Source organism: Salvia splendens, chromosome 1 (genome assembly GCF_004379255.2).
Source record: "Salvia splendens isolate huo1 chromosome 1, SspV2, whole genome shotgun sequence".
NCBI lineage: Eukaryota > Viridiplantae > Streptophyta > Magnoliopsida > Lamiales > Lamiaceae > Salvia > Salvia splendens.
Window position 1 is genome coordinate 31,291,809 of NC_056032.1, and position 70,129 is coordinate 31,361,937.

The 70,129-nt window shown below is 37.7% G+C and overlaps 7 protein-coding genes across 12 annotated transcripts in view; 4 read left to right on the top strand and 3 right to left on the bottom strand.

The window, feature by feature from the left end:
• LOC121747001 (GDSL esterase/lipase CPRD49-like) overlaps nt 1-614 on the bottom strand; it is a 1,712-nt gene extending 1,098 nt beyond the window's left edge. Inside the window, exons 1-2 of the mRNA XM_042140980.1 lie at nt 305-614; nt 1-66 (exon numbers count right to left, since the gene is read on the bottom strand). The exon at nt 1-66 is cut by the window's left edge and continues 153 nt beyond it. Coding sequence (XP_041996914.1) covers nt 1-66; nt 305-415 — 177 coding nt within the window. The 5' untranslated portion in view covers nt 416-614. The remainder of the gene's footprint in view (nt 67-304) is intronic.
• A 4,351-nt stretch (nt 615-4,965) lies between these two features.
• On the bottom strand, nt 4,966-5,649 carry LOC121770423 (uncharacterized mitochondrial protein AtMg00810-like). Its single transcript, XM_042167176.1, has 2 exons — nt 5,374-5,649; nt 4,966-5,253 (listed from the first exon to the last, which is right to left on the bottom strand). Exons 1-2 carry the CDS (start codon nt 5,647-5,649, stop codon nt 4,966-4,968), a joined length of 564 nt encoding a protein of 187 aa, XP_042023110.1.
• A 12,622-nt stretch (nt 5,650-18,271) lies between these two features.
• Nucleotides 18,272-21,088, top strand: LOC121747011 (vacuolar cation/proton exchanger 3-like). Of its 3 annotated transcripts, none has more exons than XM_042141000.1 (11): nt 18,272-18,593; nt 18,691-18,758; nt 18,829-18,857; nt 19,028-19,224; nt 19,448-19,663; nt 19,802-19,939; nt 20,009-20,125; nt 20,200-20,253; nt 20,518-20,634; nt 20,744-20,838; nt 20,923-21,088. In XM_042141000.1, the coding sequence occupies exons 1-11, from the start codon at nt 18,327-18,329 to the stop codon at nt 20,942-20,944; spliced, it is 1,320 nt and encodes a 439-aa protein (XP_041996934.1). In that variant the 5' UTR covers nt 18,272-18,326; the 3' UTR covers nt 20,945-21,088. The 3 variants fall into 3 exon arrangements, with proteins under 3 accessions (XP_041996934.1, XP_041996925.1, XP_041996941.1); XM_042140991.1 differs by having other exon boundaries at nt 20,744-20,834; XM_042141007.1 differs by having other exon boundaries at nt 18,272-18,512; nt 20,744-20,834.
• A 12,278-nt stretch (nt 21,089-33,366) lies between these two features.
• Nucleotides 33,367-36,977, top strand: LOC121798131 (thylakoid ADP,ATP carrier protein, chloroplastic-like). 3 transcript variants are annotated; one of them, XR_006050022.1, is made up of 11 exons: nt 33,367-33,762; nt 34,088-34,144; nt 34,633-34,695; nt 34,776-34,832; nt 34,919-35,002; nt 35,185-35,253; nt 35,342-35,454; nt 35,539-35,708; nt 36,082-36,160; nt 36,395-36,602; nt 36,688-36,977. XR_006050022.1 is itself a non-coding variant. In XM_042196982.1 (10 exons), the coding sequence occupies exons 1-10, from the start codon at nt 33,442-33,444 to the stop codon at nt 36,519-36,521; spliced, it is 1,140 nt and encodes a 379-aa protein (XP_042052916.1). In that variant the 5' UTR covers nt 33,367-33,441; the 3' UTR covers nt 36,522-36,977. The 3 variants fall into 3 exon arrangements, 1 of the variants encoding a protein (XP_042052916.1); XR_006050021.1 differs by having other exon boundaries at nt 36,703-36,977; XM_042196982.1 differs by having other exon boundaries at nt 36,395-36,977.
• Nucleotides 36,978-39,038: 2,061 nt separating this feature from the next.
• On the top strand, nt 39,039-43,112 carry LOC121747032 (protein root UVB sensitive 5-like). Its single transcript, XM_042141015.1, has 15 exons — nt 39,039-39,282; nt 39,384-39,443; nt 39,778-39,938; nt 40,074-40,174; nt 40,463-40,521; nt 40,597-40,643; nt 40,714-40,792; nt 41,087-41,159; nt 41,302-41,391; nt 41,614-41,673; nt 41,776-41,889; nt 42,005-42,065; nt 42,136-42,254; nt 42,475-42,567; nt 42,638-43,112. Exons 1-15 carry the CDS (start codon nt 39,140-39,142, stop codon nt 42,872-42,874), a joined length of 1,497 nt encoding a protein of 498 aa, XP_041996949.1. The 5' UTR covers nt 39,039-39,139; the 3' UTR covers nt 42,875-43,112.
• A 22,468-nt stretch (nt 43,113-65,580) lies between these two features.
• LOC121747041 (E3 ubiquitin-protein ligase AIRP2-like) lies at nt 65,581-67,427 on the top strand. Its single transcript, XM_042141027.1, has 5 exons — nt 65,581-65,957; nt 66,305-66,455; nt 66,539-66,605; nt 66,684-66,918; nt 66,993-67,427. Exons 1-5 carry the CDS (start codon nt 65,893-65,895, stop codon nt 67,198-67,200), a joined length of 726 nt encoding a protein of 241 aa, XP_041996961.1. The 5' UTR covers nt 65,581-65,892; the 3' UTR covers nt 67,201-67,427.
• Nucleotides 67,428-67,474: 47 nt separating this feature from the next.
• LOC121747051 (high mobility group B protein 1-like) lies at nt 67,475-69,961 on the bottom strand. Of its 2 annotated transcripts, none has more exons than XM_042141037.1 (8): nt 69,831-69,961; nt 68,728-68,803; nt 68,495-68,614; nt 68,356-68,413; nt 68,202-68,246; nt 68,026-68,106; nt 67,861-67,929; nt 67,475-67,700 (listed from the first exon to the last, which is right to left on the bottom strand). In XM_042141037.1, exons 1-8 carry the CDS (start codon nt 69,934-69,936, stop codon nt 67,662-67,664), a joined length of 594 nt encoding a protein of 197 aa, XP_041996971.1. In that variant the 5' UTR covers nt 69,937-69,961; the 3' UTR covers nt 67,475-67,661. The 2 variants fall into 2 exon arrangements, with proteins under 2 accessions (XP_041996971.1, XP_041996977.1); XM_042141043.1 differs by having other exon boundaries at nt 69,760-69,890.
• Nucleotides 69,962-70,129: the final 168 nt, after the last annotated feature.

Below are 70,129 nucleotides of genomic sequence, written 5' to 3' on the forward strand. Positions count from 1 at the left end.
CTTGTCCAGGACTTGAAGAGCCATCCTCGTGTTCCAACCCGAGTATCCTCGTACCAATACATCCGCCTTCAATAAGTAGCTCAAATTCAATCTTGTAGCAGAAACTAGTGTTTCTAAGTCGAAGATAAGATTGACGGATCGATCTAATATAATTGTATTCAATGTCGAACTAATTTTGAAAACCGAACTAGAGACGCCATTCATTTTTTTTCTAATCTAGTGGATAAAATAAATACTTCATTTTTAGAAAGTTTAACTTACGGACTTCATTGCAGAAAGAGTGGAATTGAGAAAGTGAGAATACCTTTCGAGCATAGAGGTCAGCAAAAATAGCGCCCCAGCCTCCAACATTGAAGCTCATTTGGATAACAGATGATCCAAACAGCACAAACTGCGGCCGACGACAACCCACCATCTTCTTCTACGGCTTCAAATTAGCTTTATCAATTTAATTGATTTTTTTTTGAAGAAGAAGAAGAAGAAGTTGGTGCTGGTCGGCTGTGGAATCATTTGGTGGGTTAGTTAAGTTCCAACTGCGAATCCACTTGTCATAATTTAATCACCAATTATTAATTGTAACCCTTGGAAATGTATACAACTAATACACGTCCACGATATTACCTATTATTGGGTATATGAGGAATTATAATTTTGTCATATCAACTCCAGATTTAATATCTTGGAGCTTGGGGGTGAGGGAGATGATTTGCTTTATTTTTCAATTTTTTTTTTGACTTCCGAACCCGTATTTGACGGAATTAGGGCAATCCTGCTTCATCGGGTTTGCGAATAAAAATATAGAATTCAATTTCGTTTTTTATTCTAGCGTGACTATCCACTTTTTTGTTTTGATTCATACATCGTTTTCTATTTTGTCAGATCGGTCTCAATTTTGGAGCAATTCATTTTCATAGAAAAATTTTAAAACTACAAATTCATTATCAGTACTACTACTACTACTATCTTTAAAATTTTAAGTTAGTCTCATTTTAAACTTTGATCAAAGTTCCTAATTTTAAACAAGGAATAAATACTTTTAAAATATATTTAATGAATGAAGAAATGATATTCCGTTGCAAAACGTTCGTGTACTAATGGCTAGTTTGATAAAAATATGGGATATAAGAAGATTTCAAAGTAGATAAGAAATGCGAGCTTCGTGTCAAGATAAGTTCAGATAAGAGTTTTTTCGTTGTTGTTTGGTAGATAAGAAATGAGGCAGAAATGGTATCTGACCAAATTTGTAAGATACATATCCTTGTATTTTGAGGAAAAACTGCGGGCTTAGATGGATCATAGCGAATAACACATGCTTACATGATAGGTTAACTATGATATTAAACACTTATAAATAGTCGGTATCTATATCTAAGGCATTACCAACTTCTCAGATAGATTCTAAGTTTAAATAAGGATGTTGAATTTATATTAGATTTTTATCTATTCAAGCTGATTCACGATATCTAATCAAGCACGAAAAAGTATAAATCAATCCAGACCATTTTATCAGATTTTAAATAATAAATAAATAAACAAGTGAAAAACAAAACAGAGAAAATGTTGGGCCGGCCCAATCCATCTTATAAATATGCGATATCAGATACAATTTCGGGCTGCAAAGTTAACTTCATAATTTAGCAACAAACACATATACGGATTATATATATGTAACTATCCTCATTAAATGTTACTTTGCTTTATATTCAAATGTTTATAAATAAGTACTTTGGTAGCTGATTTAACGTTGAGTCGTGTTCATTGATAAATGTGAAAATGGTTTCTCGTAATTTAAGTTACATGAATAAATTGACGACACATCGATTACACTAAACTCGATTGCAACCAAGTACAATCAAATAAATTAAAAATTAATCTGAATGAAATCTAATTTAATGACAGTAAAAGTCATTAAGTCTGTACGGATTTCTCGTATAAGTCTTTGAGTTATTTATTTACTAACTTTAGGGAATTCAAATTTTTTCTCCTTCTGTTGGACTAATGCGACAAACTTTAGTCATACAATAATTTAGTTTTTCTCCATTTTAACTCTTTAAATTCGTGAATGGTGCTCTTCTCATAAGGAGATACTTATAAAGTTTAGTTATAACTAATACTGAGCTTATTCTGATATAGACTTTCATGCATATAAATTGTATGGTGTGTCATGCTTCAACGTTGTATCAATGTTAGTTTGAAAAAGATTAAAATAAAAATGATTCAAACTTTTAAAAATTATGAATTTTTGTAAATATTCATTTTGCTACTATTTCCTTTATCGAATTTAATTATAAGAGAGTTAAAATAAACTCAAAGATACTGAAGCATCACCGCGACCGGATATGAATGTTTAGTTATTACAAATACTAGTAGTATTTAACTACCTTTGCTTGGATCTTTTATAATATGGTATATCATATTAATATATCACAATATAGGTGGCGACCTATATAGTTTTCCACTAAATTGTATTTTTTTTTGTTGCAACTAATTTTAGCAGCTCGATGCGAATTTGATTGATTTCAGAAAATATATTAATGGATTATATGTTCATTACTAATGATCATTGTTACATCTAGAGTTCACTTAGTTTTTGGTTTTAAGGCAACACACACATGGAATATCATATGGGACATGACCTGAAATCTATTTTCACAACATATATTAGGCTCATTCTGTAATTTCCTATGTTTTAAATAAGCAATTTCGATAGACATGGGCATTTTTCGTAATTTCGGAGATTATGGTAGGGGAAAAGGTATATAAAACAGGTCATATAAAGAGGTCGGGAAAGGTATTTAGGAACAATGGTAATCAAGAGAGCAATAATAAAAGTTGTGATTGGCCACAACTTTTAAAAGTGGCAATCACAGCTCTTTCACTTTCCTTTAAAGCCCCAAACATGTTTCTCTTTGCTTCTTCCTCATTTTCCACTCTTTATAGGCTCGGTCTATTTCTGCAGAATCTCTATTTACATCACAACATCGTCTTATGTAGCACTATAATAATTTAAATTTGGAGGTATAATTGTACCCCTTTCTTAATTTATACTCCATTGACTGTGTATATGCAAACATCATAGTTTAAAGATTTTATTTATAAAGTTCATATGTTTCTGAAGTTAGTTTGTTGTTTTTGTTTGCTGAGGACATACCTTAACATAACAACACCAATTTAAACGGATTAGAGCAATTAAAACGGCAATAACCCATTTTCTCAAAATAATTATTTACATATGTAACTCTAATTAACTCGATCAATGTTTACCATATACTATTAATTACGTATAATGAATAATAATTCGAGTTTGATGGTCAATGTTTTTTTGCTATTTTTCTATGTATTTTATTGTTACTTAAGTCTTTTTCAATGCAATTGTTGTACATCAATGAATTAAAATAGAAAGTTTTAATTATTGGTTGAAGAGTTAGTATACCTAGTGCATGAAAAATCTCCCAATTTTTTGTTTTATACAATCAATTTGGAAAATCATTTCAAATTTTCAACTTTAACATCACTTAGCTTAAATGGTGACGTAGGGTTCATGGATGAAGTTTACCAATTAATAATTTTTACTTTTGACTAAAATACAAGTTATCACTATTTCTTCAATTATTAATATTGGCCTGACTCCAAGAAAAATTATTCTTTCACAAATCAAATAATTGTTTTATTGATATGAAATTGCTTTTTTTCTTGGGATACTCATTTTTTGTTTGTGGTGTATGGATATGCGTCTCTATTTCAAGGTTTTCGTCGGTTATGCTTGATTTAATCCATTGTGCTGTAGCATATTTGGCTACTTTAAAATTTTATTTATTGTTTTCTTATTATATTTAGTAGATAATGTTATAACACAGACACGTATATTAAAACATGCATATAGTTCATCTCATATTATGTTCACATATTTTTTTAGTGGCTTCAAATTCAGATATCTATAAACATATAAAAGGGGAGATTTCAGGTTAATAACAAAAATACCATCGAAATTACTATAAAACATGTTATAATTTTTATTGTTATTTTTAATATATAAAATGAAACATTTTTTTAATTTTAAATATAAAAAGTCAAAAGATTTACACTTACTATAATATCATACCTTTATTTATGGTCGCTTCTAATCGCCCACACTTAATTAGTTAGAATTCAGATCGCTCTGAATTATAGAAGCTTATACTAATTGTTTATCAACTCTCATTTTTGCATTTGCTGAATTTGATTTAATTTTGTTATTGATGCATGGCAATTTTGAGCAAATCTGAGTTATTCGTGAACTGATGCAAAAGGAGTTATTTGTAGTCGGTCTGATCTCTCACTATTCTATCTATAATCGTGGCTAATATATCTTTTAGCATATGTTGATGATATAATTTTGAACAAAAAATTCTTTTGATGACTTGAAATCTTTCATCTCTCATCTTTATAGAGAATTTTCCATCACTGGATTCGGAAAAGCTTGTCTATTTTTTTAGTCTTAAAGTCATTTTTTACCCATTTAAGTATTTTATTGAATCAGGCTAAATATGTTCGTGATATTATTCAACAAGTGATAAAATAGATCGAACTTGGTAGAGAAGGGATAATCGTTTTCATTGATTAATTATCATACATAAGGTACTGTTATATAGGACTAGGATGAGCTATACAAGGAAAGCTAATGAATTTACATTAATTGGCATCTTCTATCTTTGGCAGAGTATAATCTTGAATATCTCCGTGATCTTCGGCAATTGGGAGAGTGATCCTCCGAGATCTTCTCCAACACTCCCCCTCAAGTTAAGTGACGGCATTCCCGATACTTAACTTGCATAACACCTCTCGAAATGACTTCGAGTTCACTGTCTTAGTCAATATATCCGCCAACTGGTCCTCGGATTTGACATAAGGCATCTCGACTATCTTTGCTTCAATATTATCCTTTATAAAGTGCCTATCAACTTCCACTTGTTTAGTACGATCATGTTAAACCGGGTTCTCTGAAATACTTATGGCTGCCTTATTATCACATAACAACTTGCATGTTTGAGACGAAAACATCTCCAATTCCCTCGTAAGCTTCCGTAGCCACAGGAGTTCAGTTAGTCCACTCTTAATTCCTCGAAACTCGGCTTCTGCACTGGACAGTGCAACTACCTTTTGTTTCTTGCTTCTCCATGTTACAAGGTTTCCTCCTACAAAAGTAAAGTAACCCTCGGTAGACTTCCTATCATTTGGGTTTCCGGCCCAATCAGCATCAGTAAATCCTTGTATCTGCAGGTATCCATATTTTTCAAATAGAAGCCCGTGTTCTGCAGTCCCCTTCAAGTAACGAACAATCCGCAGAACTGCCTCTCAGTGCTCTTCTTGGGGTGCATGCATAAACTGACTTACCACCCCCACAGCATAGGCAATGTCTGGTCTTGTATGTGATAGATAAATCAACCTCCCAACCAATCGTTGGTACTTCCATCTGTCGGTCTGCTTTGCCCCTTCATTCATCTGCAGTCCATGATTTTGGATCATTGGAGTGTCGGCTGGCTTGCAATCTATCATCCCAACTTCGGCTAGCAGATCCAACACATATTTCTTCTGATTAAAAAAAATTCCCTTCCTCGATTTGAGAACTTCTATCCCCAAGAAATACTTCAATGGCCCCAAATCTTTCATCTCGAACTCACTGAATAAATTTCACCTTAGTTCGGTCATCTCGTCTGTGTCATCTCCGGTAAGAATAATGTCATCTACATATATGATTAAGCATGTAATTTTATCTCCCCTCTTCTTGATAAACAATGTGTGGTCAGAGTTACTCTGCTTATATCCATACTTTTTCATCACTTCTGTGAACCTCCCAAACCACGCCCTTAGGGACTGTTTCAGCCCATATAACGTCTTCTGTAGCTTACATACTTCTCCTGCTTGAAATCCATCGGTGAATCCTGGTGGGGGTTCCATAAACACTGGCTTTGGTAGTTCTCCATGTAAGAAGGCATTCGTCACATCAAACTGATGAAGTGGCCAATCCCTGTTGGCAGCGATCGAGAACAATACCCTTACAGTATTAATTTTTGCCACGGGTGAAAACGTCTCAGCATAGTCGACACCGTACGTCTAAGTGTACCCTTTTGCCACAAGTCTGGCTTTATACCTCTCAATTGTGTCGTCTGGTCTTCTTTTGATTGTGAACACCCATCGGCATCCAACAGTTCTCGCTCCTTCTGGTAGCTTGTCCTTGGTCCAGGTATTGTTCCTCATCAACACCTTCATTTCAGTGAGCATAGCCTCCCTCTAGTGCTTATGCTTCATTGCTTCCTCGGCCGACTGCGGAATGTCTTCTTCTTCGTATAGGACAGCCTCAAACGCTCTTGCCATTTTTGCTAGATTCCCTTGTACGAAATTCGCCACTTCGTACCGACTTCTCTTCCCAATCTTCTCGGGTGAATATCTCTTTGGTGGAACTCCTCTTGTGCTTCGGGGAGGAAGAACATATCTCCCAGTGTCACTGTGAGATCCTTGGGTGAATATCTCTCGGGTGAATATCTCTTTCAGTGAGCATAGCCTCCCTCCGGCGAGTTCTGAGGTCCTTGAGCGTGCTTTGGCATCCACCCGACGATCCTTGGGTGAAGCTGAACACAGATGGGGCCTTTTCTACCTCGACGGGACAGGCTGGTGGTGGGGGAGTGGTTCGTGGCTCGGACGGTTCTCTCTTGAGGGCTTTCTGCACGCCCCTTGTAGCTGCGTCGGCCTTCGAGGCGGAGCTTCTAGCTCTTCTTCATGGGCTGACGATAGCTATGGAGTTCTCATCACAGGTTTGGGTCGAGATGGACGCAGCAGCAGTGGTCACAGTGTTCACTTCAGGACGCAGGGGAGCGGCGGACGTGAGACATTACATGGCTCGCATTCGAATCGTGCTCTCGCAGCTGCAGGTTCGGTTCTCTCACATCCACCGAGAGGGTAACCAGGCAGCGGATTTTCTTGCAGGTAGGGGGTCCAGACCCCTGCCATTACTTACTATGATTCAGATACAATGCCTGGCCGAAGGCAAGACATGCTCGGCGGTAGTGACAACTGGTTCTGGTGGATCCTCAATCGAAGGCAAGAATATATCGGCGAAGGAGGATCGAAGGGCGGATGAGATGACTCACTGGCCGAAGGCAAGACATGCTCGGCGGTAGTGACAACTGGTTCTGGTGGATCCTCAATCGAAGAGTTTGGAAGTGGCACAACCCAACTTAGATAGTCTACGGAACTACCTGGATCACTCTCCCCCTGACTACTAAGGTGGGTGTGATAGAAGAACTCGGTTTCTAGGAAGTTACAGTTCATGGTGGTGGTGATTTTCTTGGTCAGAGGGTCAAAACATCGGTAGCCTTTTTGGTTTACCCCGTACCCCACAAAGACGCATTTGGTAGCACAGGGGGATAATTTGGTTCTTTCGTGTTTGGCGATATGAATATAAACAGTGCAGCCAAACACTTTAGGTTGAAGGTTCAGATGTTGGGGAATTTTGGATAGAGATGATAGAATTTCAAGGGGGGTCTTTTTGTTTAGGACTTTAGTGGGTAAGCGGTTCATAAGGTAGACAGAGGTGGCTATGGCTTCGGGCCAGAAATGCTGTGGGACTTTAGATTCAATCATTAGGGCTCGGGTAATTTCCAGGATTGTCCTGTTTTTCTGTTCAGCTACCCCATTCTGTTCTGGTGTATAAGCACAAGAAGTTTGATGAACCATTCCATGGTTTTGGAAAAAATTGGTCATGGGGCTATTAATGAATTCCCTCCCATTGTCAGATCGAAGAGTTTTAATCGAGGTATGAAATTGGGTTTGAACCATTTTAAAAAACAAAACAAACTTATCCATAACCTCGGACTTATGCTTCATAAAATAGATCAAAGTCATTCGTGTGCAATCATCAACAAATATAACAAAGTATCAAAAACCATCCCCCCGAAAAAAGGTGTGGGACCCCACACATCAGAGTGAACCAACGAAAACATAGATTGCATACGAGTGTTCGATAGTTTAAAAGATTTTCGGTGGCTTTTTGCCAAAACACAAGTCTCACAAAAGAAATCAGCAGGAATAGAAAGGTTCGGGAAAAGTAGTTTAAAGTAACCAGGGGAAGGATGTCCTAATCTTTGGTGCCACAACCAAATTTCTTGTCTCATGGATCCGTGAGCCAGCATCGCAGTACCATGTTGAGTTATCTCGTCCACGTAGTAAAGTCCACAGTGCTCAGTGTCACGCCCAAGTATCCTCTTCGTCCGAATATCCTGTAAAATGCAGAAGGTAGGATGCATTAGAAGAGTGCAATTCAATTCCTTTGTCACATGACTGATTGACATCAATCGCTAAGATAAGGTCGGGACATATAAGCAGTTTTGGAGACGGAGTGTGGGAGAAATTTCTATAGTCTCTGACCCTTCAACTGTAATTAATTCCCCACTGGCGGTCTTAATATAGATTTTAGTGATTTTACTCATGCTAATAAAATCCATCCCTTAGTCATATTTGTTCCCCTATTTACATGAAAAGTAGTAGGCAATTTTTCTAATGCAGCAAAAGGGTTTTTTGTCACATAATCACATTTATTGGGGCTAATTTCCGAGTTTTCAGTAAGATAGGGGTAAAACATGATATCAGGTAATCTGGGGGTCTGCCTAGCAAAAAATGGGGGTTAATGTCTAATTTCCGAGAGTTCATGGGGGGATTGTTTAATTTATAGAAATGTCTAGGGTTTGGTTTAAACCAAACCCAATACCTCCTTTCCCGATCGGCGTCGTCTCCTCTCGTCTGGCAAAATTGCCGGCTCCCCTGATGCTATCGCCGTCGGTAGAGACTTCTGGATTCACCGTCGGTCCATGGCCGGCTGTTCCCCCACGACCTCCGTTCTGATTTCGGGGTTGTTCTTCTTCGGTGATTCTGACGGTTATCTTCGCCGCCCTTGTTCGCTGTCTCTCCTCCCACCATACGGGGTATCCTAGCCGTTTGAAGCACGTTTCGTACGTGTGTTTGGGTTTCTGGCAGTGGGTACACCAAAGCCCCGATTTATCCGGGTGGTTTCCCAGTCGGCCGGTAGCTACAACGGGACGCAGCGGTCCTCCACTCCGATATGCCGATCGTTGACTCTGCGCCGCCAGTCCGCTCCCGATTCCATCCCCAGATGATGTATCTCTGGTATTCACGCCGACGGTTTCAGGGGTGGGGGAGGACGACGCCGGTGGCAAGATGTGTCGTCGAGCCACCTCCGTCTTCACCCACCCATATGCCGACTCTACTAATGGGTAGGGATCCTCCTTGAGGATATCCCTCTTGATCGAGTCATATTCCGGGTTCAGTCCAGCCAAGAAATTGAATAGTCGTTTCTCATTCGAATGAGTTCGGTATTGTTCGACCCCTTTGTCGCAGCATGTGATTGGTTGCTTCTGGCAGCGGTCCACGTTGATCCATAGCCCATGGATCCTCCGGTACTACGTCTCCAAGTCCATGTTTCCCTGTTTAATTGTCATGATTTTCTCCTCCAGATCGTAGATAAGATACTTGTCCGCCTTGTTCTCGAACGTCACAGCAAGGCTATCCCACAGTGCCTTGGACGTTTGATGGTGAGTGAAATCGACGATGATTTCATCTTCGATGTTGTCGACGATCCACGAGAATACCACCAAATCGTCTTCTTCCCATTCATCATACCCCTTTCTCCCTGGTTCTGGGGGTTCTTTTCGGATGTGTGAGTATGCGCCTCGGCCGCCTATCTTGACTTTCATAAGTATCGACCATATCAGGTAGCTTTTTCTGTTGAGTTTGAATGCCACAGTGACATTCTTGCTATGCTTCAATTTTGATGGTTCTGGATTTGTTTTCGGTCTCTCCGTATCTGACATTTTCTTGCAGGATTGGTTATTATAGTTCTTGGTTTAAAGAGGTCGGGATTGGTATTTTCTTTGGCTATGATGAGATTTCTCTGAGCCGACATATAGCCTGCTCTGATGCCATGATAAAATAGATCGAACTTGGTAGAGAAGGGATAATCGTTTTCATTGATTAATTATCATACATAAGGTACTGTTATATAGGACTAGGATGAGCTATACAAGTAAAGCTAAAGAATTTACATTAATTGGTATCTTCTATCTTTGGTAGAGTATAATCTTGAATATCTCCGTGATCTTCGGCAATTGGGAGCTTGATCCTCCGAGATCTTCTCCAACAACAAGCATCTCTTGAAAATTCAAAACCTGTCTCTACAACCTTGGTCGCAGGCTGCCAACTTTCGACATATGGCTCCGACAGATGGCCAACCATTTGAGGATCTTACTTTATGTCGACTGTTGGCAATTGAAACTAAAAATATAACATATAACTGTCCCACATCGGTGTCAAGAGAAAACTGAAACTAGTATATAAGTCTCATGGGCCCTCCTCCTATCACCAATTGGTTTTAGGATGGAACCCATGGATTTCTATCATGGTATCAGAGCGGGTCACCGATTGTGGGCTAAAAATTGACTGACCCAGCAGTATATCTGGGCTGAAACCGAAAAAAATGACTGACCCAGCAGTATAACTGGGCTGAAAATTTGGGCCAGTGGTCCAACTGATCGAAAAAAAATTGGGCCGATTGTCCAATCGATTAGAAAAAGTCCAACCCCTCTAAGGTTCACCTTGAAGGGTTTGAGGGAGGGTGTTGGCAATTGAAACTAAAAATATAGCATATAACTGTCCCACATCGGTGTCAAGAGAAAGCTGAAACTAATATATAAGTCTCATGGGCCCCTCCTCCTATCACCAATTGGTTTTAGGATGGAACCCATGGATTTCTATCATGGTATCAGAGCGGGTCACCGATTGTGGGCTAAAAATTGACTGACCCAGCAGTATATCTGGGCTGAAACCGAAAAAAATGACTGACCCAGCAGTATAACTGGGCTGAAAATTTGGGCCAGTGGTCCAACTGATCGAAAAAAAATTGGGCCGATTGTCCAATCGATTAGAAAAAGTCCAACCCCTCTAAGGTTCACCTTGAAGGGTTTGAGGGAGGGTGTTGGCAATTGAAACTAAAAATATAACATATAACTGTCTCATATCGGTGTCAAGAGAAAACTGAAACTAGTATATAAGTCTCATGGGCCCCTCCTCCTATCACCAATTGGTTTTAGGATGGAACCCATGGATTTCTATCATCGACCATTGGCTGGATTACTATAATACCTCACAATTACATATCCTGATTTATCTTTTGCAGTAAATCGTGTTAGTCAGCATCTTCAACATCTTATTGTTGCTCAATGTCAAGCGGTAAAACAAATTCTTCGTTACGTTAAACATACTCCAACGTTTGCCCTATGTTTTACATGCAACTCTTCGTTCTCTCTTGTTACATATTAAAACGAATAATGTCTTGTTCTAGCTGTGAATCTGAGTATCAAGCTCCTGCAAATACAGATTTTGAAATAGTGTGCGTGCTTTGACTCCTTCGTGAGCTTCAAGTCAAGATTTCTTCTTGCCTGACTTTTTATTCAATTCGGTCAATAATAGTGTTATCATTCTTGGTTATAACCCGACTTCACATAAGCAGCGTGTTAAGTACATTGATATCGACTTCAACTCGTTTACAATAGCATTTAGAGACTCGATTTATATCATCTGACTTACAAGTCAAAATATTTTTCTTTCCTTATTTAGTTTAGGAAATCTTTTTATGTATTGTAAAGTGTGGGATGAATATCCTATTTAAATACTTTATCCGTATAAGGTAGTTGAGTTGTATTCAACTATGAGTTATCTTAAGATAGTTGAGTTGTTGTTTTTTGGCAAAATATTTTATTCTCTAGTTTCTACTATTCTATTCTCTCTTTTTTCTGATACTTTATTCTCGTACTTAATTCTCTCACCATTTTAACTTCAAATAGTACTCCCTCCGTCCCATAATAGATGACATACTTGGGAACGACATGAGAATTTAGGAGATATTATTTTGTGTGTTAGGTGGAGAGAGAAAATAGTATATTTATATTGATGTGAGAGAGAGCTTTTTTCAAAAAAAAAAGGAAATGTGATATCTTTTGTGGGACAAACTAAAAAGAAAAATGTGACATCTATTATAGGATGTAGGGAGTATTATTTTTCAAAATCTCATGTATGAAAGAAATGTGTCAGTTACCTTAATATATAGAAGAAGTACCAATATATACATTTAATGCTATCATCCAACTTTTGATCTCCATCATTTATTTTAGGGATTTTTTAGAAGAATGAATCTCTATCTTATTATTAAAAGTTCAGTCCAACTTCAACAAAGACTACATATGTTATTGTGTCTTAGAAATATTTAGACACCTGGGTACTTAGAATTACATACAGGTTAATACACTTTAGAAGCGAGCAATTAATTAGTTACTCCCTCCGTCCCACAAAGGTTTGTCCCATTTTACCATTTTCTTTCGTCTCACAAAGTTTATTCTAATTGGAATCTTCCCAAAAATAGACATTAAATACACCCCTTAATCTCCTTAGTGTGGGACCCTTATTCTACTACACACCTCAATTTAATACAAAGTTAAACAATTTATTAAAACCCGCGTCGGGTTAAACTGAGACAAACTTTGTGGGACGGAGGAAGTATTTACTAAGAGTATGCGAATAATTTGGTTGTGAACTTGTGATGTTTGTAATATTAATATAGGAGTACGCAAAAGTAAAATACTATAAAGAATTAAGATAATCTGTCGTGCTAAAATAAATAAATAAATAAATGCAGTAGCTTAATCCTGCAGCAACGTGTTTAAACATCACCAAAGTAGTTATTATATCCACATTACTTCTTATATCATTATTTTACCTTTCTGTCATTACAAGTTAAAATCAAATTCTGCACTCATATATGGATAAGATAGTCATAACACGTAACTTTCCGCAACCGAATAAAAAATAAGTTTCAAGTAACTGTCAAAAGATCTGCTTGTTGCTGATACGAAGAATCACAGATGCCCAACTCATGTTTGAAAATAATGGTTTAGGTAAACTTTCTAGAAACTGATTTACACATTATTTTATTTTCAATATACAGTAACATAGTAACTATGGAAGTAGTACTATTTGCGATTATTTATATGAGCACAATTATCGTTTGGATGTTTCTCATTTTTCTGGGAAATTTAATGGAGCCGTTCATAATTTGGTAATGTTAATGAAATGGACACTAGAAATCAATTTTTTTCATCTCGAATTTTATATATTTTCACGCTTTGAGTAAAGCTAAAATTAAATTTAATTAACATAGGTAAAATCTGAAAACGAAAAAAGTAAAAACACAATCATACATAGCAGATAGAACCACAATTAGTACTATAAGTTTGTTTTTGTACGAAAATTGAACCTTCTTCCAACATAAACAATATTGACTTTGTAAAAAGCTAATAAATATAATCATTACTTTTTGTACTAAAATTGAACTCACTACAAAAATTATTTTAAAGTAACATGGAACAACCAATAAGTTAATAACGATATAAATTGTATATGTTTAATTTGTACTATGAGTTTTATATATTGGTATTCAAAAAGTGTACTTAACGACTCCTACATAACCTCCTAATACACAAATTAATCCATTGAAGCGACAATTCAAAATTTTTTGGGTGAAGGAAAATGGTGATGCATGGTTTATAATATAGGATTCAGATCACACTAATATAAGTAATACTTCCTCAGTCCTCAAAAAATAGACAAACTTGTAAATGACGCGAGTTTTAATATTCAATTGGTAAACTTAAGAAAGAGACAGGAAAAAAATAGTTGAAATAGTGTTAGTAGATCGTGGAGTTTATAATATTAGTAGTGTGTAATTAGTTAAAACCGTTTTATATTTAGAGCATCTGCAACCCGGATCTTAGCCATCTCCATCTCGTCTCGCTGAGACGAGATGACTAAGAGACCGGGTTGCAAGCAATTGATCTTGAAAAAATCTCTTTGGGGGGAGATATTATTGAGCCAACTTTCCACGCGCCCCCACACATGGCGAGCTGGCATTAGGCGGTGACGCCCACTCGCCGGCCAGAAGGTGGACATCGAATTTTAATGATTTTAATTTTTTTTAAATCAGAAAAAATAAAAAAATTACCAAAATTAATAATTTTCCCCCATATCTTGCAATGTTAAAGTTTATGACCATTTTCTTAAAAAAACATAATTTTCGTATTTTTCTATGGGACGGAGGGAGTATTCCGTCCCATTAAATATGAAACATTTGGTTTTTGACACGAGATTTTATGCAGTGTTGACATACTTGGGTTTTACATGATTTTAGAGGGTGGTTTTGTATGAATGTGATCATATTTCGTCTATTATTAGGCGTGTTTATATCTACTTCTCTATTATGTTGGTATGTTGACCTTTTTGTTAAGAATGTGTAGAAAAAGGTGTAAAATAGGTGGATATGCAGTAGCCTTGGTTTGAGACAATTCTTCTAGAGATTTTGAAGTCCAATCAACACCCAATGCATATCATTCTCTTCGTCTTCGAAAGAGCTTCGCGTGGGTATCTCAAACGCCCTAATCGGAGTTCGGATGAGAGAGATATGGCCGATCTACGAAAGCCGCGCACAGGTAACCCGGCCGGGTTAATTTACAGTGCAAAAATACAACCCGGCCGGGTTGAGCCAGAATCCAGCAACTGTCCTAAAATGGTGACCCGGACGGGTTGAATTTCCAGTTCAAAAATACAACCCGGTCGGGTCGGATTGTCTGACGCGTCTGAAAGCTGAAAACGCGATTTTTGAAGGGAAATAAGAGGAGAAGAAGCCTAGGGTTCATTCTATTCCACACCTACCGCCCCTACACACACACATACCCTCAAGAACACCTTTGAGAGAGAGAATTGAAGATTGAAGAGTCCACATCGGAAGATTGAAGCTTCACTCCATAGATCGATCTCACAGGAGTACTTAGTATCTTTATTTCATGTTTTTGTTGGATTACTTTGTGTTGAACATGGCTTCCTTTATGAACATGAGTAGCTAAACTTTTCTTGTAGAATTCTTGGTGATGATGCACTAATTTCATAGTTTTTATCCGATTGATTTTGTTCTTGCCTTGCTCTTGTAGTTATTTGATTGTTCTTGAGTTTATTCCTTTCAATTGCTTGATCACCACTTGATTGTGTAGGATTAATTAGATTAATCGGGAGATGAAATAATTAATCCGGAAATAAGAATAATTCACACCTTAATACAATATAACTCGGGAGAGTTGAGGTTTTGAGTGAGGTCATTGACCTAATCGAGCTTTTGGGAGTTAGGAGTTTAGGATTAGAAGGGGACTTCGATCCTAGCACCTAATCTACAGGTTTTTCACCTCGGGAGGGGGTTTAATCTATAATTGTGGTCGGCTTAGTAACTCTAGAGACACCAAAAGGTAAGGCGAATCAATTGGATAAGAGCTTGGAATTGTGCATCGGATCCTTGAGTTCTACAATTTCTCCATATTATCTTTCATTATCACACCGTGTTTTCTAGTCCTTAATTGATACTTGCTTATTATATGCTTTTATTAGTTGTTAGAACAAACCAAACTGCACTTGACTGTCTAGATAGTAGTTGATCTTTGTTCGTGGTAGTTAAGTTGATACAAAATTGTCTCTGTGGGATACGATACTCTTGCTTACTGATTGCTACACTAGCCCCGTACACTTGCGGGTATAACTTGTGTTAAAATAAGTTGAGTCAAGTGTTGTTTTGTGAGTTAATGAAGAGAGAGTAAAGTAAGAAAGAGGGAAAATTAGAGAGAGAGTTGTTTCCATTTTAGAAACGTTTCATTTTAATGGGATAACCCAAAAAGGAAAACGTTTCATTTCTAATGGGACAAGGGGAGTATATAAATATTATTTTTAAAATAATATTTCATCTCAATTTAAATTAAATTTGTTTGGAAAAAAATAAAATTGAATTGAAATAGTGGGACTCATAAATAGATAAGAGATGATATGGATTGGAGATGCAGGGTTGTAGGTGCTATCTCTTTAGAAGAGATTGAGTAAAAAATGATGTGGAGCCCATGAAAAGGGTAGAAATGAGATAAATTAGAGATGGAATGGAGATAAGGTTGTGGATGCTCTTAAATTTGGTTCAATTTCGAGAGACGGCTGAAAATGGTAAAACCAATCTAAATTTTTAGAACTAAGAGCATCCGCAACGGTTGAAGGACGGCGTCCGTCCGTCCGTGCCAGCGGCACGACACACGCTGTCCGCCGCTGCGTTCTCGCCGCTGGCGCAGCGTTGCTCGATGCATCGAGCACGTCCGTGCCAGCGAGCAGCTGACGTGGCGCGTTTTGATTGGCCAACGACATTTCAGTTGGAAATTCATTTTTTTAAAATCGAAAATAATACCAAAAAATTAAAAAAAAAATCAAATTCCCAAAAATATGGCCGTTTTTCTGGAATTTTTTGATTTTTTATTATTTTTTTATTCCCAAAATCATCTATAAATACACACATTTATCATCCATTTTTCACATCAAATCATCTCCCATTCATCTGTCATTCATATTTTTTCATACAACTTATCTACAACTTTCTCTCTCACTCAAACCCTCTCAAATGGATTTCACCAATCTCATTGCGGAAGCGGAGCGCGAAGAACAAGAATACTATGAACAATATCGTGCCGCCTATGTCACCGCGAATACCCCCGTCCCTCCTCCTCGACCAAATAGATCAACTCGCCGCTACATCCATCGTGACCGGGAGGGAGCCAACGAAAGGCTCGTTGCCGACTATTTTTCCGACCAGCCGTGGTTTCTGGAAGATTACTTTCGGTGCCGTTTTTGCATGTCAAAACGCTTGTTCATGCGTATTGTCAACACATTATCCGCCCGTATTGAATACTTTCAAACAAGTACAGACGCAACCGGTCGGCAAAGTCTCTCGGCGTTGCAGAAGTGTACGTGTGCCATCCGACAACGTGCTACTGGGCAAACGGCTGACCTCTTCGACGAGTATTTGCATGTCGGTGAGTCAACTGGAATCCTTTGCCTTAAAATATTTTGCGACGGCGATCGTTCAGCTTTCGGTGAGAAATTCATTCGGGTACCCACCACCGATGATTGTCAACGGTTGCTTCGTCTTCACGAAACAGTCCATGGTTTTCCCGGTATGTTTGGCAGCATTGACTGCATGCATTGGATGTGGAAGAATTGCCCGACTGCTTGGAGAGGGCAACACTTAAGCGGCCACAAAGGCGGCGGCCCAACACTTATCCTTGAAGCGGTCGCCGACTACCGCCTATGGATTCTGCATGCATATTTTGGTATTGCCGGATCCAACAACGACTTGAATGTGCTCTATTCTTCACCACTCTTCAATGATGTTTTGAATGGTGTAGCACCGGTGATCGACTTCACCGTCAACGGAAATGCATACCGCATGGGTTACTATCTCACTGATGATAGTATTCCGGATAATTGTACTTTATTCTCTCTACTTTATTCACTTTATACTTTATTCTCTCTACCTTTTCCTTTCTCTTACTTTTTTATCTATTTATTTAACACACCCAACATTCCTTCCTAAAACTCCGTAACGAAAAGTTTCGCCCCAACTATGAAGAAACAGAGGGAGTACTTTTTAATTTTTAGGATTTTAATTATGTAATTTTAATTTTTTTGTAATTTTAATTTTTTTGTAATTTGTAATAGTATTCCGGATATTTTTAATGCATTTTAATTTTGTGGAAATGTTTTTATTTAAATTGAATAATAGAATGGTGGGACCCTTGAGTTTGTCCTTGCGGAAGAGCACGGATGTGGGTGTTGTGCTCTTGCCTAAGAGCAGGGAGTAAAAGTGGGTCCGGGCCTAAATCCGTGCTCGTTGGCAAGAGCACGGACGGGGATGCTCTAAGGGAGTATGAAAATAAAATAGATAAAACTGCATATGCAAATTATTATACAGTAAAAGTTGGTGTAAGGAAATTAAAAAAAGGGGGGTATTTGAAGAAAACAAAAGAGGAAAATAAATACTAGTCGTAGAAAGGAGAAGAACAGAAAGTGAGGAGATTCACATGTAATTAGAATCACATTTTCGCAAACACACGATAATGCAATGAGTGATCGGCAATAGCACATATAGAAGCACAACAAACAACCTATAAAAGGAGAACAAAATATGCAGCTTCCGCGAAACTTCCTTATCTTGTACTTTTCCGGCCACACGTGCCACTCACACGTATCTACCTCGTATAATTAATTTTGTTTGTTTTCGTATTTATATATATATATATATATATATATATATATCTTACTTGGAGTAGGTGTTTGTTTGTTATTCCAACTCGATTTGCATGTGAAAAAGAAAAATGGCTTCGGCATCAGAGGAGTGGCTGTTGGAGAACGGCAACATTAAGGTTTTGAGCAAGGAGATGCGGAATGGCCGCACCGCGCACAATGTGTCGTCTTCGTCTCTGCGGAAGAAATCGGATCGGGCGCTGCTTGCTGGTATTCGGGTCGGGTTTTTGAGGAGGTTTTTGGGTAATTTGCAAGAGGTTTTGCTCGGGACCAAGCTTTTCATTTTCCTCCTCGCTATCCCTTTCGCCATTGCCGCTAATTACAGCCATTTCGGAAGTGTAGTAGATCAATTCATAGCTGATCTCCAATTCAATTCATTCGATTTCTCCAAATATTCACCTAATTTATTGCATTGCTACGTTTGAATGTATGCAGCCATGGGTGTTCGCTCTCAGCTGTCTGGGACTCATTCCTCTTGCAGAGCGTGTTTCCTTTTTAACAGAGTAAGATTAATTAATAGTACTACTGCTATTTGTTAATTTATTTTATAATTTCATTAATTTGAATGTGCAGGCAGATTGCTCTCTACACAGGACCAACAGGTATTATATACTCCCTATCATTTTCAGAATTTGAATTGTAAATGTGTGTGGTCGGTATTAATTAGCTAGTATAGATAGGTGACAGAGTTGTGGAATAATCATATTCGGTGAGAAATGACAAAATCCTACTATAAATGTTGTTGATTTTTTTTATTTAATTTGGGTTGCAGTTGGGGGGCTTCTAAATGCGACATGTGGAAATGTGACGGAGCTTGTGATTGCCATATTTGCTCTGATTCAAAACAAAGTAGGTGTTGTGAAATACTCCCTTTTGGGTTCAGTCCTCTCTAATCTCCTCTTAGTTCTGGGCTCCTCTCTTTTCTGTGGTGGCATTGCAAACATATCCAAGGAGCAAAAGTTTGAAAGGGTAATCGCCTCTACCTCTACTTATTTTTTTATGAATTCATTCTTTCATTTTCGCAAATTTCTCCATATTCATTAATATTATCATGCACGTGCTAATTCGTGTATATAAATAGAGGTAAGCTAGTCCAGTTCTTTAATACTAGTAAAATACAGTAGGAGTATTTGATACCAATTAAATGATTAGTTAATAAAAGTTGTTTTAACTTTTAACTTTGTGGCCACAGAAACAAGCGGATGTGAACTCGCTGCTTTTGTTGTTGGGATTAATCTGCCATGTGCTGCCTTTAATGTTCAAGTTTACCGGAAAATCCGATCCGGAACTAACGGCGTTTGCCACGCTGGCGCTATCACGTGCCAGCAGCATAATCATGCTCATAGCCTACTTTGGTTATCTCATTTTTCAGCTCTTCACTCATCGTCAGTTATTTCAAGAACAACAGGTGGGACTCATCATATATTTCAAATTGAAAATCAAAATATAATACTAGTACTAATTAAATTGGTAATTTCAATTTTTTAGTTACTCCAATCTAATTAATTGGACTAGTGATTTTAAAATTTTAATTGTTATTTATTAGGAGGAAGGTGTGGTGGAATCGGACGAGGTTGAAACTGATGAAACGCCGGTGATCGGGATATATAGTGCCTTGATTTGGTTAGTTTTGATGACTGGGATTGTAGCGCTACTGTCGGAATACGTCGTCGCTACGATCGAAGTGAGTACAAAAGTTACCTTTTTTTGGGATTTAAACGAAATTAGTGTAATGTCGATAAATTTGTTGCAGGCGGCGTCGGATTCATGGGGATTGTCAGTGGGCTTCATTAGTGTGATTTTACTGCCAATCGTTGGAAATGCAGTAGAACACGCAGGGGCCATCATTTTTGCATTTAGGAACAAATTAGTGAGTTCTCTTATAACTTCAAAATAAATGAGTTATCTATTCTATCGAATAATTTATGTATTTCTGTGCTTCAGGATATTACTTTAGGGGTGGCTCTAGGTTCAGCAACTCAAATCGCCATGTTTGTGGTAAGCTTATCGACTCTCACAATTCTTAAAATGATATTTTTTTATAGTTAAATTCTATGATAATCTCAAATTATGGACTTTGTATATAAAAAATAGTATATTGTATCCATACTTCAGCCTTTCAAATTTTGATGTGGCACGCTGAATGACATTGTGTAATTTTTATGCTAATTTATTATTTTAAGTTGAATTAAATACTATTTCTTATAATTCGATTCATTTATATCATGTGTGCGATCGATATATGTGATTTTTTTTTATCAGGTACCTTTGAGCGTGATAATTTCGTGGATAATTGGCGTGAAAATGGATCTTGATTTAAGTCTGATTGAAACTATTTCTCTTGGGCTGTCGATACTCATAACATCGTTGGCATTACAGGTAAAATATTAAAGTCGACTTTATTAATTGTTCAAAATTACTTTTTGATATAATAAATAAAACATGCTTTAATTATAGATAGTGCTAAAGTGTCATGATATTTGGACAGGATGGAAGCTCTCATTACATGAAGGGGCTGGTACTTTTATTGTGCTACTTTGTTATTGGAGCATGCTTTTTTGTATCTTGGGCTCCACTAAGTAAGTAAGAATTAATCTTAAATTAAATTGCACACCAAGTTCGTGGAGTATTGTTTATTCGTTAACAAGCCTTCATTTTCTTTTGCAGACACTCCCAACTTAGGATTTAGCTCAGAAATGGTGAGGCTTTGAATAAGAAAATATGTTACTACTACTATATACTATATTCGTTTTCAAAAACTGTCTATGAAGCTGAGGTTAGTTGTAAATGCCAATAAGCCGAGCCAATGAATAAATAATCTATTTCCTCTTTATATTCTCATATTCTATATGCATAAATTTATATTATAAATTAATTTTGGTGTTGTACCTTCTGGAATACAACTAATATCCGTACTCGTGCATTATATTGGAATTTAATCACATATGTTAGGTTTCAACCCTCCGAAAAATTACAAAGTAATACAAATACAATTATGGATCTAACTATACAATCAAATCTACAAGCTCCAGATCATGATGAATCAAGCCTGAAACACTTAGCACACAGGTTCGAACCGTTCAAAATCAAACACATAGTAAAAAATTGAATGGGACTATAAAGAAATAATACTCCCTCCGTTCCATAAGAATATGCATCATTTTCTTTTTAGTCAGTCCCACAAAAATATGCATTTTCTAATTCTGAAAAGTCTTTTCTTTCTAATGAGGTGAGACTCATTCTCCCCAACTAATACTTACTTTTTTTCTTTACATCTCTCTTACTTTACCAATTTTTACATTAAAACACGTGCCAATGCACACAAGAGTTTTAGCCACGGCCAAACACCACTCTTCAGCTTCTCCAACACTGCAAGAAACCACCGTACACGGTCAAGTACATCTGACCAGAAATCAGCAATTTCTCCACGCACACTCTCACTCACAAACTCAGTGTACACACACGCAGAGATGAGAGAGGAAGCAGAACTCTCAAGCTCACAACACAGAGATCACTATCTTAAAGATGGTAATCGAGAGAGGCATTGTATGGAAGATTAAACATGGTGGCAAAAGTGGGAAAGAGTTTTTTGTTGTATTTTTTGTTATGTATGTTTGATACAAAACATTCCCTTTTATAGGGAGATTACAACTCTTGGGAACTCCCACTAATTAATTGTATGTCTAGGTAAATACCACCTATTAAATGTAAAAGTAATTTCCAAGTAATTGGTACTTGGTTTCTAGCCGTTCTTCATCTTGGTATTTGACACTCCCCCTCAAGTTGAGCGACGGTATCTCCGATGTTCAACTTGGTCAATATTTCCCTAAAGCTCTTTGGAGTTACTGCCTTGGTTAAGATATCAGCCAATTGTTCTTCCGATGGAACAAATGGAAACTCTATAATTCCACCTTCCAGTTTCTCTTTAATGAAGTGACGATCGACCTCGACATGTTTGGTTCTGTCATGTTGTACTGGATTTTCTGATATGCTGATTGCTGCTTTATTGTCGCAGAATAGCCTACTCTTACGGTTTGGGGCAAAACCGATCTCGGTAAGCAATCTTCTTAGCCACATAATCTCCATGAGTCCACTTTTAATTCCTCTGAACTCTGCTTCAGCACTGGATAAGGCAACGACCTTTTGCTTCTTACTTCTCCAAGTAACTAGGTTGCCTCCAATGAACGTGAAGTATCCACCGGTTGATTTTCTGTCGACAGGGTTACTTGCCCAATCAGCATCTGTATAGCCATCTACTTCAAGATCATTCCCTCTCTTTAAGAATACTCCAAAGTTTGACGTGCCCTTGAGGTATCTTACAATTCGTAAGGCTGCATTCATATGTTCTTCTTGGGGTTGGTGCATGAATTGACTAACAACTCCAACTGCATAAGCAATGTCTGGTCTGGTATGCGAAAGATACAGCAATTTTCCAACCAGTCTTTGATATTTCTCTCGATTTGTAGGTTCAGCTCCTTCAACAATTTTAAGCCCATGGTTTGGTATCATTGGTGTATCGGCCGGCTTGCAGTCCAACAGGCCAGTCTCTGCCAGTAGATCGAGAACATATTTTCTCTGTCTCAAAAATATTCCATGCCTTGATCTCAATACTTCTATTCCCAAGAAGTACTTCAGAGGGCCGAGATCTTTCATGTCAAATTCTTTGAACAGATTGGTCTTGAGGTTATTGATTTCTTCTGTATCATCTCCTGTGATAATCATATCGTCAACATAGATGATAAGACAGGTTATCTTACCTCCTCTCCTTTTCGTGAAGAGTGTATGATCAGAAAGACTTTGTTTGAATCCATGCTTGATCATTGCTTGGCAAAATCTCCCAAACCATATCCTCGGGGATTGTTTTAAGCCATATAGAGTTTTCTTCAATCTGCACACCTGTCCAGGGCCAAATTCGCCATCAAATCCTGGTGGAATTGTCATATAGACTTCCTTGTCTTTTTCTAATTCTCCATGAAGGAAGGCATTAGTCACATCAAACTGATGTAGTGACCAATCCTTACATGCTGCAACTGACAACAATGCCCGGATGGTGTCAAGCTTGGCAACTGGGGAGAAAGTCTCATCATAATCGATCCCATATACTTGAGTGTACCCTTTAGCCACCAATCGCGCCTTATATCTCTCGATTGATCCATCTGCACGTCTTTTGATGGTGAAAACCCACCTACAACCGACTGGTTTTTTTTCCTCTGGAAGCGTACACTTTTCCCATGTTCCATTCTTGATCAGGGCATCAATCTCTTTCTTCATGGCTTCCCTCCAATGTTTGTGTTTGACTGCTTCTTAGAAAGACTGGGGGATTTCTTCTTCCTCATATAAGGCTACCTCGAATGCTTGGGCGATGTCTGCTATTGAATATTTTGTTTTCCTCCCTTTCCAGTCCGGAGAGTATCTCTTGGGAGGAATTCCCCTTGTACTCCTGTGTGGTAGTTCATATTGCGTGTTACTGTCGTTTTTGCTCCTGGTATCTTCTTCCCAGCTTATCCTGTCAATGTTAGTTGTTTCCAATGGGACTATGTTGGTTTCCGAATCGTTTACCTCAGGATTTGCAGATGAGGTTGATGGTTGGGCGATGTCCTCGAACTCCATGGTCTGACTAGTGGATTGTGATAGCTCGGTGGTATGATTTTCTTCTTCTGATGCTTCGGTGATAGGATTGGGTTGTTCTGCCCTTGACTTGTCTCCCCCTTGGGCAGATTCGGGTTGAGGGGGAGCAGTTGATTCTGTTGGGATATACAGCCAATTTAGTGGGTCACAATTCGGATTAAGCGGTTGATTCTCCCCCTGACCGCTAGATTGGCTGTAGTAGTATTCTGTTTCCACAAAGTCACAGTTCATGGTTGTGTACATGTGCTTAGTGGCAGGGTCGTAACACCGGTACCCTTTTTGATTAACCACATACCCAAGGAAAACACATTTAACAGCACAAGGAGAAAATTTGGTACGGTCATGTTTGGGAATGTGAACGAAAACCGTGCAACCAAAGACTTTGGGTTCAAGAGTGAGATGGGTTGGTTTTTGTATGGCTTCATGATTGATAAATGTATCAATGGGAGTTTTAAAATTGAGGATACCTGTCGGGAGACGGTTCATGAGATACACAGATGTGGCTATAGCTTCTGGCCAAAATGTGTGGGTATTTTGGATTCGATGAGGAGAGCTCTGGTGATTTCGAGAATATACCTATTTTTCCGCTCCGCTACCCCATTCTGTTCCGGCGTATAAGCACAAGAAGTTTGGTGGATAAGGCATTTTTCCAAAAAGAAGGTTTTCATATTAGTATTTATATATTCCCCCCCATTGTCAGATCGTAGGACCTGGATGTTTTGTTTGTACTGAGTTTGGACCATCCTGTAAAACTGGGTAAACTTGTCAAAAACTTCAGATTTATGTTTTAAGAAATATACCCAAGTCATACGGGAAAAATCATCAATGAACAGGAGAAAGTATCGGAGGCCCTGACCTCCATGGATTGGGGCAGGACCCCAAACATCTGAATGTATTAAGGAAAAAGGGGTAGACACACGAGTATTATTTAGACTAAAAGAGTGACGGTGGCTTTTGGCTAGGTGACAAGTTTCACAATCAAGAGTGTGCATGCTAGAAGCTATCTTAGGAAACAACAATTTCATATATCCTATAGAAGGATGTCCTAACCGACGATGTAAAAGCCAAGTCTTCCTTGTAGTTGGTCCATGAGTCAGTAATGCCGTACTCTGCTGAGCTATCTCGTCCACATAGTACAGTCCACTTCGTTCAGTGCCACGCCCAACTATCGTCCCCGTCTTGGTATCCTGTAGCATACAAAAACGAGGTTGCATCAGTAATTGACAATTTAACTCTTTCGTCACATGACTGACGGATAATAATTTATTGGAGAAAGTTGGAACAAGAAGACAGTTAGAGAGCCGGAGGGTTGGAGAAATATCAATGGTACCCGCCCCCTCTACTCGAGCTAAATCCCCCCCGGCGGTTTGGACATAGGTTTTAGTAGGTCTAGATATGTGGAGGAAATCTGTTGGATCAAAAGAGATTGTGTCGGTAGCACCACAATAAAAAATCCACTGATTCTCTTTTTCTCCAACAGTGGTGGATGAGGTAAAGGCTAGGGCTTGAAATGAATTATGGCACGGTATAGTGGGCTTGAAAAGTGGATCGTATGACGTGTGTGGGATAATTTCAGAGTTTGTACAAGTTCTGGGGCTGTTTTGTAATTTTGTAAAAAATCTGGGGTGTTTGTTGTATTTTACGGAAGTGTTGGGGTGTTTTCTGGAGACATAGGAATTGTTGGGGCATTTTTGGGTAGGATTTGGGAAATGCAGTCTAAATGGGGATTTAGAAGAGTGAGAGGGTGGGTTTTTAAATTTAGGAATTTGATGGGAGTTGGTTTTCGGATTTAGGGGAATTGGGAGCATTTTATTCCCAGATTTTTTATTCCTCACAATCGCCGCCTCCGTTTTTCCTCCAACCATAGATTCTGCCATTGATTCTTCTCCAATTGGAGGTGATGTGGTATCACCGACGGTGATTACCGACGATTGGTTACCTTCCGACCACACCCTAGCAACTGCGGCTGAAGCGGTCGCCTTTTTCTCGTTGTCTCCGTCGCTGTTCATCGGACGGCTATTCCCGGTCGGTTTTGGCTTACCGGTGCTGCCCGCTGTGTTGACGGCGTTGGTAGCTTGGTCGCCAATCGCTGCTGCCGCCGTCGCCCTTCCTCCTCCATTTCGGTTCCGATTCTGTCGCGATTTCTTCATATCTTCCCACCAATCGGGAAATCCATGGAGATGGAAGCAAGTGTCGGCGGTATGTTTCTTGCCTCCACAGTGGTTGCATGTTAATTTGCTTTTATCAATGGTTTGGTGGAATTTGGGCGGCGGTGGTGGTCTGCCCCGGTCGATTGCAGCAAGGCCGAAGCCGATTCCTGCCTCCTGTGAGTCGCCTGAGGGTTTGAGAACTCGTTCATTTGCAGACTCACGTCGCACCATTCCATATGTGTTGAAATTTGGCAAAATTTTTGCCATCCCACATCGGTGGGGAGTAGATAGTTTGGGGGTGTGGCTTCCTATAAAAGGAGCTCACCCCCCATTTTGTAATCTATCCCAAATTGTACTCTTCTCCATTTAAATATATAAGTGGGCTCTGCAGAGGGTGCTCGGAGACGTAGGCAATTTGGCCGAACTCCGTTATCAAAGTTCCGGGTGTGTTCTTTCTTTATTATCTATTTTGTTCCGCATTTATTTCTGGGTTTATTTTCTGTAGTAGTATTGTATTCAATATTATTTGCGGGTTTGGTAGTAGTGTTTTGTACGGTTCTTTTGGGTATTTTTATATTGTGATAAATACACCGACTGATAAATTCTGTTAGGAATCTGGTATTTAAGAGGGACAGTGTCCTCGCCAGTCTTTCCAAAGAATTTATTTGGAGAAGTAATTTTATCGAGTAGACCCCATTGGGTTAACTCTGAAATTACTGAATCGGTTCATTTCACTATTTGAGAGAAAATTACCCGGTTTTCTCAACAAGTGGTATCAGAGCCAAAGGTTCGTCCTTGGTTCTGTTTGTTTGTAATATTGAATACTTTATTTTGAGTCTGTAATGGCGGGTAATGATCAAGAAAACAAGGCTAGTTCTTCGTCATCGTGGTCGAGGTTTCCACTGTCAAATATGAAATTGACGGTGGAGATATTTGACGGTACTGGCCATTTTGGTATGTGGCAGGGGGAGGTTCTAGACTCTCTTTTCCAGCAAGGTCTTGACATTGCCATTGAAGAAAAGAAACCAGAAGATATAGATGATAAAGATTGGAGTACCATAAATCGGTTAGCTTGTGGAACAATTCGGTCGTGTCTGTCCAAGGAGCAGAAGTATGCTGTCAAGAATGAGACTTCTGCACATAGATTGTGGAAGACACTGGAGGACAAATTTCTGAAGAAGAGTGGTCAGAATAAGCTCCTTATGAAGAAAAGGTTGTTCCGATTTGAATACCGATCAGGTACCACTATGAATGAACACATTACTTTGTTTAACCAATTAGTAGCAGACCTGCTAAATTTAGATGTGAAATTTGAGGATGAGGATCTGGCATTGATGTTGTTGTCGTCTCTACCTGATGAATTTGAACATCTGGAGACCACATTACTCCACGGTAAAGAGAATGTGTCTTTAGATACTGTATGTTCTGCTTTGTATAGTCATGAATTGCGAAAGGCAGATAAAATGAAAGGCAAAGCAGTTACAGATGAAGCATTAGTGGCAAGAGGTCGTCAACAAGGCCGATCAAAGGAGAGAAGAGGAAGGTCCAAATCGAAAAGGCGAGTTGCCAAAGATGAGTGTGCTTTCTGTTATGAGAAAGGACATTGGAAGAAAGACTGCCCAAAGTTGAAGAAGAAAGAAAAGGCTTCGCAAGATGCAAATGTTGCTGAATGCAAAAACGATGCGGAGTCAGATTGTTCTTTGACGGTTTCACCTTCAACATCGCATCCAGACGAGTGGATATTGGATTCAGGTTGCACCTATCATATGTGTCCCATCAGGGAGTGGTTCTTTGATTTCGAAGAACTCAATGGCGGACTTGTTTACATGGGGAATGACAGTCCATGTAAGACAGCCGGGATAGGCTCAATCAAGCTACGGAATCAGGATGGATCCACTAGAATTTTGAAGGATGTGCGGTACGTGCCCCAGTTGAAGAAGAATCTCATCTCATTGGGGGCCTTAGAATCTAAAGGCCTAGTTGTGATGATGCGAGATGGAATTCTTAAAGCAACTTCAGGAGCATTGGTGATGCTGAAAGGTGTGAGGAAGAACAATTTGTATTACTACCAAGGTAGTACAGTTGTTGGGACAGTAGCAACTGCAACTTCGAGTAACAAGAAGGATGCAGAGGCGACGAAGCTTTGGCATATGCGATTGGGACATGCTGGTGAGAGATCATTGCAAATTCTCGCCAAGCAAGGATTATTGAAAGGTACGAAGTCTTGCAAATTAGAGTTTTGCGAGCATTGTGTTCTGGGAAAACATCGAAGAGTGAAATTTGGCACTGCAATCCATAATACGAAGGGAATTCTGGATTACGTGCACTTAGATGTGTGGGGACCTGCCAAGACTCCGTCACTTGGAGGTAGACACTATTTTGTCATTTTTGTTGATGATTTTTCCAGGAGAGTTTGGGTGTACACTATGAAGAGCAAAAATGAAGTCCTTGGGATTTTTCTGAAATGGAAAGCTCAAGTTGAAAATCAGATGGGGAGGAAGATCAAGGTTCTCCGATCAGACAACGGTGGAGAATACAAGAGTGATCCTTTCCAAGATGTATGCCAGGAGTGTGGCATAGTTCGGCACTTCACAGTGAGACATACACCACAGCAGAATGGAGTGTCAGAGCGTATGAATCGAACACTAGTGGAGAAAGTTCGTTGTATGCTGTCTAATGCTGGGCTAGACAGGAAATTTTGGGCTGAGGCCATCACATACGCTCAACACATTGTCAATCGTTTGCCATGTTCTGCCATTGATGGCAAGACTCCTTTAGAGGTATGGTCCGGTAAACCTGCAACTGATTATGATTCTTTGCATATTTTTGGTTCTATTGCATATTATCATGTGACTGAATCAAAGTTGGATCCACGTGCGAAGAAGGCTTTGTTTATGGGTTTCAGTGCTGGTGTTAAAGGATATCGGTTATGGTGTTTGGAGTCTAAGAAGACGATTGTAAGTAGGGATGTTACCTTTGATGAATCTTCCATGTTGAATAAGGTAAATCCAAATAGTAGTGATACTTCGCAGCAGGTGGAGTATACACCGAAGCAGGTGGAGTTCGAAGAAGCAGTTGTGATCCCAACTACGAACACCACAAATGACTCTCCTATGGAAGAAGAAGAGTCAGATGATGAAGAGGTTCCACCCCAAGAACCTTCGCAGCAATCAGAGCCAATTGCAGTCAGGCGAACGAGGCGGGAAAATAAGAAACCTGCTCGATTTGCGGATATGGTAGCATATGCGCTTCCAGTTGTCGATGATGTTCCATGTATCTTTTCGAAAGCTATTGAAAGTTCAGAAAGCGACGGTTGGAAAGGTGCTTTGGAAGAAGAGATGCAATCTCTTCATAAGAACAAGACGTGGAAGCTGATGCCATTGCCGAAAGGCAGGAAGACAATTGGATGTAAATGGGTTTTTGCAAAAAAGGAGGGATTTCCTGACAGAAATGATGTTCGCTACAAAGCAAGATTGGTAGCTAAAGGCTACGCCCAGAAGGAGGGAATTGATTACAATGAGGTATTTTCTCTTGTTGTTAAACATTCCTCCATTAGAATTTTGTTGGCTTTGGTAGCGCAGTTGAATTTGGAGCTAGCTCAACTTGATGTGAAGACCGCGTTTTTACACGGTGATCTGAAGGAGGAAATCTATATGACCCAACCGGAGGGATTCAAGGTTGCTGGTAAAGAAAATTGGGTTTGCAAGTTGAACAAATCGTTGTACGGATTGAAGCAGTCTTCAAGACAGTGGTACAAACGGTTTGACAAGTTTATGAAGGATCAGATGTACACAAGAAGCAAATACGACCACTGTGTGTATTTGCGCAGACTTCAAGATGGTTCCTACATCTACCTACTCTTATACGTTGATGATATGCTGATAGCATCAAAGAGCCAAGTTGAAATTGACAGATTGAAGGCTCAGTTGAGTAAAGAGTTCGAGATGAAGGATTTGGGGAAAGCCAAGAAGATTCTCGATATGGAGATTACAAGGGATAGAGAGGGAGACAAGCTTTGGCTGACACAGAAGCAGTATTTGACCAAAGTACTACAGCGTTTTGGTATAAATGATGATTCCAAACCTGTAAGTACCCCGCTTGCTCCTCATTTGAAACTTAGTTCTCAGTTATCTCCAAATACGGAAGATGAGCGAGAATATATGGCGAAGGTTCCCTATGCTAACGCAGTTGGAAGCTTGATGTATGCAATGGTGTGTACAAGACCAGACATCTCACAGGCCGTTGGTACTGTGAGCAGATACATGCATGATCCAGGAAAGGGTCATTGGCAAGCTGTGAAATGGATTCTGCGGTATATCAAAGGTACTGTAGATATTGGTTTGTTGTTTGAGCAGGATAAATCACTTGGTCATTTTGCAGTTGGATATTGTGATTCCGACTATGCTGGTGATTTGGATAAGCGAAGATCTACTACGGGCTATTTGTTCACTTTAGCGAGTGCGCCAATTAGTTGGAAGTCTACCTTGCAGTCAATGGTAGCTTTGTCTACGACAGAGGCAGAGTACATGGCCATTACTGAAGCTGTGAAGGAGGCGATTTGGCTTCATGGGTTGCTGAAAGAATTGAGTGTTGGTCAGAAACAACTTGAAGTATATTCTGACAGCCAGAGTGCTATTCATTTAGCAAAGAATCAGGTCTTTCATGCAAGGACGAAGCACATTGATGTTCGCTATCATTTTGTGCGGGAAATTCTCGAAGAAGAGGAAATTGTCATCAGAAAGGTTCCGACTTTGGAGAATCCTGCAGATATGTTGACCAAGGTGGTGACAAGAGCCAAGTTTGAACATTGTTTAGACTTGGTTAATATTCTGCGATTTGGAACTGGCGCTTGACTGCGCCAATATGGAGGCACCGTGAGTCGTTTGTTTAGATGGAGAAGATTCGTGTTCGGTGGAACTTGAAATTTTGCCAAGGTGGAGATTTGTTGAAATTTGGCAAAATTTTTGCCATCCCACATCGGTGGGGAGTAGATAGTTTGGGGGTGTGGCTTCCTATAAAAGGAGCTCACCCCCCATTTTGTAATCTATCCCAAATTGTACTCTTCTCCATTTAAATATATAAGTGGGCTCTGCAGAGGGTGCTCGGAGACGTAGGCAATTTGGCCGAACTCCGTTATCAAAGTTCCGGGTGTGTTCTTTCTTTATTATCTATTTTGTTCCGCATTTATTTCTGGGTTTATTTTCTGTAGTAGTATTGTATTCAATATTATTTGCGGGTTTGGTAGTAGTGTTTTGTACGGTTCTTTTGGGTGTTTTTATATTGTGATAAATACACCGACTGATAAATTCTGTTAGGAATCTGGTATTTAAGAGGGACAGTGTCCTCGCCAGTCTTTCCAAAGAATTTATTTGGAGAAGTAATTTTATCGAGTAGACCCCATTGGGTTAACTCTGAAATTACTGAATCGGTTCATTTCACTATTTGAGAGAAAATTACCCGGTTTTCTCAACATTCCATATGCGGTCCTTACCGTGGGTAACGGATCTTTGTTTAGGATCTCCCTTTTAACAGTATCGAATCTGTCATCTAGGGCCCATAGAAATTGATATAATCTGTGTCGCTGCATGATCTTGTTGTATTTCTCTATTGTTGATGGTGTGTCCATAGGATTCGGATCTCTCTCGTCTATAGAGATCCAGAGACTCTGGAATTTATTCCACAGAGATTCAAGGCTCATGTTTCCTTGCTTCATGTTGTAGGCCTGTCTGTGCAGATCCGAGACTTGGAACGGATCGGCTCCACTTGCGTACGTGATGGCCAGACCTTCCCATAGGTCTCGGGCCGTCGCGTATTGCGACACTTCGTTGATGAGGCTGGCTTCAACGTTGTTGATTATCCAGTTAAAGCAGCAGTAGTCTCTCTGTTGCCATTTTTGGTAACTGGGATGAGTGGCTGGAGGAGGGTCGGTTACTCCATTTATGTGAGACAATAGACCCTTGCCTCCTATGGCTCGTTCCATCAGGGTTTTCCACAGAGGATAATTATCCCCATTGAGTTTACTTTGGACATGAACCTCTCCCAATGATTCTGGATGGTTTGAGGGAGAAGGTGGTGGTTGTTCTGGAGTTTTTGGTGGTATATTAATCTGTTTGAGGAACTCAGCCAATTGGGCAGCGAATTCCCCTGGGAAATTCATCAAAGGTTGGTTGGTGTTTGTAGCTTCTGAGTCAGATTCTGACATGGCTATTTTCTGATTTTTTTTTGCAGGTTTAAAAGGGGCTGGGAAAGGTATATCCGGGACGGTGATGAGAATTTTCTGAGTCCCACAACGTTGTAACCCGCTCTGATACCATCTTAAAGATGGTAATCGAGAGAGGCATTGTATGGAAGATTAAACATGGTGGCAAAAGTAGGAAAGAGTTTTTTGTTGTATTTTTTGTTATGTATGTTTGATACAAAACATTCCCTTTTATAGGGAGATTACAACTCTTGGGAACTCCCACTAATTAATTATATGTCTAGGTAAATACCACCTATTAAATGTAAAAGTAATTTCCAAGTAATTGGTACTTGGTTTCTAGCCGTTCTTCATCTTGGCATTTGACACACTAGAGAAGAAGAAGAGAGAAAACCCTAGAATCATCACTCAAATAGAAGGAGAATAGGCAACACTCTAAATGAGGCAAAGAGCCGGTGTGAGAGTATATATAAATGACACAGCCTCAACTCACACAAGAGTGTGGCACGTGTAGGATTACATGAGGTTTGGGCTGAAGCCCAAATAGAATAGGCCGCAGAGACTTGGGCTGGTTACAGGAGAAGCAAACTGGGACAACATTGATACGTTACAACATGTATAAAAAGTTCGTTAACTTTTGTGAGTCTAAATTCGGTGGTCATTAGTCATGGAGACCAAACTGTTACACCAAATATATGAAATATATGAAGGATGGACCATCATACCAGGCGTGTGTAAAAATGGATGTATGATCAAATACTAACTAAATTGCAGTAATAACTGATACCTAATATCAATTTTGTATGTTAAAAATATCAATACAAATACATAAATTTATTAATATTCTTGTGCTGATAAACTTATGTCTTTGTGTTGATATTTAAAATTAACAGAGTTAACAATTTAAAAAGTTAGCAATTGATCACGCCCGCCCCTCATCTATAGTCTGTACTCCAAGCTTTTAATCAATGTTAATATACTAGTATTACACGAAAAAAAACAATTAAATCATAACGTTTTTCACACCATTTAGTTCATCTTTCTCGACAAAAATATAAAATGAATTTCCTTTAATTAATAGAATAAAAAAATATATTGTGTACCTAACAAAACCAACAGGCTAAAGAAGTAAACCCCAAACGCATCTCTCTCTATATTGATACCTTATCTGTACAGAGGGAAACGGCGCTTAAACCCCTGTTTCCCAAAATGGGCGATAATTCTCAAGCTACATTGACATGGCGGGAAATTCCGGGCCTTGACCCGACCCGCGCGAGCGGCCCCCGCCTCCTCCAATGCAAATCCAGACGGTTCGGCGATGGCAGAGGGCCTAATTTTGCGTGTATTTCGCTCGCGGAGAAGAGGGAGGACAAGGAGTTCTCGCCCTCGTTCGATCAGATTTTGAAGCATCCACTCGCTATGGTTGCATTGGTCCCCAAAGACGCCGCTCTCTTCGCCGCCGGGGCTATTGCCGGCGCGGCCGCCAAAACCGTTACTGCTCCGCTCGACCGTATCAAGCTTCTTATGCAGGTTCCTTATGCATTTAATTGTTCCTCTTTCAATTTGTGGGAATTTCTTATTCGGTCAACGTCTTAGTATTTCAGCTGAAGCTCTAAATTTCCTTCAAGCTTTCTCGGTTGGTTTCAGAATTCCAAATTGTAGAATTGTTTTTTTAATCTGAATTGCACACACAGACAGTTTCAATTAGAATATTGAGGGATTACTCTGTTGTTTGTTTGTAAACATTGACTTACAACAGCGCTAAAGGAAAGAGAAAGAATCTCTCAGAATTCGAACAAATTAACATACAAGCTCATAATGGTTTTGCTTATTCCTTTCCCCTCATTTTATGTAGACTCATGGGCTTAGAGCTGGACAAGTTGGTGCGAAGAAGGGAATAGGTTTTCTTGAGGTATTCTGCTTGCATCTTTCTGATGCTGATAATATTAGCTGCTTGATTATCACCACTCCACTTCTAAATTTTTTTACTGGCGCTTGGAAGATTAGTGCTTTGTGACATTGCTTTTATAATGTTTATTTTATTTTATTTTTTTGTCTATTTGCTTATTTTACAAGTTTGAGAGACCTTGAAAGCCTAATCTTGTTGTGATGTGTCACTATTTCATTACATTTTACCATAATCCTGATAAGAGTCACAACTGTTATGCAAGTCTTTTTTTCTTTTTACCTTTCTTACTTGGAGGCATACATAATTGGCTTGCATATTTCTGTTATTCTGATTACCTATGATTTTCATGTTTAAATCTATTTTATCTTACTTGCAGACATAGCAGTATTCCTTTGTTAGCTTCTGTAGCCATCTACTTTCTTACTGTTTCTATACTACTTCAGTTGCTGCACAAAGTCTCATACTTTATAATCTTTGGTATTTTCATGTAGGCTATCTCGTTGGTCGGAAAGGAAGAAGGGCTAAAAGGTTACTGGAAAGGGAATCTCCCTCAGGTTTGATCTAAAAGATCTACTCTCTGTGGCTATATATTTCTGATCCGGAAAATGAAATTTTTTTGCTTTCAATGGTGTAGGTGATTCGGGTTATACCTTACAGTGCAGTTCAACTTTTTGCCTATGAATCATACAAGGTATGGTGCAACCATATCCCAAAAGAAGCATTGCATAATTGAACATGCAACATTACTGATGCAATTGATGATTTCCGTTTCTTCAGAAACTTTTCCGGGGAAAGGATGGTGAACTCTCTCTAATTGGAAGATTAGCTGCAGGTGCTTGTGCTGGCATGACTTCAACTTTCGTAAGTTGAAAATGGATTTGAAATTTAACATCACACGAATTTCTCAATTGGCAATTGCTTGAATATTGTTCTACGAAAAGAACATGTGAACTTAGTCAAATGAAGAATTAGAATGCCGACGGAACTACTTTTTCTATTTGCTGAGGGTATGCAGTGGTATCTCAGTTGCTATATGTATCCAGGTTACATACCCGCTTGATGTCCTCCGTTTGAGGCTAGCTGTTGAACCTGGCTACAAAACTATGTCACAGGTAAAATAACTTTCTCTATGTTGCTTTATGTGAAGAGAGGACTCAGCGTATGTGGCAAAAACCAACATTCGTCTTCTACACTTTGCAGGTTGCTGCAAACATGTTGAGAGAGGAAGGATTTGCGTCATTTTATAATGGTCTAGGACCTTCTCTTATTGGAATCGCACCTTACATTGCAGTGAATTTCTGCGTTTTTGACTTGTGAGCTTCCGATCTAGCAGTTTTCTATTTCATTTGTGTATTTGCAAAATGAGACAAATCTTCATACATAAATCTGAATGACAGGGTGAAGAAGTCTCTCCCGGAAAAGTATCAGAAGAGGACTGAAGCATCCATGGTGACTGCACTGGTGTCAGCGACTGTAGCCACACTCATGTGCTATCCTTTGGACACTGTTAGAAGGCAGATGCAACTGAAGGGTACCCCTTACGTGACGGTTTTGGATGCCATTCCAGGTAATGTTAATACCTATATGAATACATGTACGCATGAGGGCAGAATAATAGGAGAACAACTTACTTGATTGTGATGCTTTAAGCTGTGATTATGAAAACTGTCTTATCCTACAACATTCAATTTGTTTTTTACTTTTTAAAGAATATTAGAGCCATCTTGGTCTTGCTCTTAAGCTATTGTATTTGCAATTTCAATTCGCCATCTAGGTGCCACTTCAGCTTTTAGAAACTCTGAGGAAATATAGAGCTTGTATTTTCTGGGATAATTTTGGTGTTCAGTCATTAGTATGTGATCTAGATATGCAATGAAGATACACGCTACTACTTTTTGGCCATACAAATGCTAATTATTGCAACAAATTTTCTGAATCAGGTATTGTGGCTCGCGATGGTTTAGTGGGACTGTACAGGGGTTTCATCCCCAATGCATTAAAGTCTCTTCCCAACAGCAGGTTATTTTCTCTCCTTTCCTTCTCTTTCTGTACATGACCGATGAGACCTTAGAATTTTGAAATGATGTTATTTCCTTACCAAACCTTATACAGAAAGGGATTAAATAGAATACCATTTTTCAAGAATAGTTGCTCATTATCAACAAAATTGACTCAACTTTGAACTTAGTTGTCTAAAAATCGGCTTTCTTCACGAGACAGCACTGATAGATTCCTTGTATCTCCCTGTTGCAGCATAAGGCTTACTACATTTGACAGTGTGAAGCGTCTTATCGCGTCAGGGGAGAAAGAACTTCAAAGGATTATGGAGGAAAACCGCAAGAATGCAGATCAAAGTGCTAGTGACAATGGATCTAGTTAGCTTTGCTTCGTCATCCCTAGCTCGCAGGCAGTATCTATCGTGCACAAACGAGAAGCTCTTTTATTTTTGAAGGAATTAAAGGTGAGATTGAGCCGTAGGTTTTAACTGTACGAACCAGAACCCATTTTTTGGTAATACAATATTGTTCTACTAGTGTAACTTGAAGTGTTACATCTTACAGGGCATCTTCGAAGATCTTAGAGAGAGAGACAGATATAGAGTTTATATTTTTTGCAGTCTATGTTTTATTTTCATTTCATGTGGGTATATATCATATAGGCATTTTTATTGTCGTAGGAGTACTATTTTGAGATCTCATATATTCTCAGCATTTATATTGCAAATAGTCTTAAGATATTGATCTCAACATTAAATATTCTCTACTGCTGTCCCATTGTAACATTTGTTATTCCATCACCACTGGCTACTTGGTGAAGGAAAGGGATCAAGATTTAATACTTTTTTGTAAGGCTTAATTAAATTTATCCAAGTATTGAAAGTACAATAAAAACAAATAATTGTAGAAGTTTTTATCAGTGAAGACACGTAAAAGAAAGATTTGGAGATCAAGTGGAGCATTCAATTCTATACTCATTCTAAATTCATAGTAATATTTAAAATATTTGGATGATACATGGGGTCTTTTTCCTCAAAATCAGTTAGAACTTAAAGTGATACACTGTAATTCTAATTCAATTTTAAATTATTTATTTAATAAAATAAATAATTAATATAAAACTTTGTTCTATTTTTAAATTACTTTGTTTAGTATGTTAAAAAAATAACCAAAATAAGATATTGACTTTTATTTTTATAATTTTTAATTATTTACTATAGTACTACGGTGTGCGTTATAATGCTATTTTTTCTTAAGTTGCTAACTCATCAGTACAGTGTATTAAAATACCAACACGATCACATTAAAACATCAACACAATTTTGTATTGACATTTTAATATACTGGGTTGATATTTTAAATATCAAAATCATCTAAGTTTATGTTGACATTTCAATGTTATCATGTTGACACTTTTAATACACTGCATTGATGAGTTAGCAACTTAAGAAAGTTAGCAACATATCACAACTCATAGTACTATTGTATTATATTTCTACATTATTTGTTCAATGTATTGAGTATGTTTACAATGTCTGTATTATGTTGGCATATGCAATGTGTGTGTCGTGTATACGCAATGTGTCATATAAATGTTGAATTTTATAATTATAATAATAATAATAATAATAATAATAATAATAATAATTCTAAATACTCCCTCTGTTTCAAGATAGTTGAGTCATTTCTTTTAAGCATGAAATTTAAGAAATTGATTTGTTAAAGATTAAAGTGGAAAGAGTAAAATAAGAGAGGAATAGAATAAAAGAGATCGAGAGAGTAAATTAAAAGAGAATAAAATTTATACCAAATAGATAAATAGCTTAACGACCTTGAAACAAACTAAAAAAGAAATAGTACGACTCAACTAGTCTAGAAGTGAAGTTGATTTATAGTGAGTATTACTATTAAGGCCATCCACAATGGCGCCTAGCGCACCGCCTAGCCGAGCCCCGGTGCTAGGCGGTCCGCTAGGCTAACCATTGTAACCGCCGAGCCGGTTTCCGGAAAAAAAATCGCCTAGCGCATCGGCCCAGCGGATTTTTTAATTTTTTTATTTAATGTTATTTTTATGAAACTCATTCTTAGTTGTTTCTATTTTATAGAGACATTCGTGAATGTTTTATGTTCCACTTTCGATGTGGGACAAACTCATTCTTGGTTGTTTCTCTTTTATAGAGACATCCTTGAATGTTTTATATTCCACTTTCGATGTGGGACAAACTCATTCTTGGTTGTTTCTATTTTATAGAAACATCCGTGAATGTTTTATGTTCCACTTTCGATGTGGGACAAACTCATTCTTGGTTGTTTCTCTTTTATATAGACATCCTTGAATGTTTTATATTCTACTTTTGATGTGGGACAAACTCATTCTTGGTTGTTTCTCTTTTATAGAGACATCCTATAATGTTTTATGTTCCACTTTCGATGTGGGACAAACTCATTCTTGGTTGTTTCTATTTTATAGAGACATCCTTGAATGTTTTATATTCCACTTTCGATGTAGGACGAACTCATTAATGAGAATGTTGTAATGTTATTTTAATTTTAATGAAGTGTGTTTTTTTAATTAATGTACTTTTTCAAATTTTAATATTATTATTGAATTTTTCCGTATCTGTGTAGTAAATTTAATTCCGTATTTTGTGTGATTGTTAATTATTTGTTTTATATAATTTTGAGTGATGGGGCTAGGTTATGACTAGGCTATGGCTGAGCTATTTGCCTATTTTGATTATGTGGCAGAAGGATTTTTAGTGTTGATGATGTGGCAGGAGGAGTTTGTGGCTAAGTTACGGCGGAGCTATTCTATTGTGGATGACCTAAATGAAGTTTGGAAATGAATTTAAAGTCAAATTCATACAAAATGGGCAATAAAATGATAAATGCATCGGATAAATACCGTCTCTCTCTCCTCAATTCAATTTCTCTCTCAGTTCCTCACGCAGTCAGCCATTCTCCCAAATGGGAAGACTATCCCGCTAAGTAATTATTCAAAATGGCTTCGGCGCTGCGATTGAGCTGCCAGAGCTTCAACTTCAGCTCCTGGCAGAGTCCAAATCCGGCGAGAGTTGATCGGTTTCAGATTTTGTGCAGCAATCTACCCCATTCCGCGGGAGCAGAAGACTCGCAATGTATAAAGTAAGATCATCTGCCTTGTGTTATTAGCGGAGGAGAGGATAAAACCTCCATCAAAACACATGATTCTGCCTGTTTTGTACGCTTTTGCTGCTTAATTGTAGGGAGGATAACGAAGCGCCATTCGTTTTGCTGGAGAAATACGGCAATGGCACATCCAAACGGTAATTGCTAATTACTAGAGAAGTTCTATTGAATTTAGATTGGTTTTGTGTTTAATTATTTTAGTTGCTCTGAATTTTTGTATTTATGCTTAGGTTATGCAATTATGTGATCAGTGTTTGTGTAATTATTGCTGAACTTGGTGAATTAGATCGTGTGCATTAGTCGCTTTATACATACGTAGAAATATACAATGTGTATACTCTTGTTTTCATGTGAAAATCTTCTAGATGCCTAATTTGGTATGGTTCATTGTGTGTAGCATTTAAAAGATTGTGTAGTTTTTAGATCAGGAATAAGATTGTAATACACCACTTGTTTATTATGTTCCTCCAGCTTTATTATAGAATCTGATCTGCTAATTAGGACCATTCTCGAGGAGGATGGTTCGCCCCAAACCAATGTGATGCAAAACTCGCACGTTGAGGAAAGTGACGATTACTTGTCTTGGCTTCCAAACACCATCAAAGATTTTATCCTTCCTGCAGGTTTCCCAGGTTGTATACCTTGCCTGCAAGTATTGTTCATTCTTATGAAAAAATGTGCTACTGATGCATTTTTAGTTTAACCTGGAGTAATCTCTCAGCAATTCAGTTCTTGATATGGTGCAATACAACTCAACTGTGATACAGATTCAGTGTCAGATGATTACTTGGAGTACATATTGCTCCAGTTCCCAACTAATGTTACAGGGTGGATATGTCATACACTGGTCACTTCCACTCTTCTAAAGGCATGTGAAACTAACTCAGGCCAGTAATTTAGCTTGGGTATGTTACATAGCAAAAACTAGTGGGCATGCAGAAATCGCTATTTGGATCATCATTAGCCTGACATAGTATATTAGAGCTTCTCTTTTGCAATTGACTGTGTTCAGTTCAGTTTCTTGCCCTGCTGTTATTAAAGCCATTGTCAGATTTCCTTTCGAATTGGGAATATTCTGACATGAGTTATTTAAGCAACCTGTGCCAGCAAGGTTAGTACTCGATTATTGGTACTAATATCTGTGGTGAAAATATAGGCTGTTGGAGTAGGGTCATTTTCAGGAACTACAGCAGCAGCTTCTGCCGCTGCTATTAGGTAATTGCTTGGATCCCTATTCAATGACTATATACTCACTGTTTAGTGTTGACGCCCATCTGTTTGTGCTCGCAGATGGGTGTCAAAGGATGGCATTGGTGCTCTTGGCCGTTTATTCATAGGTCTGGCTATCTTTCAGAACTCTAGAAAAACCATTTCGTGAATGTGCAAGTAATTTATTTTTTGTGTCAGGTGGAAGATTTGGTAACCTTTTTGATGATGACCCAAAACAATGGCGCTTATATGCAGATTTTGTTGGTAGCACTGGGAGGTTTGAGTCTTATGGATTTAATAGATAATAATACTCCCTCCATCCCCCATTAATTGTCCACTTTTGCCATTTTCGTCCGTCCCACATTGCACTAACTTATTCACTCACATTTTATTATAAAACTAATACATAAAAGTGAGACCCATATTCCAATAACTTTTTCAACCCACTTTCCTTTATATTTTTTAAAACCCTTGCCGGAACCAAAATGGACAATTATTAGGGGACGGAGGGAGTAGTACTTGTTTGTAGTAAGTCATGTTCTTTGATGAGAAGTGGATCCTTCCATTGCAGCATCTTTGACCTCAGCACCCAGCTATATCCTGCATACTTTTTACCTTTGGCATCACTGGGAAATCTTGCCAAGGTAAAGTTGTTGAATATAGGATACAAAAACATGATAAATGAGATCGAGCAAGTACATGTTATATCGTTTTATGAAGTCCAGAAGATTGTGAAAAGTATGTCCAGAAATGAAGTGTTATTTAGTATTTTTTCTGTTTCTGCAGGCAGTAGGTAGAGGTCTAAGAGATCCTTCATTCCGTGTGATCCAAAATCATTTTGCAATCTCTGGGAATCTGGGAAATGTATCAGCCAAGGTAGAGCTTTACCTTGTTCTCTATTCCCTAGTTAGTTATATTACATTGGGCCATGATGCACTTTGCTTCAGAAATTGAATTTCAAACTATTTTATAGATTCTGTGGTAATAACATAAAGTAAATATACTACGCATGGAAATTTCTGAATTTTGGTCATGACTTTTATTTGGGAGCTATTATATATGCGGTAATGTTGCTTAGTTTTATGGTAAAATTGGCAGGAGGAAGTGTGGGAAGTGGCTGCTGAACTGGTTGGGCTTGCTTTAGGCATACTTGCTCTGGTATATTGAATCTTTCCTGCCAAACAACAATGATTTGAACATAATTTTCAGTTTACCACAATTACTTTTCAATAGCTTACTTACTCAAAATTACAATTATAGGATACGCCTGGATTTTCATCTTCATATCCTACATTGACACTCACATGGCTTGGAGTGCGTCTTCTTCACCTATGGTTCCGTTATCTGTCCCTCTCAGCTCTGCGGTTTAACACGGTGCGGCATGATTTTATATCTGCTTTGTGAAAAGTGGATAGCAGATTCCACAATGTGATAAATTTGCCTAAATAATAAAACGCGTCTTTGCTTAGCTATATCAGTTTTCTGACAGATAAATCTCAAGCGTGCACGGATATTGGTGAACTCGCATATTTCATCGCAAAAGATTCCTGGTAACACATGGTCTTCTATAAATTTTGGCATTTTTTTCCAACAGTGCTGGAAAAGTTATGATTGGATCAGGAATCAGTGACTGCAACAAGATGGAAAATATATTGGTATGGGAAAAATTTCTTAAACCAAAAATTACTTTTGGTGTGCCCTTGGAAGAGATGATTAATGCAAACAAACCTGGCTCTCTGGTATGATCTTTTCTTTATTTATTTCATTCGTTATTCTAGTTTAAAACACCAGCTGAATTCTGCAGTTTACACTAGTATAATATCAAATGTATCATGATGTCATAACATGCCCAAAAATATAGTTGGAAGTAATTAGATATTCTCCCAGAAACAAAGAACTGTTGATATGTATTTATTCATGCAAATTTGGATTGAACCTTTTATATATCTGTCTGAACAGGTGAAGATACTACTCAAACTCTATGCAAAGGAGAAATATTTTCTTGTGGTGAACCAACCCGGAACAGAATTTGAGATCTTTGTCTCGTTCAAGGTATGTGATTCTAGAGTAACTATCAACCTTCATGTATTATATCAAATCTAATAAACCCGAGTCCTTGCAGGAGGGAGCTACAAGTGTATCTGTCCTAAGAAGTGTGTGGCAATCCTACTGGCTCCATCAAAATCGGAGCAAATCAGATGATGTTATGACCCAACTTGAGCAAAGTTTGATTGCTTTAAATGATACGTTTGATGATTTTTTGCTACAACTGGAAAGGAGTGGATGGGAGACAAATCAGATGTATCTCAAGGTCCCTAAGGAAATTTCAATTCAAGAACAATCTCCAGCGCCGCCATAAGGTGACATACGAATTCCGAGTCTTGAATATTTGTTTGAATTGCCTCGAAAGGATGTAAGTTACTACCTTACTGCAACCTCTAGAGTCGGGTGAGTTCCAGAATATGTGATGAAGAGAGATTTTGAGCTCTTTATAGTATACTTGCTATAGTTGAATACTTTCGCTAGCTGACTTATGTTGTCTCTGTTTATTTGATTCTTTGTACTCATGTAATAATAGTCATACAAACAATTGGTTATTGAGATGTGCCACGTAGTTTTCAAAATCAAAATTGTAAATACTTTTTTTAAGTAAATGAGTTGATCAACAACGTCGTTTTGGTCAACAAATAACTACCTAGATAATCAATTTTGCTGAATATAGGTAAGTCGGTTCAGGTTGGGAATTTATGCAACCTGTCTTAAGAACCACCTTTAAAATTTGCAGGAAATATAAAATACTAAGTATTAGTATCTATTATGTCCCAAGAAAGATGATCCATTCCTTGGGTGACACGAGATTTTAAACAGTATTACTTTATGTGTTAAGTGGAGAAAGTAAAGTAAGAGAAAATAAAATAGAGATAAAAGTGTTTTCATTTTTAGCAATAAGTTATTTTAGTTGAGACAAATCAAACACGAAAATTAGTCACATTCGATGAGATAGAGGGAGTACGACTTAATAATTTTAAATATTATTTTCAGTAAAAACTAGACATAGTTAACCAAGTTTAAAGTTTGCGACCATTCATAACCCTCGTTCAATCCAACATCATCCAACTCATCGTCCAACTCTTTAATGAAATATTGATCTCCCTCTCATCCACATACATAACACTCCTCCTTCTGTAATAATTTATCCCATTTGACCCGGTCGGATTTTAAAAAATAGAATAGAAAGTGAATTGAAAAAGTTAGTGGCATGTGTGTCCTACTTTTATATATAAATGTGAGTGAGAATGAGTTAGTGGAATGTGAGATCCACTACCAAACATGATAAAAGTGAAAGGTGACAAATTTTAAGAGACAGAAGAAAAAGGAAATACTCCATCCGTCCGCGAATAGGAGTCCCGTTTTTTCATTTTAGTCTGTCCACAAATAGGAGTCCCGGTTCACTTTTACCATAAATGGTAATAGGGTCCCACCTTCCACTAACTCATTCCACTAACATTTCATTTAAAACTAATAAATACAAGTGAAACCCTTATTCCACTAACTTTTTTTATCCACTTTTCTTATTATTTTTTAAAGACTAAAGTCTCATTTTAGTCCTTAACATATTGCGATTTTTTGATTTTGGTCAAAAACATTATCTTTTGAATTATTCGGTCCCTCACATTTGAAATCGAATCACATTTAGTCCGAAATGGACGGAACTGTTAAAATTTAACAGGCACCGTGGATTTATCGGATTTTGACCCGATTAATCATTTTTAATTAATTCAAAAATAATAATAATTATTATAAATAAAAAACTTTTATAATATAAATAAAAAAATAACCCCCTCACCTCCAGCATCTCCACCATCTCCGCCGCCCTCCCCGCCTCCCGATTCCCCCTCATCGCCCCCACCACCGTCGTCACCGTCTCATCCCTCAGCCTCACCCCCTCCTTACATCATCACCCCTCCGTTCAGAATGCAGCGGCGTCTCTTCCGATTTCAACCCCACTCCTCCCCTCCCCCTTCCTCCTTCACCCAGAAACACCCACATTTCTCTCAAACCAATCCGCCGCCTTCGTCCTCGCCTTGGCCCACTCCCGCCCTCCAAATCCTCATCAACGATGAGAATCAGCAGCAGCTGGAGCAGAATGGACCCTTTTACCCCCAAGCCCACCCCCTTCAAGAGACCCACCCCATCTCCAGCAACAATTCTCTTGTTCCCTCACCAAGACTCTGACTCTCTCCAACGCCCTCCACAGATACGGCGTGGACCCACCTACAAAATTCAGTCTTTTCCACAATAGGTCTCAGAAATTCTTGACCCATTTCCACCACCACCTGCGCCGCCGTCTCCGCCTCCACCTCCGCCTCCGCCACAATAGCAATCCCGAGGCTCCCCACGATTAGGTTGTTCCTTGCCAAGTCCTTGCCGATTAAGATAAATGCCAAGGGCCGGGTGAGCCGGTCTCATTTTCCGGTGCTTTGGTCGATTGGTTCGAGGCAGAAGGCGGATAAGAAGGCCATTTCTGGGTGTTATGTTCAAGCATACACCAATGGGGATGTCTATGAGGGCGAGTTTCATAAGGGGAAATGTAGTGGCAGTGGGGTTTATTACTATTACATGAGTGGGAGGTATGAAGGTGATTGGGTTGATGGCAAGTATGATGGCTATGGTGTTGAGACGTGGGCTCAGGGCAGCCAGTATAGAGGGCAGTACCGACAAGGCCTTAGGCATGGTTTCGGAGTATATAGGTTTTACACTGGTGACGTACATTCTCAACGAAGGGGGTGATGTTGTAAGGAGGGGGTGAGACTGAGGAATGAGACGGTGACGACGGTGGTGGGGGCGATGAGGGGGAATCGGGAGGCGGGGAGGGCGGCGGAGATGCTGGAGATGCTGGAGAGGGGGGGGTTATTTTTTTATTTATAATATAAAAGTTTTTTTATTTATAATATAATTATTATTTTTGAATTAATTAAAAATGATTAATCGGGGCAAAATCCGATAAATCCACGTTGACTGTTAAATTTTAACAGTTTCGTCCATTTCAGACTAAATGTGATCCGATTTCAAATGTGAGGAACCGAATAATTCAAAAGATAATGTTTTGAACCAAAATCAACAAATCGCAATATGTTAAGGACCAAAATGAAACTTTAGTCTTTTAAAAAACTCGTGCCGTCGAGAAATGTGACTCCTAATGGCTGACGGAGGGAGTAAGTGATAAAATTTTAGGGATGGAGGGGGTATAATTTTACTTCTGTCGCATATATGACTAGTTTCTATCAATCTATTTCTAATTCTTTCTCTCTCGTAATCATCTTTATCTCTCATTACACTTGCGCAGCATGTCGCAGCTACTTTCTGCGATATTGATGTTAGCGCTGAAAAATTTCTATATTAATGTTGAAGCCGAAAAATTCTATCCATTATAAATACGGAGTAGTATTTTGTACCCCCGGTGAAAAATTCCTGGTTAGTCACTGCTTCCATCAATGATTCTAACTCGATCTAATAATATATTTTCATTTCACATAATATTAATAATTATAAGAATATAATTAATTTTTATATATTAAGAAATACTATATTAAATTAGATAAATTATGTTAAATTCTAAAATCTATACATATATAAAGTGCCAATTTTTTTGCCTATCATGTGGCATTGTTTTTGGCGGGAAAATGGAGTTGTTTGTCTTTTTTTAAAAATTTTTGCTTGGCTTTTTTCATGCGTTTTTGTTACTGTTTTTACACGAAATCTAAAAGTAATTCATGGTTCCAATGTTTGTATTTTGTTTTTTTTTTTCGTTTTTTTATATATAGTTTCATTGGTGTGTGCACTTAAACCTATTCTATTACAAATTGAGAGATATCAGAGAAAATTATATATTCATTTTCTAAAAGGGATTGAGATACATATTTACTCCAGATTTCAATGCAATAAATACCTAAACAAACATAAAAAAATATATTAGTTTGCATATTTAGAACATGAACAATAGGATAAAATGATTAAACTATATTTGTACATTTAAAATATGAACTGTATGTATATTTGAATCTTTGAAGTGATCTAGAGATATAGCAAATTTGAAATGTATAATTAAAAGCCATACATGTTATGTATGCAAGGTTGATTATCATATAGCAAAGAGAGAACGAGTATTATACGAACAATCAATAAAAAGCATCAACAAAATTAATGAATACTTGTATTGGAAGTGATGAGGAGAATTAGTTAAGAAATAATGTGTAGAATGTGCTTTTGTATTCTTAAATTGTAATGGATGTATGTTTAGAATGTATACCAGATAAGTCATTTACAATGTGTACCAGTTTTAGGATTCATGTGCAACAAAAAGAAAAGAAATGCATACCTTCTTTTAATCTTATCTCATTTCGGAATCCAATAGAGCACTTTAGTAGCCATTGGAATTATTCATTTTTTCAAATCTGGATTTTAATATATAGATGTCAGTGCTAATTGAATCATTAGAATCTGCATTAATAAAAAATTTATCATTTAATGGATCTATCATATTCCAGCTGTGTATTAAAATTATATGATTGAAGAACTTAGACATTGAATTCAATATCTTTCCAATGTTCAATATCCAACTTTTCCAATGATTCTACACATTCTGGAATAATAAATAAGAATTCATTTATAAAACATCTAATGTTGAACTTAGCTGTGTTGAGTATCCAAGCCCCCTAGCTCAAGTGGTTGAGGGGCAAGGTGATAGGGTCCTCGATTTAGCAAATATTGCAGAAGATCATCTCCAATATATATTCTTGATCCAACATATCTTTTATTTTAGTTAGTTATCTTTATTTATTTTCTAAATCTTTCGTGAACTTTTATTTAATTGTCTTGCTTGATTAGCAAGATATGTTTTAGGTAGAATTCTATAAATAATAGAATTCTATAGTATTTTCATTCATTGAGAAATACAGTATAAACTTATTCTCATTCCCGGTTCTGGCGGAAATCGCCCCCTAGCACCTCAACTAGGGTTTATCTTGTTCTTCGTGTTCTTCGTTTCACTACAAATCGTTGTGCTCTAGTCCGATAGATCAAGGGTCTATCAACTGGTGCTTCCATTGATTTACTCTTCTCCCACCACAAACCATTAACCTCCAAAATCTTCTCAAATTTTCGCAAAGGTTTCACGTCACTTTCTCTCAAATCTTAATCACCCACACGTCCGATGGCGACAGAATTCGAGCACGATTCTTTTGCACGACGACAAGATTCTGTTCACAAAAGAATTGAGGAAAGCCTCGCCAAGCTCATAGCCGCTGTCACCGGGGCGCGAGTGAAAGAGCCGCTGTCACCGGGGCGCGAGTGAAAGAGCAAGGTTGGTCATTGCCGCCGTCGGTCACGAAAGCACCCCTGGGTGTCAAGCCCGAATCCCTACCCTGGATCCATCTCGAACCACCACGTTTCGATGGAGAGAACACCCGAGATTGGATCTGTAAGATCCAAGAGTACTATAACTACCACTACACACCGCTAGACGATCGCCTCTATCTTATACACTACTTGTTTGATTACCCGGCGTCAGATTGGTTGGCATACTGGATGGATAATAATTCCGGCAAGGGTTGGGATGATTTTCTATTGGCGGTCAAACAACGATTTGACCCCGATCCGTATGAAGGGAAACTTGCAACCCTGCGACAGACGTCCTCCTTAGATGTCGTTGGCATTGATCTATCTCGTACCTTGGACCGACATGTCCTACCTATGGGATGGGTGAAGAAACACATGGGGCCGCACAAATATATATGAATGCTACTCCTGTTCGGAAGCCTCTCTCTTCCACTTCAAATCTGCTCACTTTATCAGAAGCTCCATCTCCGGCTGTTCCCTCGGCCACCACCGCTGCTCGTGTTAACCCGCCCGCGGACGAAGTTGGTACGATGATCTTAGAAGTAGACGAGGAGATCTTAGATGTAGGTGAAGAAAATAAATTAGATGCTCTACCTTTGAAAGAATTTGTTGTTGCGACGAAGTTGGTTGTAGATAATGTCCTTGTTGGTATTGTCCCCGTCGAACCTGCAGTGACTGTGGATTTGATATCCGAGCAGAGTTGTGCTCTAGATGACTTATTGGAGCCGGAGTTAGGACAAGAACACTCATCTGATTTGAAGCATGAAGATGGGAAACAATGTCCTTTTGGACAGACATATCCTTATGAGGTTGAGCCTCATTTTATGGCCAAGGCAAGAGTTATGAAGACTATGTTCTCGAACTTGATGGATGAAGAAAGGCAGCGAGTAGTGAAGATATATGAGAGGAGTGATCTCGGAGAAACCACTCCAGCCAGGACGATTTACAACAACAGAGACCTCCAATCTTATGCTTGGGCATGGGTTTTCATTATCCAACAGTTTGAACCTATTGCAATTTTCGGTAAAAGCTACGTACAGGTTGATGGCATGGAAGATCGCATATTTGACCCTGGAGCTTTTGTTGGGTTCGGAGTCATCCGAATTCCGTACAGCGTTGTTGCATCTGGAGGAGGGTTAAAAGCCGCCTCTGCGACATGGAATTCTAGGGTCAGTTGTCTCACTCAGCTTGGAAAGGATGGTGAACCTTTTCTCTTGTTCAGACAGATGCTATCTTGCGGTGCTATACCTAGTGCACGCTGCATCACAACCTTGCTCGCAGCTTGTTCATCTCGGTTGATGCAGAGCTATAGAAAGGAGATTCATGTGTTGGCTGCAAGAAGGGAAGTCAGTGATGATGCTGGAAATGGTGGAGATTTTGCTGGAAATGCATCAGGTATTGAGAAAAACATGTCTGAGTTTGATAATTATGAGGAGAACTTTGTTGATGTCAGGAGACTATGGGTTAAAAATGGTATGGCAGACCTTATGTGTGATAATGATGGCAGCGGAGATCCTATGGCACTACCTAAATTTCTTGATGGTGAAGTCTATGAATTAGTTGGGGAGTCGTCTATATCCACACTTGGTATTGACTTAGCTGATAGAGCAGGTTGTCACTCAATTGGAATGATTAATGCAGAGCTTTCTTTTATATGGAGAATTGTTGGCAGACTCTTGATCATAGAGGCTAATATACAAGGCTCTCACACTGCCATGTTCACCGCATCAGCTGTATACGAAGCTTCACACAACTATCTTCTTGACATATTTCTTCTTGACCCCTCAGATGTATCGAAACAAAAAGCGGCCAGTGGGGACCTTCAAGTTGTGTTGCATAAAGTCCTTGTTCTTGATTTGGATGAGTTTGATAATGATGTGAGCATTTGGAGAAACTGGATTGTTGTAGTAGCAAACTTATGTGAGACTACGAGCATAAGAGATGATGAAAGTGAGAATCCCGGTGTCGAGGCCAATCTGTCACTTACTTTTGGGAGAGCAGAGGAATGTCTTGACATTCAATTAATCGAGATGGCAAGCGTATGTGTTAGGGAGCCAGCTTTAGAGGAATCATATGTGGCTGCTTCACATTCTCAACTTCTTGCTTCGGTTCCGCAACTGCAGCTCTACACCTGCTGTGCAATCAATAGAGATGATTGGCCGATGGAAGTGAATAGTTCTCATTTGATTAGCTTTGGTTCCACAACTAATGATGATTCTCCTATATTGCATTCCAAATCTACTAAAAGAATGGAATATGCGACAAGATCCAGCGACTTGGTCAATATTTCACCATCAATTGTAGTCAGAACTATCTATCCGGAGATCGGAAATCATTTGAAGCTTGTAGACGCAGAGGATGCATTGTTGCAGCATTTTCATTACCTCCGCCTTGAGGACAAGGCGAATTTCATCGGCGGGGGAGTTGATAGGGTCCTCGATTTAGAAAATATTGCAGAAGATATCTTTTATTTTAGTTAGTTATCTTTATTTAGATCCAACATATCTTTTATTTTAGTTAGTTATCTTTATTTATTTTCTAAATCTTTCGTGAACTTTTATTTAATTGTCTTGCTTGATTAGCAAGATATGTTTTAGGTAGAATTCTATAAATAATAGAATTCTATAGTATTTTCATTCATTGAGAAATACAGTATAAACTTATTCTCATTCCCGGTTCTGGCGGAAATCGCCCCCTAGCACCTCAACTAGGGTTTATCTTGTTCTTCGTGTTCTTCGTTTCACTACAAATCGTTGTGCTCTAGTCCGATAGATCAAGGGTCTATCACAAGGATACCGCGCCATCCTAGAGGTCACGTGTTCGACCCCTGGGAGGCGCATCTTGGGGATTAATTTCTCCTGAGGGGTTCTTGAGTCCTGGCCTAGACCCAGGCGCTGGGGGAGATAGGTTAACTAGGTCCCCTTGATTGGGTTGATAGGTTAACTGGTCTGGACCCGTGCTTGGGTAAGGTTGGCTTACTCGTTCCTTCTCATCCCGACAACGAAGCGCAGCTCGGTGGTAAGACGCTTCACCTCCGACCGTTAGGCCGGGGGTCTGAGTCACTTCGGGGGTAGATGGGGAACCATCGTCGATCCTCCTTTAAAAAAAAGAAAAAAAAAGAAAAAAAATAGTTGTGTTGAGTAATAAATAAGAATAGTACATTTTTGTTGGAAAAGTTCTGATGTTAGTATTTAAAATCCTCCTTTGGTCTTGCAAATGTTTTTGAACATATTTCCAGCAAAATGAAATTATATGTCGATTAGTATGTTAATCTGAAAATAATAAAGTTATCAATGCTATTTAAAACATCTATGTTGAACTTGATTGTGTTGAACTGAAACGGTTGAGTAGTAGTACCTTTTTTGTTGGAAGAATATTCTAATCTTAGTATGTATAATACTTCTTATGGTGTTGCAAATTTTTTGGTTATTAAAATCCTGCAAATCAAACCTGCACTATAAATATGTTAATCTCAAAATAATATATGAATTAAAGCTTAATCTATTTACTCACCCTGCAATATCTTTCACACCATCATAAAATTTCATTCTTCTTTTGCTATCTGTCTCATTCAGCTAATTCCTTCTGTCTAATAATCATCTTTTCAGCCTAATGTTATATGTTGTTTCTTTAGTTTAGTTTATACTCTCTGGAAATATCTGCATTTTAGATCTGTTGTGGCTATACTGTTTAGTTTTTTTAGTTTAGTTTATACTCACTGGATGTATCTGCATTTTAGTTTATTTTAGTGTAACTTACATGGTTATACTCAATGTTTATACACTTTTGAAGTAGCTATTGTATAGTATTGTTTAACTAGCCTATTTGGAAGCTTTAATTTCTCCAACACTTCTTGGATGTCATTATTCAGTATTGTATAACTGCTTCTTATATGGAATAATCGGTACCTGCAAAAGAAGTTATTTAGAATTTGTCTGTTATGGTATCTGTCTCTTTAATTGCAGTGGCTAATTCTACTATTAATCATCTTTTCCGCCTAATCTTATATGCAGTTTCTTTAGTTATTTATGGTGTTCTGTTACTGCAAATCTCTTTACTATTTCACTGCTCATACTCTTTGGAAGTATCTTCAATTTAGTTTAGTGTAACTGACCTCTTTGGAAGCTTTGGAGACTCCTACACTTCTCGAATATCAGTATTCAGTATTCTATAATTGCTCCTTTTCTGGAATCTGTTGTACCTGCAATGGAATAGACTTATAATTCATTTATGTTTTTGTAAATGTAACTAAAATCTATTTTTTTGTCTTTCAACATGTTGTTGAACTATGGCCCCCTATGTTACCTTGGTGCAGAATCTTCATACTGCCATTACAAACTCTATTATAAAAGTCTGTTGTGTTCGTCTCATTAGTGGTCTTCCTGATGACAACAAAGATATCAATTCAGAATGTGTTTTTCATGATTCTAAGGTATTACCTTTCTTATTGCCTATAAATGTTTAGCTATCTTTGTAAAATTTCTTTCCATATTTCTATATAAACAAAGAATTACACATATAATCATCTATTTATCATGTGAGACATATCTGATATCTGATTTCTTTAATATTCAGGGTACATACAGTTCAAGTCACATTTCCAGAAAAAGTGCTACAGAATCTGGAACACAAACTTTATGAAGGAGGCATCTATTATACAAAAAATTTCTTTATTAGGGACAACACTCTCAGAAACAAAGCTACTAATCACATATATAGACTGATTATGAATTTCAAAACAGAGATGTATGAGGTCAGAGATCATGGTTTTCCAGCAAATTTGTTCTTTCAAACCATTTGCTGATATAGCAAGCAATGAAAATGAAGATCGAACACCCTTTTTTGGTATTAGTTCTGTGATATCTTTTGTGTTAAACACCTTATTTTACAATATTTTGGTGCATTGATTTAATTTATTATTTAGCAGATATCATTCTCAATAGCCATAACAAAATTTTGTGTACTATTTGGGATGCCAATGTGGATTCTTATTTGTTCCAATTGAAAAAGACTGAAGGGACTGTTCCTATAATCATAGTGCAGCTTTGTAAGCCTAATGTATTCGGAGGTTGTATTTCCATCTCATTTATATTGTTTTTGTTATTTTTTTGTATCATTTATAATATTTATTTGTCATATTTTTAGGTGAGATTGGTGTATCCACTCATTATCAAGCATCCAAGATTTTAATCAATGCTGATGTGGATGAAGTGAAGGAGTTTAGGAACATGTATTATCTTTTTCAATAACTATATTACTGTATAATTGTCTGAATATTATACAATTGTGTATATTTTTTTATATAAGATTATACTGATATACATATAGTTTATAATAAACATCAATGATGATGATACCTTCATTGAACAAGGTTCAGTGGATCAAACTGGAGTAAATCATAGTAGAGAGTTTGATGATCTTGATGTCAAGTTTATTGGTGATGTTGTTTGTTTGGAGGTATTGAAAGATCTCTTTTATAAGTTATTTATTTATAAAAACTACTCTGCAACTCTATACAATATGTTGTCTTTTAACATTGTAATAGTTTATTTCTGATCTTGGTGAAGGATGGGTCCTATTGGCTTTTTGGTAAAGTTCAATCAATTGAGCCTCATTTTGGAGAATGGTATTATTTAGCATGTAAGACATGTGTTAAGAAAGTTAAGGTGTTGGATGACAAAAAGTTTCGTTGTGATTTCTGCATCAAGAATTATGATATTGCTGTGAAAAGGTATTATTCTTACTCCTTTTTTTCACATTATTAGTTGTTGTTTATCCTTTTTGCAAGAAGTTAGTTAATAGAATATCCTATTTTTCTTATTTAGGTTCAGATTTGTTGTCAACATTGTTGATGACACAAGCAATGCTTCTCTTTTATTGTGAGATAGAGAAGTTGTTCAACTTATTGGAAAATGGTTACTGATTTGATTGGAAGCAATATGGAGGTAATAAAAAAATCACTCAACTCACACAAATAATTAAACTTCAGGGTGGTAGCTTTTTACATTTTAATTCCCTGTTGTTGTTGTAGAATTCTGCTATGGAGTATATTCCTAGGAAAATTGAGGAGCTACTTGTGGGTCAAGAAGTGTTATTTAAGATTCAAAGCAGGAATAGCAAGGATTATTATCATAGATTGAATATTTTTTATTAAATTATTTTATACTCATTTTAGGACTGAAACACCTAATTAAAAATATTCTAACTCTTTATATCATTATGAATATAATTCACAATTTTAAATTTTTTTTAAGAGTATATTGATTAGTTATTAATTTAATATATAATAATAATTATTATTATTATTATTATTATTATTATTATTATTACATACTATGATTCCTAATTTAAATAATTATACTATAAATATTTATTTATTACTACTAGTTTTTAGTATTATAACAATAATATTATTATAATAATTAGATATAATTATAACTATAATTATAATTAAATATATTTGAATGATATTAAAAAACAAATGAATTATTAATTTTTAACATCAAAAAATAATATTAATATTGATTAATAATAATAGTATAAAGAGTGAGGAGAATGAGAAAAGATATTATAATATCACTTTTGGTACTAGTTTTGTTTAGAGGGCATTTTGGGGTGAAAGATCAGGTACCATTTTTATAGTTCACTCTTATATTTAATACTTAACCAACAACTCTTAAAATCTAGTGCCGACTAAGAAATGTGTTATCTTAGTCGGGACGGATGGAGTACTACACAAGTAATCTGTGGTCTAAGTTTTGGACCCAGATCTCACTTTACGTTCAATATTCCTTTCATTCACGAAAAATAGTCTCATTTTACTATTTTGGGATATCTACAAAATATAGTTTCATTTTTCAAACTAGAAAGTTTGTCTCTCATAGTTTATCTATTTCTTCTTTCTATCTTTACTACTTTATACTCCCTCCGTCCGTGAAATATTGTCCATGTTTGACTTGGCATAGGTTTTAAGAAATGTGAAGAAAATTGAGTTGAAAAAGTTAGTGGAATGTAGGTCCCACATTTATATATTAGTTTTATAATAAAATGCGAGTGTAATGAGTTAGTGGAAAGTGAGGTCCATTTACCAAAAATGGAAAGAAAAAAAAAGCAAAGTGGACTACATTTCGTGGACGGACCAAAATGGCAAAACTGGACAATATTTCACGGATGGATGGAGTACTATATTTTTTCTCATACTCTCTTTTATTTTATCAATTTCTCAATAAAACTCGTATCATTCACAAACGAAAAGAGACTATTTTTTGTGAACAGATGGAGTATTATATAACATCTCATAAGCTTTTAGTGTTCTCCTTTTGTGAACAGATGGAGTATTATATAACATTTATATATTAGTTTTATAATAAAAGAGACGAATGAGAGGTTCTGGAGTTTAAGATTGACGTTTTAGTTTTTTTTTTAATTTATATTGATGTATTAAGAGAGTCCTCCTTCCATCCCTTAAAAATAGATAAATTTGTAAATGACACGATTTTTAATGTGTAATTGATAAAATAAGAGAGAGATAAGAAAAAGTAAGAGATAGAGGGGGGAAAAGGAAGTGAGAGCATTGGCAATGGAGAGCCGATCAACCGAGCCCATGATCGGCTCCCCCATTAACCCTCCCCCAATCACCCCAAAGAGACGTTGCATTGGCCTTGGCCGATCCCATAGGGCATTTTATCGGCCCTCCATTGTGGAGATAGGGTCGATTCTGTTGTGGAGATAGGGCCGATGATCGGCCCTATGATCGATTTTTCCTTTTTTATTTTTCATTTTTTACCCTCTATATATACCTCCATACCCCTTCTTCTCACTCTATACTTCTTTTCCTTTATCTACAAAATGAATTCTGATACCACTCCATAAAATTCCGGCGATGGAAGCCCATACACGGGCGGAACCCAAATTAAACTCCACCTAGTAACCAAAATCTCTCCTTCAACCAAGTCTCTGCTGGAAACTTATTCGCCAGTTGACCCAATTCCCCAGTGGGATCCTATTCGCCGCAGGGAACCAATTCACCGTCGGGTTCACTGCTTTCTTAGGCAATGGGGTCTCCCGTACTTCACCGGGAACCAATACAGCAACCTCCATCAGTTCTCCGGCAACGCCTTTGTCGGGGCCGGTAGACCGCTGACCCGCAAATGTTCCAGTGGAGCATTGGAACAGGAATTGACCTGAATTACAGCGATGCGGTCTACCAGCCAGAAATGTTGAGTTCTACACCCGGTTCTCACGGGTCCACAAATGTTCCAGTCACAAATATGACCTTCAACACGGAAGAGTATGAGGTAGAGGAGATGCACCCATCTGAGCCGAATGCCGAAGAGCTGTCTGCGCCTCTGAAGGTTAGGAGGCAGTGAAAAAAATACCAACCAGCTGAGACGCTTGCTTTGGCGAGGTGTTGGATAGATATCATTGAGGATCCAATTATATCCAAAAATCAACGGAAGAAGGGTTTCTGTACCCGCATCGCGCAACGATACAATCAGCCTGGGGTGAGCTCCGCAAGCATTTTGAGCTTGTTATGTACGACATCGGTAAGTTTCGTGGCATATACAAGAACAACCCCGATCGATGACGAGCGGTATGAGCTACGACGATGTATGGGAGTTGTCTAATGCCCAGTTCACGACCATCGTCAACAGTATGGGCTTCAATCTTTGGGAAGCCTACCACGAACTAAAGGATCACCCCAAATTCCAAATCGGTATTCAGGCGGTAATGGCTCCAGGCTCGAGAAGGATGAAGCTCGTCGGATCCCAGAGTTTGAGCACCTGCAGACCGGCACCAACCGACTTGACCGAGTCAGTTGAGGTAAGTTAACCCACTCCTCGGCGACCAATCGGAGGGAGAGAGGCAAAGGCAACGGCGAAGGGGGAGGGGGAGACACAATCGAGCGCCTCAGAAACTGACATTGGCGTGGAAGGTTAGACAAGAGTAGCCAACTGCGCTATGTTCTACAAGCTGTACGGAGAGGCACCAGACGGGCGGATTAAGACGGACATCTGATAAACAATCATGAAGATGAAGAAAAAATTAGATATGGATTCCGATGACAATTTATTTGTCTTGAATTTATTCTTATTTATCGCATTTTATTTGATACCTACAATTAAAAATGAAATATACAAATATTGATGATGAGGAAATGAAATGTGAAGTGAGATATGCTCTTGATAATAATATATGGGGTAAAATGCTGATGTGGAAATAATAAAAAAAGAAGTGCCTCGGAAAGGAGTGTTGGTGGATTGTGGGTCCATATTAAAAACAATGTGTATGATTATTATTTGTTTAAAAATTTTATATTTAGACTTAGTTTAATTTTGGGCGAATGCTCAAAATGATAAACTAGTCAATTTTCGGAGACTGGGGAGTATTGTATAACATCCCACAAACTTTTAGTGTTTTTATAGTTTTGGATGAAAATATGACAAATGAGAGGTTATAGAGTTTATGATTAGAGTTTTTGTTTTTTTTTCCATTTATACTAATATATTTAGAAATGTAGTACTTCATTTGTTCTATATTAATCGAGTAATTTTTCTATTTGAAGAAGTTCCAATATAATTGAATCATTTTTATTTTTAGCAAAAAGTAAGTATCTCTTACTTTATTTTGTTACTTTAATTAATATCAATTTAATACACAAAAAGAAATACTCTCTCAATGAACGAGGAAGGAAAGGAGAATAATTAAAATTTTAGTTTTTACTTATTTTTGGTGCTCTCTGTTGCATAAATGGATGTTACACTTTCCTTTTAGTTTGTCCCACAAAAGATGTCACATTTTCTTTTTAAAAAAATTCTCCCTTATATTAATATAAATATATTATTTTATCTCTTCATTTAACACACAAAATAATTTCTCTAAAAATCCTGAGTTATTCTCTAAATATGTCATCTATTATATGTTATAGGACGGAAGGAGTAGTCACTAGTACTCCACTGTTAATGGAGTGGTGTCTCACCCTTGAATTGAAGAAATCCTAAAAATCCCGCCTTCCCAAAATCAGGAATGGTGTCTCTCCAAATCCGGGTGGCTCGGATCCCCAAGCTCAGGCTGCCGGTCCCACACCGCAGCAACTCAATAGATCTAAAGCAGGTGCCGCCGCGCGCGTTATCTTCAGCCAAGCATCCCTTGCTAAGGGAGCCGATGCCGAGACACGTGGCGGTGATTATGGATGGGAACAGGAGGTGGGGTTTGCCTGTCGGGTCGGGCTTGGGGCCTTGAGAAGGATGGTGGAGCTCTCTTCCAACTTGGGGATAAGGGTTCTTACTGTCTTCGCCTTTTCTTCCGATAATTGGTTTCGCCCTAAGGTGGTAAATTACTTATTAATAATGCTCAAAATTATCTTTTTCTTCTTCTTTTTTTTAATTCAATTGTTTTCACTTTATTTCTTGATTTTTTAATTTTTATTATAGGTGGAAGTTGATGTCTTGATGGCATTGTTTGACAAAGCATTAAGAGAGGAACTCCAAAATTTATTAAGGTATTTGCATTCTTTTACTATTATAAATTTTGTTTACGTGGTGAGTACAGTTCATATATTCGATATATCGAAAATATGATATATATCGAATATTCGATATAAAATGATATATCGCGATATAAGGAAATTCATATCGTTATCGTATCGAAAACTTACGATACGGTATCGTTTCGTATCGAAAATTACGATATATCGAAAATCCGATAATTTTTTGATATTTTTCAATACGATACGAGCGATATATCATTTTTACGATATTTTTCCCCATTCCTAATTTAAAGAGATAGAGCAAGATAGAAGAGTAACCAACGTGAGATTAGAGGAGGGAATGAGCTATAGACAAAGATGGGAGAGAGATTGGTTTCTCCATGAGAGAAAAATCATCAAAAAGGAAAATGATAAATATTTCATTTAATTCATTCTTCTTACAAATAATAAATTAAAAGGCTCCACTCATATTTATAATATGTGCAGTAAAAAATATTTCCAATAAACTAAGAAAAATAAATCAAATCATAACCAGTATAACAATAAATTATAAAATAAATTAAATAATTAAGATTATCAATTCATTTCCAAAATAAATAAAAGCCTAGATCAGACTCCTAGCTATTTCTACTTGTCATATTCGATGTGTTACAGTAGCAATTGATATTCAAGATATGATATTATAACATATATGCTGGTTCTGGATGTGTCGATATTGATAAAGATATGATACTATGAAAGTAGATAGTACAATTTGTAATGTGTTTCTGTGTGATGTCAAATTTTGTTTATTTTTTAAAATATTGAACTTTGCATATTTATGACTCGCCGTTGAAAATTCAGTGTCCAAAATATGAATTGGAACAAAGGATTTACCTTGGAATTTTAATGTGGTGGAATTCAATTACATTGTTTGACGATTAAAGTAACTTCATTTTTGTAAAAAATTTTATTGCAAGCCAATCAAAATTTTATGCAAATTTGGAAAGCATAAATAACTAATAAAAGTTCAAATTAAAAAAAACATATATCCGTGCACCCAGAATAGTATGAATATTTGGTTCGACACGAATTTTAATGAATAATTTGGGGTAAATTGGCGAGCCCCCCACATGGCGCGCTGGTATGGGACTTACACTAGCCGGCCCGCGAATGAGCGTCGTTTTTCATCGATTTTATATTTTTTTTAAAAAAATCATAAAATACAATAATAATTTTTTAAAAATTCAACAAAAAAGTAGCTGTTTTTTGCCCATTTTTTGCGTTTTTTATTTTTATTTATTTCTTCGCAATCACCTATAAATAACGCATTTTTCACACCGTTTCCCACACCAAAACACTCTCTACATCTTATTTCTCTCATTTTTGTTCACATCTCATTGTGCAAAATGTCCGATGAAGCGAACGAAGCAACGGCAACGAGAGGGCAACTAGAGATTGAGGAAAGGAACGAGGCGAATCATGTCAACCGAACCCCGCTTTATTAGACATGTTTTACATGGCCATTATGGCCTACACTTCCCATATGACATCAATCCATTTAGGCACACATAACCAAGCACTTGGGTTTCTCAAGGTTAAATCCCAATTGCCGCCAATGCCCCTCAAAGAGTAGTTTGTAAGGATTTGCAATGTGTAATTTTAAAATTTCTAGGATTTTAATTATGTATGTAACGACCCGTTAAATCGTTACCTACACGAAAGAATAAACCACGTATCAAATACACTTTCGACAACAAATCGAGACGAAAAGTTGGATAAGAATCGCGTCACATCAGGCACGTTTTCCAATTGGATAAGAATCGCGTCACATCAGGCACGTTTTCCAATTGGATAAGAATCGCGTCACATCAGGCACGTTTTTCAACGCCGCATTAATTACGCGTCACATCGAAACGAAAAGACGTGAATTTTTGTCTTTTATGAAAATATTTTCTATAAATACAACCTCCTTTCATTTCATTTCATTTCTTTCGAAATCGAGAATCCGAGAGAGAGAAGAGAGAGGAGGAGCCGATGGCGGCGGATCCGCGACGGCGGATTCGTGGCAGCGGTGAAGGGAGAGGGACGAATCGTGTCAACGTTTGTTTCTACCGTTCGTTTTTCTTGATTCAAGAAGGTATATTGTTTACTTTCTATCATCCTACCCGTTTTGACCATGTTCTTGAGTCCTACATACATGTAGAGGGTGTAGGTTTGATAGATCGCAAGTTTAACGGGAGGGAAAGTGTGTTTCGTAAGAACTTGTTTGATTTTGCGCTGTTGATTGAAATCATGTGTGTTGGATTGAAATATTTGGTGAATAATATGAGTTTATGTGCAAATATGTGTATGAGGAACGTGTAAGCATGATTATGTGTTTTCGAGCATGAAAAATCGGTGTTGTGTTGTGGAAGTTTTAAAAACCCTATTTTCGAACTTGAACCAGAAATCTGTGATACACGACCAGTGACTTATGATCTGTATTTGACCCATCAAACGGTCGAATTTTGGTATGAAAATTTTACTAAGTTAATTTCAAGGTATTTTCTGTGTCTCGTATAAATTTCAGCCTTTTTTGTCAAGAAATGAATTTTTAAAAAATGTTTGAAGTCGACTGCGCAATTCTGCCATAAACTGGTATTCTCGGCCAGAATGTTTCGAAATCTGTTTGACCGACCAAATGACCTCCTTTTGATGTGATTCTTGAACTAGATGAAACTTTGAAGTGTCTTCTGAGTCTTGTGTGAAAATTTCAGCCTTATTGGACATTGTATGAATTTACGGTGAATTTTTCAAATGAACTGCGCAGTGCTGCTAGAATTTTATGTTCCGATCAGAGAGTTGCATAAATGTTTTTACTGACCAAATGATATGATTTCGGTGTGAAATTTTAACTGGGTGAACTTGAATGTGTCTAATGTGTTGTGACCAAATTTTAGCGTCATACGATGAAGGATGAATATTTGGTGAATTTTTGAAGTTGACTGTGCAATTCTGCCAGAAAATGTTTTCTCGACCAGTAGGTTACGTTTCCGAATTGACCGACCAAAAGGGGGTATTTTGATATGAAATTTAAACTGGAAGTTATTTGATGAGTCTACTGCATGTTGGTAAAGTTTTAGCCCCAACGGAAGTCGGGTGAATTTTTAATGATTTTTACAAAATGGTTGCGCAGTTCTGCCAATTTTTTTATCTTTACAAGATGACTATATTGTTATGTTATAAGTGATATACATGATTTATATATGGGTAAGAGAATGATAAAAGGAACGATAGGACATGCATGATAATATAAGTTTACGAAAGGCTGATCTGTTTTGTCGTTGGCAAGGGTGATTGAGTATACGTGAGCTCGAGGAACAAGGGTTGCCTTAAATGGATATTGAATGGTTTAAGCAGACGAGGTGGACTTTCTTTTACTAAACTCTTTTACGCTTTCAAAAGTATGATTATGGTGTAATAAGGGTGGTTTAAAGTGTTATGTCATGTCATGTTTGTTTTGATGATGAGATTGTGCCTGATGCCTAGTTTGTGAGTGCGCTCCATTAGGCTATAGGGCTATGTTAAACGAATTCGGGTCTGAGTAGGGCCGCAAACCCTATCAGGCTAGTGTACACAGGTGGGATCGTGAGCCGTCCTTGCTAGTCGGCCGGTCTCGTGGGCGAATAGTGTGGCCACACTTTCGTCGCACAATGGAAAGAGAATGTGATTGAATGATTGATGAGAAAATGGGGAGATTGATTGTCTGGCCATACTTTGAAATATTTTTGTGTTCTCGTGATATTTCTTAACTTCATAAAACTCGAGATCACTGGTATGGATGACATAACTGTTTTTATTAAAAATGTTTTCGGCATGAGCCCATTGAGTACAACAAGTACTCAGCCCTGCATGTGTTTTCCCTATGTGCAGGTTGAGCGGGAAGTTGCAGTGGATGTTGAGTCGGCATAGGGAATTTGGATGCGTTGTGTCTTCATACATAGGCGTCATCCTTGACTCTCTTTGAAACCTTATTTCCGCTGCTATATATATATATTTTTGAACTAAAATATTATTCTTTTAAGCTAATTGAGTCTTTCTTATGAACTGAAATCATTAAATGCTATTCTATATGTTTGTCCCTTGGTCACGATCGCCTCGTTTGTAACACCCCTAGCAAGTGCGGTCGTGACAATGTACTCCCTCCGTCCGCAAATAAGAGTCATTTCTATTCGGTGCGTGTTTTAAGAAATGTTAAAGAAAAGTGGGTGGATAAAAGTTAGTTGCATATGGACCCCACTTGTTATATTACTTTTGAATAAATTGCAAGTGAAATGAGTTAATGGAATGTGAGGTATATTACCATTTATAGTATAAATGAACCAAGACTCCTATCCACGGACAGATTGAAATGAAAAAACGGGACTGATATTCGCGGACAGGGGGAGTATTTTTCAATTATGCATTTTTTCTTTTTTAGGATTTGAATTTATAATTTTTGAGTTTTAAAATGAATAGTATGTTAAATGAAATGTTTTTATTGGAAATGAGTAGATGAGTCAACGCTCATAACGTTTCTCCCACACATCCTTCATTCTTGATTTAGATAGACGAGATATAGAATTTTGATGAATATTGTTGCTTACGAAACCCTAAACTTAAACCTATTTTGTTGCGAAAAGATATGGAAAAACCCGAATGATATCACCAGTATTGTTTTCACCTCGTCTACATCATAAAATATTAGTAGGATTTTAAATTATTTAATTTCGTGTTCTCGAACATTTATGAATTTCAGTATTAAAATAATATTTAATCTAAAATATAAATTAAATTTATTGAAAAAAATAAAAAATGAAATGAATTAGTGAGACCCAAGAATACTAAAGAGAAAAGATGGTAAGAGATGAATGGTTTGAGGTATTGTCTCTTCATTAAGAGACGAAACAAAAAGTATTATGGGGCCCACTACATGTTTACTCAATAAGATGACATTGATATTTTTCTATTTAAATACTTACAATTATTATTTTTCTTTTTAATTAAATATATTAATTAATAATTTTTAAAATTCTGTACCGACTCAGGAATTGTGTTATTTCAGTTGCACGTACATGAAGTAGTAAAATGATATGCTCACTAAATTGTGTGCAGAGTAAAACGAGACAAATTATTTTGTGAATTATAAGTGAGCCCTTTAATAAACTCATTCAAGATTTGGAGCGACATGTGGCAGCTAGTCATGGTGGTGCAATTATATGGTGAAAGATTATGATGATTTGGCATTTGGAAATAGGGCCAGCAGATTACATATATGAAAAAATTAATCGCCATCTCTTTATTGTCGGTATACATATTGATTATTAGTTGAAATATCTTGATTGTAACTTGAAAACACAATTCATAATTAACATTGCTAGAATTTTCTTAAAACCATTATTTATTTATTATTGCTTTATTAGTTCCGCCGAAAAAGATCTTTGCTTCAAGTTCAAAAAACCAAGTTATTATTAAAAGAAAATATATTAAAAAGCATCTTACCAAAATAACCGCATAAATTCTCCGAGACTGCAGTTCTTTCACTATTTGTACGCACCGTTGATATTTATTTTATAAATTACTTTAATCATCAGATTTGAAAAATATACACTACTCAGAGCACCCGCAACGCGGGCCGCGGGCATTCCGCGTTTCGTTCCTTCGGAACGAAACCGTAGCGGAACGCGTTGCGGCGCTGCGTTTCGTCGCGGTTCCGTTCCCATGCCGTCCCGGGTGCCGTCGGCACGAGACGCGGCACGGTCCGTGCCGCCACGCGCTTCGGCGACGTGGCTCGCCCTGCGTCGTGCGTGACGCCCACTCGCCAGCCCGCGAGTGGGCGTCGTCACGCTGACTCAATAAATTCATTTTTTTAAAAAAAATGAATTTTTAAAAAAATATTTTTTATTTATAAAAATTGTTTTTTATATTTAAAAATAATTTTTACAAATAAATGAATACTAGAAATTCGTATTAACCCATATATATTTGATGGGCTTGCGAATTTATGAAACTCATTCTTGGTTGTCTCTCTTTTATAGAGACATCCTTGAATGTTTCATGTTCCACTTTCGATGTGGGAAAAACTCATTCTTGGTTGTCTCTATTTTATAGAGACATCCTTGAATGTTTTATGTTCCACTTTCGATGTGAGACAAACTCATTCTTAGTTATCTCTATTTTATAGAGACATCCTTGAATGTTTTATGTTCCACTTTCGATGTGGGACAAACTCATTCTTGGTTATCTCTATTTTATATAGACATCCTTGAATGTTTTATGTTCCACTTTCGATGTGGGACAAACTCATTCTTGGTTATCTCTATTTTATAGAGACATCCTTGTATGTTTTATATTCCACTTTCGATGTGGGACAAACTCATTCTTGGTTATCTCTATTTTATAGAGACATCCTTGAATGTTTTATGTTCCACTTTCGATGTGGGACAAACTCATTCTCGGTTATCTCTATTTTATAGAGACATCTTTGAATGTTTTATATTCCACTTTCGATGTGGGACAAACTCATTCTTGGTTATCTCTATTTTATAGAGACATCCTTGAATGTTTTATGTTCCACTTTCGATGTGGGACAAACTCATTCTTGGTTGTCTCTATAAAATTGTATTTTAAATTATGTCATTTTTTATTTTTTTTAGGATTTTAATTACGTCTTTTTCTATTTTTTTGAATTTTAAGTTGTAATGTTATTTTAATTTTAATGAAGTGTGTTTGTTTTAATTGAATTGGGTTGGAAATAAAAATAAAAAATGAAATTGAATGAATAGTAATTTAAGGAACGGATAAGAAACGAAGGGTTGCAGGTTTCGTTCCTTAGTTAAGGAATGAAGTAAAAAGGTACAGTGGGGCCCGCAAATAGTAGTTTAAGGAACGGTTTAGGAACGGTGGGGGAACAGCATTGTGGATGGCCTCAGAGTTCGATATTTAGTTTGATAATATCAATAATAATTTCAACAATATTGAAATAAAAATAAATAAAAATACTAGCGTGGACTAGTGCTGACGGAAATTGTCAGTGATTGTATGTATTTTTATTTTATGTGATTAATAAGTAATTAGTAGAGTAGTAGAATTAGTAAAAGATTATGGAATTGGGCCCCCTTTTTGAGGCAAGCTTTAGATTGCGTTAAAATAGGCAAAAGAAACTAACACACCTAACACACACACTACTGATTTGTTAATGAAAGTAAAGAGTTGCAGTAATTGAAGCGTGCGCTCCAAGCCAAAACGCCATCACTCTTTCACTAACCTATCTAAATTATCAATCTTTGATTTGCCCTTTTTAGGGGATAACAATAACAATTGCTAGATTTTATATTCTGTGTTGTGGGTCTGGTTTTTTTTTCCTCTTTCTTGAACGTTCTGTGAAAAAAGGTGGAGTCTTCGATCATTTCAGGAGAGAGAGGGTGAAGAAAGAGTAGAATATTTGGGTGAAAATTGGATGGGAGTGAGAGAAAGGAAGTGGGAGGGTGATGAGGAAGTCTTTTAAAGATTCACTCAAAGCGCTTGAAGCTGATATTCAACATGCCAACACCTTGTAGGTTTTTTTTGCTTTGTTGATTTTTAGGGTAGGCAAATTTGTTGTTAAATCCACTCTTGTATCTTTATTTTTAATGCTTTAATTTATGTGGAGTTGAAATATCTACTTTGAAGATATAATTTTGATGCTAGCAGGTTTAAATCTTTGAGAATTGTGTAGCTAAATAGCAAAGGAAGGTGATTAGGAGTATGATTGTAGGGGTTTAAATCAACTTTTAATGTTAGTTGTAAAAAAATTGGCATCTTGTAAATTTAGGGTTACATTTGGCAAATCATTGAAGATGTTATTTTTGGGTGGATTTAATGTAAAAGTCATCTCTTTTATGATCTGATGTTGAGATACAGGGCATCGGATTATCCGAGGGCATATGATGGTGCTTGCATTCAGATGAGACTATCGTATAGCCCTTGCGCGCATATATTTTTCTTCCTTGTTCAATGGACTGATTGTCACCTAGCCGGTGCACTCGGGCTTATTCGGATCCTTATCTACAAGGTAGCTTCGTGGTTTTTATGCATATCGTGCGTTGTGCTAGTTTGCATCGGGGTGAATCTTGATGATGTGGCTGGTGATTTTAGGCTTATGGTAATGGTAAAACAACCGTGTCTATTCATGAAAGGAAGGCGAGTTTGAGGGAGTTCTATGGTGAGTTAACGTATAGATTCATTCATATCACCGCGTTTCTTGCCATGTTTTTACGTTAGTTCTTGATCTTTGATTCAGGAGTGATATTCCCCTCTTTGCTGCAACTTCACAACGGGATCACTGATGCCGAGGAGAGGAAGCAGAGAGAGCTCTGTGACACTAAGTACACGAGAAGAGATGAGACGGTCAAGGGGAAATTGTCCGAGATTGAAATCGAGAGGGAGGAAGAATGTGGGATTTGCATGGAAATGAACACAAAGGTTGTCCTGCCTCGTTGCAGTCATTCTTTGTGCGTTAAGTGCTACAGAGACTGGTAAAGTCTCGATTTTTATACGCTTTGTAAATATTGTGATGAGATTTTACTCAAAAACTACGCTTCATGCTCAGGCGCGCCAAATCTCAGTCATGTCCGTTCTGTCGGGATAGTCTGAAGCGGATGGATTCCGGGGAGCTCTGGATACACACTAGCAACTGTGACATAACTGACTTATCCACCATTGCAAGGGAAAATCAGAAGCGACTGGTCGTGTACATCGAAAAACTGCCCCTTGTCGTGCCGAATCTGATGGTGGTCTCTTGTGATCCTCATTCTTGAACAAGGGCTTTTATCCTTGTCCATTTTTTGTACAGCATGTCAGGTGATTTTTTTATTTATATACCATTTGTTACTGTATATATGGTTTGGCGATTTTAAACAGAAACAAAGCTTTGCACGATTGTGAGAACTCTAGATTTCTTCTCATCTGATGCTGATGATTATTACATGTATATAATATAATTATTTACATCCATCAAATAAGTAATTTTACATAGCTTTTTTTATGTTTAGAGGTGCATATTAGTAGATGAATTCCATCTGAATCAACACATGAACAAGAGAGCATAGAGCATTGACATTAACAACGCTAAAGCGCTCGCACGATAAGGAGCTATATACGATACATAGATTACGTGCACATCATGCTTGTCCCATTTTACATAGCAAAATGTAGGGCACAAAAACATACAAAGGCCACCGTCCACTCACAGCGCACATTTCACGAGTTATTCTTAACTTCACTCATCGTCGTTGTCACCTTCGTCCTCATCTTCCTCCTGTGAATAATATCGTCAGTCACATAACAAACTTAACCAAAATACACATCAAGGAAGGCTATCAAAGTAAACTAGAACTATGGAAGTCAAAATGAACTCCAAGAATGAAAACAACGAACAAAGTAGCATACAAAACGACATAGTAAGTAGGCAACCATACCTGCTCATCGTCATGAACTTCAGATGCCGACTTCTCAGAACCTTCATCATCCTCGTCAGAAGAACTCTCCTTCAAATCAAATGATACGGGACTTTGAGATACAGCTCAAGCTAGCATTCTTACGATCAAATTAAGTGTGGAAGCGTATAGAAAAGGTGCATTCACCTGCTTCTTGAGGTAAGCAGTCATAAGCTTTTCGTATTCAGCCTTCCTCTTCGCAGCTTTAGCTTCATACGGAGCTTTTTCCTGAAAATTAGAATGTGAGAGAAGTGCGTCGACCGACTTCAAAGAGCAAAACCAAGCCATACGAATACTATTAGAGAGAGTAGCACAGCACTTACAGCTTCGGACAAGGATTTCCACCTCTCTCCACCAGCTTTTCCAACCTATAGCAAAAACACACGGAAAAAAAACATAAAGTTAATTATATTCAGAATCTATAAACTTGAATTCAGCATTATTAATAAGTTACTAACAATAGAACAAAATCCATACTGCTGAGACGGCCTTCACATTTGGATTTTCCTTTTTGAAGGTCTTCCGGAAATCCTCACTGTGATAGCAGATTGACCACGAATGTGATAACAGCATGAGAAAATATCTATTCTACGATGCAATATGCAGGAGCTCGTACAGGAATACAAAGAAGGCGCTTGGGGGCCTTTTGGGCTTGTTTGGGTCTTTAATAGCCGTCTTTTCCTTCTTACTCTTCCGTGTATCTTCCTTTTGGACACCTTTCCTCTTCCCAGCGCGCCTGAAACGAATAAACATGCAATCAATATACGTATAATATCATCATACTTCAGCATAAACTCAATGAGATTGCAAGATTAACCAAACACACACACACTAGAATGATTTATCAACCTATCATCGACAGGCTTCAATGCATCTTTAGTTTCTTTTCTCGTAGCCCCTCTGCTCCTGCTACCGGTCTTCATATCTACAAGTCACGAAAACCATAACTCTGGATATAGTTGCCAGAATGGTGTATACACATGAAGCTACATAAACGTATAAACGTATAAAAGGCGTGCAGCAAATAAACATAGAAAAACAAAATCGAAAACTGGTGATGCTTGAGGGCATTCACAATGGGGCGGACTATAGCCCGCCATATCTTTTTAACAACTATTTTGTATTCATTTTTAATTTTTTTGTTTTCGAATATAATAAAATAGCAAAATATACATAAATTTAAGACCACAATATGAAAAACTTCATTTTATTAAAAAAGCCGAAGGAGTACAACACGTTGGATTAGCCTAAGGACCTGCTCCGACTCTTGATGCTCACGCTCAAGTTTGGCCAAGCAATCGGCCGTAGCCCTAGCCACACAATCGAATAGGGCCCGAGTCAAGGCCCTATTTATGCCCGCTGTGGTAGTGAGGTTGTCGTCAGGATTCATTTTGCTAGAGTGAGAGAGGATTGAGTTGGGGAAAGAAGAAATTGATGTGAGAAAAGAGTTATATTTATATATCAGAAAATGGGGAAAAAGTGCGTTTTCATCGTCCGGACACCCGCAATGGGGCGGACGATAGGACTAATTTACGGGCGTGATGTGGAGCGGCATCGTCCGCCCGCCCTCCCACAAGGGCAGACGATGCATCGGGCCGACTGAATCAACCAGTAGAATTATAAACAAGCAACGGCTACATGAAGGAATGGGATTTTTGTTGCTTTTTACATATGTGGTGTAGTTAAACATAGTTGAATTAAATAAAAAAGGCAAATAATTAAATTCAAAACACTAAAATCAACCGTTTCCGAAAAATTAAGAAGGAAATAAGCTCATAACTACCTAAACTACACAAATCATTATAGCCCAAAAAAATTTCACAGAAAACCACTTGAGCATCAATATACAGAGAGCAATATTATGCAAAAAAAAAAATTTACCAACAAACTGTAAATCGGAGGCCTAGATTTCAGCAGCAGAAATAATGTGAAACTGATAATGAAAAACATACCAAGAAGATAAGAAGCGATCTGTGATGGGTCAATAGAGAGAAGTGTAATGAAGAAAGAAGAGGAATATAGTACGAGCGTCCCCAGCAATAGCAAGTGGGATAGCATAGAACCATTACTTTAACGGGTACCGACCCAGCCGGTAAGGAGAATCTCAGATTTAGGCAAATGAGGCCGTTTGCTGTCCCGTTCCGATTTCTCCATTACCCGTAAACTCGGGTTTCGGGTACGGGTAATAAAATTGTTAGAGCATCAGCAATGGAGGCGTCAAAATCGCGACGCCGATTTTTCGCCGACGCCG

What these genes read in the sequence shown, in the direction of transcription:
- LOC121798131 (XM_042196982.1), top strand. Translation starts at nt 33,442, where the DNA reads ATGGGCGATAATTCTCAAGCTACATTGACATGGCGGGAAATTCCGGGC. An exon ending in AGGGAATAGGTTTTCTTGAG is followed by an intron (nt 34,145 to 34,632) that starts GTATTCTGCTTG and finishes ATTTTCATGTAG; the next exon opens with GCTATCTCGTTGGTCGGAAA. An exon ending in AAGTCTCTTCCCAACAGCAG is followed by an intron (nt 36,161 to 36,394) that starts GTTATTTTCTCT and finishes TCCCTGTTGCAG; the next exon opens with CATAAGGCTTACTACATTTG.
- LOC121747011 (XM_042140991.1), top strand. Translation starts at nt 18,327, where the DNA reads ATGGCTTCGGCATCAGAGGAGTGGCTGTTGGAGAACGGCAACATTAAG. An exon ending in TCTCTACACAGGACCAACAG is followed by an intron (nt 18,858 to 19,027) that starts GTATTATATACT and finishes TTTGGGTTGCAG; the next exon opens with TTGGGGGGCTTCTAAATGCG. An exon ending in AGTTATTTCAAGAACAACAG is followed by an intron (nt 19,664 to 19,801) that starts GTGGGACTCATC and finishes GTTATTTATTAG; the next exon opens with GAGGAAGGTGTGGTGGAATC.
- LOC121747032 (XM_042141015.1), top strand. Translation starts at nt 39,140, where the DNA reads ATGGCTTCGGCGCTGCGATTGAGCTGCCAGAGCTTCAACTTCAGCTCC. An exon ending in CCTTCCTGCAGGTTTCCCAG is followed by an intron (nt 39,939 to 40,073) that starts GTTGTATACCTT and finishes ACTGTGATACAG; the next exon opens with ATTCAGTGTCAGATGATTAC. An exon ending in TTTGTTGGTAGCACTGGGAG is followed by an intron (nt 40,793 to 41,086) that starts GTTTGAGTCTTA and finishes CTTCCATTGCAG; the next exon opens with CATCTTTGACCTCAGCACCC.
- LOC121747041 (XM_042141027.1), top strand. Translation starts at nt 65,893, where the DNA reads ATGAGGAAGTCTTTTAAAGATTCACTCAAAGCGCTTGAAGCTGATATT. An exon ending in ATTCAACATGCCAACACCTT is followed by an intron (nt 65,958 to 66,304) that starts GTAGGTTTTTTT and finishes GTTGAGATACAG; the next exon opens with GGCATCGGATTATCCGAGGG. An exon ending in TTCGGATCCTTATCTACAAG is followed by an intron (nt 66,456 to 66,538) that starts GTAGCTTCGTGG and finishes TGGTGATTTTAG; the next exon opens with GCTTATGGTAATGGTAAAAC.
- LOC121747051 (XM_042141037.1), bottom strand. Translation starts at nt 69,936, where the DNA reads ATGCTATCCCACTTGCTATTGCTGGGGACGCTCGTACTATATTCCTCT. An exon ending in GGAAATCCTTGTCCGAAGCT is followed by an intron (nt 68,107 to 68,201) that starts GTAAGTGCTGTG and finishes TCTAATTTTCAG; the next exon opens with GAAAAAGCTCCGTATGAAGC. An exon ending in AAGTTCATGACGATGAGCAG is followed by an intron (nt 67,701 to 67,860) that starts GTATGGTTGCCT and finishes TATTATTCACAG; the next exon opens with GAGGAAGATGAGGACGAAGG.
- LOC121770423 (XM_042167176.1), bottom strand. Translation starts at nt 5,649, where the DNA reads ATGAAAGATTTGGGGCCATTGAAGTATTTCTTGGGGATAGAAGTTCTC. An exon ending in TTGCCTATGCTGTGGGGGTG is followed by an intron (nt 5,254 to 5,373) that starts GTAAGTCAGTTT and finishes GGATACCTGCAG; the next exon opens with ATACAAGGATTTACTGATGC.